We start from the raw sequence: 72,089 nt of genomic DNA on the forward strand, positions 1-72,089 counted from the left end.
AGTTCCTTCTTCCACTAAAGAGTTGAAGATTCTTTGCCAAGTGCACTTTCTACAAGAAGTTCATCCCATAATGGCGAAAACATATTACCATCATGATGCAAGCTCTATTTGGTGGACTATATCCTCTTCCTGCTGAAGCAACAAAGACATGCATCTTGGTGGCAAATTGTTTGGGAACAAACTGAAGAGCAGAAACTAAAAGAATGACCATCCATGGAAGATTTGGCATTCATTGAGAATTTTCCAGACATCATCAAGTGGGAGATCATGAAGAAGCTTTAGGAGTCGTGGTCAGTGGAGGTTCACTAAAACAAGAAGGAAAAGAGTTGGAATTTATTCGTGGTGGATGCTCAACAGCAAGATACATGGGATGCTTGGTGTTCTGACAACCTTCAGTTTGTCCAATTAGCAACCCATTGGAAGTTGGTAGACAAATTGTTTCTCACAACATATACTATTAAAACCATCAGAAGCTGGCATTATTATAATGATGGCACAACAACGATCCTAAGATGAATAAGTTTTGATACTTTCAAAACGAAATATCTCCCCCTCTTTGTAGTGGTTTGAAAGCCGAATTTAGAGATGTTGAAAAGAAGAAACTAGAAGAGATGTTGGCCAAAGAATCCTCTAGAGACTGAAGCCCCTCTGATTCTATTGTGTTGAGTACAAACTAACTGGTTGGAGCCAACCTCCTGATGAATGATGCAATCAAGAGGCAAACGCCAGAACGAGTCCAGAGGTACGTAAGATGAGGGAAGGCAAGAACCAAGGCTAAGAATGAGCTTGCAACAAAAGCTTCCTTTGATGCCCTAAAAGTACTCTTTACAAAAGTCCCCATGGCAACTCAAGGTCCCCTTCCTAGTCAGATTCGTCTTGGAAATATTGTGACAAGCCCGCAAATGTAGTCCCATTGCTAATTTTTAAGGGAGAGTACAATGAAGACCCCGGTCTTCATGTAGCAGAATTTATGGCAGCATCTGTGGCTAACAATGCTAGAGCCCCTGAGCATTGGTTGGCAATTTTTCCCGCCACTTTCAAGGGTGCGACGTTTCAATGGTATGAGTAACAAGCAGTAGAAACTTTTGGCACATGGGATGACCTGAAATTGGCCTTTCTCACTAAATTCAGGCGTGAAGGTTTTGAAGAGCGGATACGAGAGGAGTTCATGAACCTAAGTCAGTGCTCTGGAGAAAGAGTAGAAGCTTATGTCTTGCGAATAGAATCCATCCTAAAGAGATGGACTAACCATCATTTGGACGAAGGTATTCAGAAAGGAGTATTCCTAAGAGGTCTACAACCAAAATTGAGAAGACCAGTCAATCTGCAAGCTACAATGGAAGGTGCAAGATTGTATGATGAAGTTGAAGCAAGGTTGTCAATGACTCCAGGAAGAAGAGTCTTATCTCCTCCCATGCCAGGAATGGTATACCCACCAAATGCAGTCCCATGGACAGTTCCCTATCCCCAGATGCAAACAGTGCCGCAATACAGTACACCTAGTCCACAGTGGTCGCCGCAGATGACAGTGCCTCAAATGATGGTTCAATCACAACAACAGTGGCCTCAAACAGTTCCTCCAATGGTGACTCAACAACAGTGAAACCCTACCAACTAGAATCAACACCCCCAAGTCTCAACAGGAGCTCTGAATCAAAACCAAAACAGAGGACCCTCTGAATCAATCCAGCCTGTGTATGCAGTAATTACAAAAGCTTCCCAAAATCCTACTACAAGTACTTCAGAAGAGGTGAAAATCTGAAGGACTACTTATCCAACTCAGTCGCAAGTATAAAGAAAGAGCTTATGGATGTGATTACAAAGCAACTACAAACGTTGAAGGTGAATACTGCCAATATATCCACTCCCGCAGGAGCTAGGAGAGATGTGATGAGTTCTAATACATGGTGTGGAAAGTGCCATCAAGCGGAACATTTAGCGATTGAATGTACCCGAAAGTCAACCATTCCTGGAGACTTCTGTTCATACTATTTGAGAAAAAACCATACAGAGGATATTTTCTCTCTGAAAGAGATGTAGGAATGAAGACAGAAAGATGAAAATGCAAGATTCAACTTACTAGAATCTAAAATGGCAACACAGGACATTGGACCAAAGCCTAGGGAGTTTGGTCCTAATTTCATTCCAAGAAGGTTTTCCTCTCAAATTTACAAAGGACGATAGTCTGGAGGTGGTCAAAGATCCGAGCTGGAATGTTACAGATATGGAGAAAAGGGTCATATCTTTCCAAATTGTCCAAACCCTAGAAGATCTGTGGATTACAAGCCCTTATGCAGCAGATGCAAAGGAGAAGGCCACACTGCAAAGGAATATCCAAGTCCAGCCCCTGTAAAGGCCAATGCCATTGATAGCCAGCAAAAGGCACAAGAGCCTGCCTCCAATTTGCACGCGCGCCAAGAAGAAGGAACTAATTGTTCAGAAAGAGCAACTTCCTTGCCAAGACTGTGAAGTTCAATCTGCCAATAGAGGGACAGAGCAGTACAGGGCAGAACAGTGCAATACAGAGCACTGCAGTGCCACAAAGAGTCACAAAGACAATCCCAGAAACAGGACCACAGGTCCAGAAGATAGACAATACAAAAGCACCTCTAGAAACAGAGGAAGTGCCGATGCTACCATTTTTAGAAGAAAAAGGAAAGATGCAAATGGGTGTAACCCCATTCCCCAGCAGGCTGGAAAAGCCTATAGATCCAATCAAAGAGTATGACTTAGTCAAAGACCTAGACACCTTTAAACCAAACCTAACATTCCAATGGTTGTTGATACTATCTCCCAGTTGCTGAAAAAGATTCAAAAGCATCTTGACAAGAAGACCCAGACTAAGGATTGCTCCTTCAACAGTGACCAGGACCAATAAGGTCACAGAGCCTATAAAGGAAGTAGATGTGGCTAACGTCTTTCGAGATCCTGGAATTCCAAAGATTAGTGTATGGATAGAAGGATGCTTTATTTCAGATGCATTGATTGATGGAGGCTCATCGGTAAACATAATGATGGATATGACAATGAAGGACTTAGGTTTGCAAGGAATTCAACCTACACAGTGGCTTATCAGATTGGTAGACCAAAGCAGAATTAAACCGTTGGGCATCCTCCCATATGTAAAAACAATCCTTGCAGGAAGAGACTATTGGCTGACATATTTGGTGGTTAAACCAAATTCTTATGGGACCTCATACCCTCTGATGTTAGGAAGACCTTAGCTTTTTGAAGCAAGAGCCAAGACGGACTGGTTCAAAGGAACCCTAACCCTAGGCAGAGGACCCCATAAAGTGGCATTGAAATTGTATAGATTGCAAAAAGGCAATGAATTCACATCCATCGTAGTCATAACAGACTCCTCCAATGAGGTAACAGATGGTACATCAGGAGTCGAAGAGGCTGTTAAACAGATCTTTCCCAAGAAACAGTCCCTAACAGTGGGCACTGTAACCCAACTACCGAAGGAAGCAAAGTCTTTGTCCATGGGAGAATACCTCCTGCCTCAACTAGAATTGACTTCTGAAATCACCTCTGACAGCGAGATAGAAGCATGGATGTACCGTTCTCCCTGTTACATGGCAATTGCAAAGTCAGAAGCAGAGATAGAGCCAGAGACAGAGGCAGATATAGAGACGAAAGATCTGTTCTTCTCCTACAGAGCCTCTACAGAAGCAGAGACATAGCCTCAAGAGGAAGAGGATGGAAATGATGAGGAAGAAAATGAAGCAGGTTATTAAAGTGCAGATGAAGAAGTTTCTCTGATAGCGGACGATCTTGTTCATGTCCCTACAGAGGCCTCAAAGGCCGAAGATCTCGGGGTGTTGGATGGAATGACCATGGTTCAGTTTGGGTTGACCAATGGACCACAAAGTATGTAGAATCTCAGCATAAGAAATGGATCAAAGGTATAAAAAGTAAGTTCACCAGTGGCTCTTGTCACCCTCACCAGTCATGCTAGAGAAAAGATGATGATGATGCCCCTTGTCAATAGAAGCCAGAGCCATCAGAGCCACGGCTTATAGAAGGTCCATGATATGTGACATTCCTAGGCGCATTCTCTGAAGATGAATCCCTAAGTCCAGAAGAAATCACCACTCACACAAAAACAAGCAAAGCTCTGATACCCTTCTAACAATCTCAATAGACTAATGAGTTATCTGTTCAGAAGGAGGACATTGGTTCTAGTGGAACATCAGATGATACTACTCTCTTGAAAGAGTTAGACCTCTATCTAGACGCAATCCATGAGACATTTATCTGCGAAGTGAATGAGAAAGGCAAGTGATGTTCTTGGATACTAACGGTACTAAGCGTCACCTGAAAGTGGGTCTCAATCTTCCAGAAGAAGAACTAGTAGTCCTGCAAGAATTACTAAAGGATAACTTAGACGTATTTGCTTGGTCGTACAAAGACCTAAAGGGGATTGATCCTACAGTATGCCAACATCACTTTGACCTAGATCCTGATGCCAAACCAGTGAGACAAAGACAACGGGGCATGAATCCTAATTATTCTACTCTGGTGAAGGCTAAATTATTGAAGCTTCTTGAAGTCGAGTTCATTTATCCCGTGGTTAACAGTGAATGGGTTTCGCCCATTGTGGTTATACCCAAGAAGAATGGGAAACTTTGAATATGTGTGGACTTTCGTAAGCTGAACTCGAAGATAAAGAAGGATCATTTTCCTATCCCTTCACAGACCAGTTGTTAGACACAATGGCTGGCCATGAGCTCTATTCCCTCTTGGATGGATTCAACAGATATAACCAAGTCAAAATCGCAAAAGATGACTAATCCAAAACAACCTTCACCACAGAATGGGGGACCTATACCTATAGAGTGATGCCATTTGGGCTCTATAATGCTCCTGCCACCTTCCAGCAAGTAATGATGGTTACCTTCCAAAATCATCTGCATGATTTCATTGAGGTGTTTCTTGATGATTTCTGTATCTATAGCTTAATACATGAGCATTTGGGACACCTAGAGCAATGTTTTGACCGATGCCAAGAGTATGGAATCTCTCTCAACCCCGACAAATGTGTCTTTGGCATCTCATCAGGAGTTCTTTTGGGCCATATTGTGTCTCAACCCCGACAAATGTGTCTTTGGCGTCTCATCAAGAGTTCTTTTGGGCCATATTGTCTCTGTGCAAGGGATTGCAACAGACCAGACGAAGATTGAGAAGATTTTTGCCTTGACAGCACCAACAAACCTCAAGTAACTGAGAGGATTTCTTGGCCATGTGGGCTATACAAAAGATTTATTGCACATTTTGCAACTAAGGCAACCCCTCTGCACAAGCTCCTAAGGAAAGATGCGGATTTCCTTTGGACTGATAATTGCGAAGAAACTTTTAATATTCTAAAACAATGTCTTATCCAAGTACCTATCTTGCACCCTCTTGACTGGACGAAGGAGTTCCATGTGCACACAAATGCATCAGTTGAAGGGCTAAGTGATGTCCTATGTCAAAAGGGCCCCTCTAAATTAGATCAACCAATATATTATGCAAGCCAAAAGGTCACTGATAGAGAGTGAAACTACACAATGGCAGAGCTTGAGTGCTTAGCAATGGTGTTTGCACTAGAGAAGTTTCGACACTATCTATTGTCAACACATTTCAAGTTCTACGTGGACCATGAAGCCCTATCCATCTTGATAAACAAAGCAGATGTTAAAGGACGACTGATGAGATGGTTGCTCCTATTCCAGGAGTTTGATTTTAAAGTGGTCACTAAGCCTGGTCATTCCCATGTCCTAGCCGATCATCTGTCCCGGATCCCTCAAACTGCAAAAGAGGAACAGGATGATCTAAACCTTCCTGATGCTTCCTTGTTTCTAGTCAAAACAGTTACTCCCTAGTATGCAGACATAGCCAACCTCCTGGTCACTCAATAGTATCCACCTGGTATCCCAAGCTGTGAGAAGAAGAACCTTCTATTAGAATCAGCTCCCCTACAACTTGCTAGGCGATGAACTGTACAAGAGAGACAAAGATGAAGTATTGCGAAAATGTATTGCAGGAGACGAAATCGGCATAGTATTGAAAGCATGCCATGACGAACCATGTGGTGGACACTTCGCAAGAGAGGCAACAGCCAGAAAGGCTCTGTTAGTAGGATATTGGTGGCCGACCCTCCACAAGGATACATATGACTACTGTAAGAGATACAATGCTTGTCAACGAATGGAAAAACCCACCAAAACAAGTGCCATGCCATTGTAACCTATTCTTCCCCTAAAGCCATTCAAGAAGTTGGAGATTGATTTCCTGGGTCCCATTGATCCATCTACCAAACAGAAGCAAAATAGATACATCTTAGTATGTACGGATTATGTCACAAAGTGGTGTGAAGCTAAAGCTCTGAAGTGGGATGATGGTAGCAGCATAGCCCTATTTATGTATGAGAATATTATCACCCGTTTTGGCAGTCCCCTCGAGTTAGTAAGTGATAGAGGTACTCATTTCCTTAACAAGATCATGGAAGAGTTGACGGAACTGTATAAGATCCGCCATCGCAAGTCCACTCCTTACTACCCCAGAGCCAACGGCAAAGTTGAAGTCACCAACCGCATCCTTTGCTCGATCTTGACAAGAATGATTGCCGCACATCGTCGTGATTGGGACAATCGACTTACAGAGGCCCTCTGGGCATACAGAACCTCCCATAAGACTGTTACAGGACAAAATCCTTTCCAACTTGTATATGGTACAAAAGCTGTTTTCCCGGTTGAACTAGAATCGCCTTCTTTGCAAGTGGCAGTTAAAGAATGCTTGGGAGATTATGAGTTACTTCAACACCGCCTCCTATACTTGGAATGTTTAGACGAGATTCAATGGATGGCCCTACAGTGCATGGAAACCACTCAAGCTCGACGTAAGGCTTACCATGACAACTTCATCAAGCACAAGGAGTTCAAAGAAGGTGATCTTGTCCTGGTTTGTGATTCCTGATTTGGCAAGTTTCCAAGCAAGCTTTAACAACGCTGGATGGGTCCCTACAAGGTACTTACTGTCGACACTTCTGAGGATCCCTTTCTGATAAATGGCTATCGCCTGAAGAAGTAATTCCCTCCCTGGGGATCTTGACAATCATAGTCAACCCACCCTTTCCCTTTTGGGTGTCGCATTGTCCTTCTCTTCGTGCTCCTGATAGCCCTTATAAGCTTCCTCATGAGGCATTCTCGTTCTACTAGCCCCTCACATATACCTCTCAACCCTACCTTGTTCTCTTCTCGTCTGATTCAGCAGAGCGGTGGTGAGGTTGGTCTTAACACATGGTATTTCTACCATTCTCTTTATTAACGAAAAAAAAGGAAAAAAAACAAAGAAACAAATAAAAATTTAAAATTTTAAAAAAAACAAAACAAACAAACTATTATGGAAGAAAATGAAGAAATTCCCTGTCATAGCAGGCCTCGTTCCAAGAAAAGGTGGAAACACCCTTGGGCGGGAAGCTGACTGTGGAAAAGGTGGTAACACCCCGCAGTTCAGGATGGTTGATTCATCAGCAGAACCTTTTCGCAAGCAATTTGAAGCCACCTCCCTTGGTGCGCTATCTCTACAGCAATATTAGTCCGTCTGCCCTCTTTAACTTTAACAGACCACCTTTCATACAAATCATTGAAGTACCAGACTTGTTGGCTGCTTCCCTAGGTATGCCTCGTCTTCAACATCCTGATGACAACAATAGACAAAGCGATCTTCATCACCAACCCCCTGAGTGACACAAGCTTTCATCCTAACAAGATGGGGATGTGAGTATGGGTTGCCCTATGTATCTATTAACAGAGTGTGAGACAAAGGGTGGGGTGAGTGGCAAGTCTTTCCCTTCAAATCAAATGAGAGGCGAGATGTGTGAATGGAGTGTTGCACGCACGGGTTGTGCCTCTCAATGCACAATGCATGATCTGTCAAATGCACACAAGGCATATAACCTCTACACAAGTGAATGTGAGGATTACATCAATGGGTTTTAGGAATGGGCTGCCCTCTATATCTTTCAACAGAGTGTGAGACAGAGGGTGGGTTGAGTGTAACTGGTGTTTCTTCAATCAATTATTGAGAGGTGAGGATTGAGGGACATTACGACAATTGGAGTCAGGTACGTTCTCGTTTCCCTAAACACCCACGGGATGGGTCTTTGCCATCAGCACAGGACACGTCACTCTGTTCTATACACTGTATTGCAAGGCTCCCTGGCCTTCCTGCTTGCACCTATGCCAGATGATATTGGATGCACTGATGCACCATCAACTGTGCACCCTGGCATACTCCCTCTACACTGTTCCCTTGTCGATTCCTAAACCGAGTGTGAGATCTGGGTTTCCATCAATATTCACTCGCGTGATGTAAGTTATGGGGCGAGTGACTGTTCTCTCATCCCATCTGAGTACCCGTAAGTTAAGTGACTATCCTTCGTCCACGACACCTACCCCGACGGGCTTTATCAACCAGCTACCTCCCTGGGTGCTACTGCATGGTCCCTGCCATGCTGGCTGAATATTGAAGTGAGCCATGGTACCTCTTGCAGCTAACTCCAACCCTTCTATAGCAATGACAATTCCTTCGACTATACGTGAAACGGGCCAAGCTTTTCTAACCCTATCCTTATGATTGCAAGTGTATGTTATGTGTTAAGTGTGGGGACGCTAGAGTCCAGTCAGTTGATGAGTCCTAGGCTGTGTTACTGCATCTAACCTTGTCCGTTAAGGTTTAGAGTGTGGGGACGCGTCCCTGCGCGTCTATGATACATACCCCCCTGCATATGTCTCACTTTAATCCTGCATATATCCCATGACCTGATTTTACCCTGATGGGGTCCCTTCCCCATCCACCTATCCATGTTCACCCCACCCTTGGGGCCATTCCTTCTCTTCTTTCATTTATCCCTTGTTGTGATGTTTTTCCATGTGCACACATCCTACGTTCACGGAAACCACATCCAACATTACAACCTTGTTTGTCCCTTCAAACTAACCATTTTTGCTTTTTCCAGCCCCCTATTCCGATCACTGGTTCAACAATTATTAATTTTTTAAGAATTTCTCGTAACTTTAACGTGTTTTCATGTGAATGTGCCTTTATTGCTTCGAAACAACAATCTGACATGACAAACCTGTCCTTCATCTTTCCCCTGACATTTTTTCTTTTTGCTCCTTGTCTTTCCGATGCACGGTTCATCCAATATTACTTTTTGCGCGTTTTCGGACCATTTTCGTGCATATTTTTTACATTTTTTCATATGAATATACCCTCTTTTCACCTGAATTCCAGTTTCATTTGACTAATGTGTCTTGCCAGCCTTTTTCCATATTTTTTCTTTTTTCTCCATCCTATTTCAACCGCTAGATTTTTCGTTATTAATTTTTCAATATATTTTCGATTCTGTTTTTTGTGTTTTTCGCATGTGAACCCCTTATAACTCCACCGGAAATGAGTTTTGACGTGACAGTCCTGTGAATCCCCTTCCTTCGGATATTTTTTCTTTTTATTGCCCTTTGTTTCACTGTTTAGTTCTTTTTGTATTAATTTTTTAGCCCATTTTCGGGTCTGTTTTTTTTATTTTTTCCATGTGAACACGTCCTCTCTCGGTCAGAACCGTGTTTTGATGGGATAACTTTATCGAGCACATTATTTTGCACATTTTTTATTTTTTTTCACCTTGCGTTTCGGCGAGTGGATTTTCCAATATTCATTCTCGTATGTATTTTTGGAGTCATTTTTCGTGTTTTTTCCATGTGAACACCCTGATTTCGCCCTGGCACCTGTGTTGCATTTTTCCGTCATCTTCCCCTTGTCTCTCAGCACCTTTTTCCTTTTTACGGTCTTTCGATCCGGTGTACGGTTTGGGTTTTATTAATTTATCTTCCTCTCGACGTGTAGCCGCGTCTCTCTTATCACGTGTAAACACACATGTTTTCTGTTTTAAGCGCCTCAAGACGCTCCCGTGGCTTTTGTGCCTTGCGTGTTGCCGTCTCGGCCCTGTCTGATCCCGCCAACACTTTTTTTTTTTACTCACGCCCTGCGTATGTGCGTTGAACGGGGGTGCGCTCACCTTTTCATAGATTTATTTAAAAACCAAAAAAAAAAATCACCCCTGCACAAAAAAAACAAACAAACAAACATCCCAAAAAACAAACAAACAAACAAAACAAAATAAAACAAATATAACTTTTAAAAAAACAAACAAACAAACACAAAACCAAACCAACAAGAAATATAAATTTTAAAAAAAGTAAAAATAAAAACAAAATATTTAAAAAAACAAAATAATAATACAAACCAAAACAAAACTCACAAACACACAAAAAAAAAACCCACTTACCAACCGTCGTTGCGTCCGTCCTCCTTCTTCCCTGCAGCTTCTTCCTCGCCTGCGGCCCCTCCTTTGCTACGCCCCCTTCCTCCCCCTCCTTCGTTGCACCTCCCCCCCTTCCCTCTCCTGCACTTCCTCTCCTTTCCATGCCTTCTCCCTCCCTCTCCTTTGCTACACCTCGTTCCTCCCCCTCCTTCGCTGCACCTCCCTCCCTTCCCTCTCATGTGCTTCCACCCTCCCTCCCCTCCTTCCCGCCCGCTGAGACACCCCCCCCCCCCCCCCGCCTTGGACACCCCGCCCGCTTGGGCCCCCCACCCTGCCCGCCTGTCCTTGGGGACCCCCACCCCGCTCGCCTATTCCTACGACCCCCACCCCGCCCGCCTGTCCTTGGAGACCCCAACCTCGCCCGCCTGCTCTTTGGGCATCCCCTACCATTTTAGCCCCCACCCTCCAATTTACCCTACCCCCACATTTAGTCCCCCCCTTCCCTACATTTGCCCTAACCCACCCCCTACAACATGTTCCCGTGCCCGCGTGTTTGTGTGTGCGCATATTTGAGTGACATCGCGCGAGAGACCCTCTCGTGTTTGTGTGCCTAGTTCATGTGCGAGTCTGTGGGAATTTTCCAGCAGGCGTTCACGCGCGAGGACGCGCATCCAGCCTTGTTCGTGCCGTGGTGCATGCTTAGTCGTTACCACGCAGCTGTTCACATGCAGCCCGGGTATCTATTTTAAAATTCAAAACCCACTTAAAAACCGTTTCCACGTAGCTGTTCACATGCAGCCCGAGTATCTATTTTAAAATTCAAAACCCACTTAAAAACCCGAGAAAACACTTAAAATCTTAAAAATTCCTTTAAAAATCATTAAAAATCAATTTAAAAACAAAAAATAGGTGAAAAATTCTTTACCAAATTGCAAAATTTTCTAGTTTATTTTCTTGGTTGAAATGTAGAAAATAAATTGCAGATAAATTACAAATATTAAAAATCCTTCAAAATCCATTGAAGATTGCATAAAATTTATTTAAAAATCAATAAAAATAAAAAATAATTTCAAAAATTTTTAAAAATCCCACCAACTCATTTGAATATTTCTAGAATGTTTCATATGCTAAAACTGCTTTGTCAAATGGTCTAACTATTATTTTAAGGTAAAAATGCTAAATTTAATACCTAAATTCATGAAAAAAAACATTTTTAATTCCAAAAATAAGCTGAAAAATACTAGATAAATCCAAAAATATTGTTAAAATTTGATGGTCTAGTTTTTTTTCACGGTGAACTACTGAAATCTCACCATCAAAATTTATAATATATTCATGTGTCTCATTTATTTTATTTTAATCAATTTTTTAAAAAAATAAACAAACGAACAAATAAAAAATAATAATAACCTAGCAATACAATCAATAAAAACAAAATCAAAATAAATCGCACATACCAAACAAATATACTTCCACTAACCTTGCCTTGACGTGTCACATCATTTTCAATTCGTGGGTTTTTTTCCTTTTTGGACTGCTGACTTATATCTTGGGATTAAGACGTGTGCATTCCATTTCATTGCGTACACACATATCCACTTTCAGGTACTTTTTTTTATTTTCTATTTTTTATTTTTTTCTCTCAAAATTCACAATTAATTCTTAAAATGAATCCTAAATACCACCATGGCACACACGTTCGCACCAAACACACATTTTTCTTATAAATTAAAATCAACCCACCATTCACTTTATACATGCTACATGCACTTCAGAGGCACCTTATTTTTAAATAAAAATAAACCAACCATCATAAAATTGCAAGCGCTAAAAAAAAGAGTGTTTCAGACATACTAATTTTTTAATTAATGAATCTGCATTTAGAGACCTGAGTCTAGGTATCGAAGTCCGAGATTCGTTAAAAGAATTGTTTCACATTAATAAATTGTAACTAATAATTTAAAAATGAACTGTCGTTTTCTTATTAAAGTTTACAACCTAATAAAATCTCACCCATTGTTAATTATTTATTAAAACGAACCCTTTACTAAAATCATTTTCCTCACTGTATTTTTTTTTCTTTTTAATAAATACGTTTCGTGGGATGGACACGTGCAGTCTTTTCAGTTATCATTGCTTATAGAAGTTTTAGTTATGCCCTGAGAAGGTTATTGAGATATTATGGTTTGATTGTGTGATACGATTACGGGTGCGGTCTGTAGTTTTCTTTTCTGCTTGATACGGGGTCTCGGGTGCTTGTTTGTTGCATAGTATGAAGCTTTCGATCGCATACGTGTAGAGCTCATTTTGAATTTTTTCTAGGATATGGATTGTTTGGGGTGGTCAGTTGGCTAGCCACGTCTATGTGTGCTTATTCTGATTGATTTCTTTTTTATAGATATTCTATTATTTTGCAAGCATTCACTATGATTGTCTGTATGTGTGGTGTGTGTGTATATTCTATCTGCATAGCGCCTCAAGCTCCTCCTCCTGTTCAGTATGTCCCATTGATTAGTAAGGATTATTCTTTCCTACTGACTTTTGAGCCTATTGCAAAAGCTAGTCTTGCATCTTTTGTGGCTGCTTCACTCCCTCTAATTCCAGATGATCCAACCCTTTGTGATAAGTTTCTCGCATCATATAGTAAGAAATCAGGCTTGGTTCGTGGTACTTACATGGTCCTGAAACCTAAAGGGTTAGGAAAGGCTTTGTCTCTTCCCTACAAAGAAGAACCCTTTGTCACGGCCAGACAGTTATTCTCAAATGAAAAGGTCCTCAAGCTGTTACAGAAGCACACTAAAGAGGTCCTCGATGTCAAGAAGGTGACTAACACTTCAGGAGTGTCTTTCTCAATGATCACTGATCCTCTCTGGAAGCTAGTCTGTCAATTTCTCTAGGACAGGTTCATGTCTGCCAAGACACGATCTCACTATTTGTCCAAGGAGCTCTTCATAGCCTCCACAATGGTTTTAAAAGGGGTTGCCATTGACTGGAGTACTTACATTTTTACGAAGATGGACCAGCATTTTGTCAAGGTGACTAGAGGGAATGTTACCAATGTAACCTATGGTTCATATTTATATGCTTTATTAACATATTCAGCTGAGCCTTAAGAAGGGTGTTTTAGCTCCTCCTCCATCTGATCCAATTCCTCTCCCTCCACCTTCAGAAGATTCAGAACCCATTGACTTAGAGGATATTGACTCCCCTCCTCCATTGGTCATTCAGCGAAAGCGCTTGAAGCGCATAGCAGAGAAAATTCCACCAGTCATTCCTTCAATGTTAGTTTCTGCTACCTCTGGAAGTGACCTCCCTGCCTACCTCACATGCAACAACTTATTCAGGGCACATCGAGAGGGTTCTTTGGAAATATTAGTTCCTTCACTAAACAACTTAGTGTCAGGGAATGCCATTCATTTCCTTTGTAATGACATCCAGAGTTCTATTGAACTCTCAGTGACAACTTGTGTTCAATAGTTATATGCTTCTTTCTATGAAGAATTGATGCAATCCAAAGACCAGATGCATAAGGCAACCACAGAGTTAGCCTCTGCTAAAGACACTCTTTCCTATCTATTTAAGCAGATGGAGCAGCAAACACAAATGATTAAGACCCAGAGAGAAGAAATATCTTCTTTGAAAACTCAGCTAGCAGAAGCTCAGCCAGAGGTCACTAGAGTTTCAGAAGAGAAAGAGAAAATGTCCAAAGAAGCTCAAGAGTTTAAGACTCTTTTGGATACGAAACTGTCAGCTTTGCAGCCTGCTCACAATACAATGGAATCCCAAGCTTCCCAGATTAAATTGTTGAAGGACCAACTGGCACAGTCACAGTCCATCTCTCCCAATCCCAGTGTCTCCATGATTCCTTCTATATCTCAGCAGGACTTGGCAGTTCTCCAGAGACAAGCCACATTATGTCCGTTGTTTCAAGCTAAAGTGGAAAGATTGCAGTCCATGATGGATTTACTATGGTCTACATTTGAGCAATTTCACGAGTATATTCCTCTCAACCATTCCTTTTTTGTCCACTAGCACAAATTGGCCTTCTATATTAAGCTTTCAACGATGGATCTCCCTCTTTCTAGAGGATGGTTGGAGTGAAGCTTGGTCTTCTGATTTGTTGACAGAAGTTGTCCGTATGGTCTTTGAAGATTTTGTGACGACGAATATCATGTTGATGTTTTATATGTATCTACGAGGTAATCTGTTAATTTTAGATGATGTAGATCTGGCTTGGAATGTAGGGGATGTGGTCTTACAAGCTGCCTTGTATGTCAACCATTTGGAGTTGAGGATAGATGAAATGTTTCAGTGTTATTCTTCTAAAGTGGCTACTTGCCTTGACACTTTATGGCGTTCAATGATTGATTCTGTAGTCCTGAACCAACGATAGAATACAGCCTCTACTCGTGTGTAGAATACTAACCAACTGAGGGTAGATCTTTTAGCTTATCTTTTCAAGAACCATCCATTTGATTCATCTTTCTTTGATGCCTACCATCGACGATCTATTTTAGGTCCCTCTGTTTCCTAGCTTATTGTATTATCAACAAATGGCCTATCGCTATAATGCTTATTTTTCCCTTTATCAATCCAACTCAACAGCCATCTTACCTCTCCTTTTCCAACCTCAGGGTCTTCCTCAAATTCCAATATTTACCTATTGTTCTTTCATTGAAGATCGAGTCTTTTCCCCTTCTCCGCCTTGTCCTTCCCCATCTATCTATATACCTTCTACTTTTCCTACTTATCAATTAACACCTTTCCTAACTGATTCACTTAAATTTTCAACTAATCGTTCTTTAGCTTATTCCTCATTTTATGATTTTGCCTACCCATCTCTTCATCCTCTTTTACTCATTTCTCTTCCATCTCCTACCACTTCTATTTCTCAGCCCCCTCAGTTGGTTAGTGGGTATGAAGGATTTGATCAGCAGATTCCAAGAAGAAGAGGATGGAGCTCAACTGATTCTCTCACGAGACCACTGATTAATTGGCCATTAATTCCAAGGGACTGGACAGCTGCTAGTCAAGCGTATCAAAATTATCTTCATTTTTCCCGACAATATTCACAATCTCTCGATCCTCCAGTGAGATTGACAATCCATTTTGCTTGGTACCTAGCATATATGCATAGGCACTTTCATAACGATTAAAAGGCCATTCCCAAGCTTTGTATGAATGTCAATGTGAATATTGATTCTCAACAGTTGGATGTCCTATATTTTCATGCCCTTTGTTTACCTAGCAGATACCTTGTTTTGCTATAACAGATGTGCTGCCTTCAATTCTTTCAGAATCCTCCAAAATATTTAATAGATGAGTCTTTATCCATGGATCTCTTTCGTAATCATCAAGATCATCTTTAGTGCTACCTGTGAATGTATCTTCTATGCTTCTTAATGATATATTTTTTTGGAGGTGCCATTCAAATGGTTGTTTTGTGTTTATGATATATTAATTTTTATGTGATGAGTTCCTACTGGTTGAATAATTTGTTCGAGAGCTCTCTTTTCTACTATTGATACTGATGGTAATGGTGGATGGCAAGGCTACAATGCAAAGTTGAGGAACCTCTTATATCCTTTACGAATTTGTTATGACTTTCTATTATTTATAAGATTTGTTAATGAATAACGATGTTTTCCTTTAGTAGTATTCTTTCTTAGATACAGGTGATAAGTTGGAGTCGTGGTTGGGTGATTATTGAAGATATTAAAGAAGATTGAATTGAGCTCTTTACTGAACTTATATTCTTATTTTTCTTAGGTCGCGAGGACGCTTCCTTTCTAAGTATGGGGATATGTTGAGAGTGAAAAAAGACTGATTTTTGTTATTTTTGAGGTCTGAATGGTTTATTTTTTATGGATTTTGAGTGATGTTTAGTTATTTTTGAAAGTGTTTGGGAGTGTTTTTTATTATATTGATTATTTTTTAAAAGCTCATAATGATTCTTAGTGGAGATATGAAGCTCTGTAATGTTATGATAGGTTCTGTTGAAGTTTTGATTGGTTCTGATACATTCTGTTTAGCTTCTGTTTTGTTCTGATTTTCTTTTGTATGAAGCATGGATTGATGATTGATGAAGGTTGAGATCTTTTGAAAGCTTATTGAGTAGTTTTTAATAGTTTGGAATGGTTTTAGTATGAGTTATAAAGATCTATTGTTCTCTGATGACCTTCTATAACCCTCTATAGACCTTCTGTAGAGCCTCTGTCTTTGCTTTGTTCCTGTTATGTTCTGTTTTATAGATCTTCTGTAAGTGTTCTATAGAATGTATGTGTGACTTTGAAAAAGTTTTCTTTTGAAAATGATGAATCTAAGTTCAAAAGAGCTAAAACAAATGGAAGAAGCAACTGCTAAAGACTAAAGAGAAAACTAAAGTGAAGTGACATTAGTGAGCTATGAAGAGACACTGTAGTGGCTCTAGTGCTCTTTTATACCTCCCCTACCTCTTAGGATGTGCATCCACGATCTAAGAAGGATTATTAAGTTCCATTATTGAGTATTTTAGTGAGGAGATAATGTACTACTATTGAGAGAGAGAAAGTCCAAGATAGCCAATTCTATCAAAACAATGTATCTTTCTATGAAAGATTAAGAGAGGAAACTATGAAGACATTGAAGATGAAAACTATGTGATTGATTTCCATTCAAAAGTGGTGTATTACTTTGTGTTATTGTTTGTTATAATGGATTCTATAAAGATGTTGAAAATTATGGTTGATTCTATTAAATCCGTGGGAGATATCTATTATATTGATGTATGAAGATTTGCTGTTTTTCTTGTTTTGGTCATCAAAAGAATGAAATAAAAGCTTATTGATGTTACAAGATAGATTTTATTGCAGTAAAATCCCCTTTTCCTTGGTGTTCCTCTTGGGGCTCCATCCCGTGTATGGCTTACTCAAAGACTCTCGCAAGCATATCCCTTTGTATGTTCAAGTTGTTGGCCATGGCCTTATAGAGTTATACGTTGCCGATCTCGTTAATGAACACATTAGAGACCGCTCTCTCATTGGGTCACTCAATTGCAAATATCCTCTTAAAAAGACTTCTTACATGGGTGATGTAGTCCCGTATGTCCTCTTTGTCTTTCTTATTGATATTCATCAACTTAACAATGAGGTTATTGGAGTATCCTACCTCCCAGAATATCTTGATGAAGAAATCCTTTAGCTAGGTAAAGTCACTACATTCAGTATTGTCTAGACTGGTGAACCAAGTCCATCCCTTGTCTCCTATTAGGCACATACTAAATGCCTTTGCTCACGTTAAGCAAGATCCGTGAGATTATTAGCTTCACACACCTGCTCAAACTGCTTGACAAAGCTATAGGGATCATTCCCTGCCTGGTGTTTATCAAGTTGCTTTGCAATTATGGTATTTTCATTTGGCTCCTGGCATTTAGGGTAACTCCCAGCTCGGCTAGTAACGATGCCACCAAGGCTGTCCCACTATGCTCACCACTAGTAGTATCTAGCAGTCACTTGGTGAGTAGCTCACTTAGTGTAATATCGGCTTCTAGAGCTCTCTCCCTATCGGCAATTGCCTCCCTATTATATTTCTACCAGATATGGCTAGGCCTATGAACCTCGTTGAGCTCCCTCTCATGACACTGCCTCTGAGCCCTTTGCTCCTAACTATAACTTGACATGCATTGCAATGCCATCCTTACCAGTCTTCTCTCTTCCTCAAGGTCGGCTACAACGTCTACCACTGATCTTTCATGGTATGATATCCTCGTTTGCTGGTCGTATTGTGTGACAAGTCACCAGATGTCATCGAGGTGCTCAATCATGCCAAGGTCAAGGTCAAGGTCTAAATTGTTCTCATTCGAGGAGCTGGTGCCTGCCATAGTAATCGCCTTCTACTCCACTAGTGTGCCTATGAGGTCAACTAAGTCGGCTAGAGACATATCCCTAATCTTGGCGAGCCTTTCTTTCGCTTGGCAATGTGATGGCTCGATCCACTCTATGTCTTTGTTCTTGGTTTTCTAATTCTCTTGTCCGATTCCTGGGGTTGTACTCCTATTGGTGGGTTTGTTTTTAGGTTAACTCCCCTTAGTGTGTTCCTTGTTAATCCACCTGTTTACAATTGTGCAATACTTATACACTAACAATACATCTTGATGTGTGATGTGCAAAATCAGGCTTTCTAATTTCCATATATGCTTGCATGCCTACCCTATCGAGTGTGACCTTTGATAGAGTCAACTGCTTCAATTTGTTTCCTACTCTTGATGCAGTTAGAAGAAGGGGTTTTGATTACTACTAATCAGTTGAGCTTGAGCTCTCTACAGGTTGCGACAGGTGGTCTATTGGGCATCTAGCCCAATGAGCCAGCTTGGGTCTCTAATTAGTTAGCACTGGCTAAAGGTCGGGTCTTTTGATTACCCTCAAACTGCTAGGTGGAGGCTCCTTCTTTTTCTAGGTGCAACCAATTCTATGGGTTCATTTATAGCCTGGTCACTGGTCAATTAGGGGTAGGCCCTAGCTAGCCCTTGGAAGGTTGAAAACTCAATCAAACAGGGTTCTAGTTGCTTGGTTCAAGTCCCAGACTCGGACGTCCAAGCGGTCTGGCTCAAACTCGGATGAGGAATATCCATTCGAGTGTCCAAGGTTGGCCGTTTAAGGTCGAATGTCTAAGGCTGGCTGGCCAAGACCAGGACTCGACCATCCGAGGCTAAGTGATTCCCATCCAAGTGAGGCCGTCCAAAGTTGTCCAAGTGGACACTAAGTGGCTCGGACATTTGAGATCCTGGTCACAACTTACTTGTGCCAAGCATATGCTCATCATCCAAGCGGTGTGTGAAACCCAGCTCGAGCATACTTGGAAGGGCTAAATGCGTCAAGCCAAGGATTGTAGGCAATGTAGTCTGCACATCTACAACTCTCTCTCTCTCTCTCTCTCTCTCTCTCTCTCTCTCTAAATCTCCCTAAATGTAAATGAGCTCTGTCCCCCCCTTTTCCACCTTTTGTGTTCTCTCTTTCTCCCCTTACCTTTGTTTTTTCTTCCTGGATATGCAAAATCTAATTCCTTTCTTCCCATGTTTCCTTGTTTCCTGGTTATCCAGAGAGTTATCTTTTCCTTATTTCCCAAACCTTCATGTCTCAAATCTAAGACAAAACACACAACTCCTATTCTAACCAATGCACAGAAAGCTTCCTACACCTAAATTAATCCGCAAAATAGATCGAACAGCCTCCAACTCCCTTGCTTTCTACCTAAAACCAAGTGTTGTTTTGGAGTTGAACTCTTACTTCATTGCTCGATTTGAAGTACACGATCACTCAAAGCTTGAGTATGTCTATCTTGGCAACTAAACTAAAATGTGTGAGCTTCTCGCTCAACCACCAAAACCCACAGACCGCTTACTACTTCAAGAGTTTCAAGCCAAGTACAATGGCTACCTCTCACATAACCGTACGTGGTCTCATACCTAGGAGTGTAGTGAGCTTACCTCTATACTCAATCGAGTTGCCGCCTCCCTCAAGTACTCGGATAACTTCATAATCCAGGATGTAACCTCAAGCATGCTCAATTCTCAAGCTCCAAACTCCATGCTCCATTGATGTGTGCGAGACACGAGAAGAGAAGAAACAAGAAGAGAATAGGAGAGCTAGTTTTAGCCACACATAAGAATGATCTTCTCCATTCTCTTTTTGCCTTTTTATACATGCCCTCCTCCTCTTTGGGTGCCCATCCCTTTTTACATGACTGGCCATTTTTACCAAGGTCTTCTTTCTTTGTTTTTTTCCTCTTTTCATGGTTCCTTTGACCATGCTCATCTATATTTACAAATTGCACAAGAGGAAGCTTAGCGCTCTTTTACAAAATGAATTACAATGCGTCCAATGCTTTCTTTGCTAGAATATTCAATGCACTCATTATTGTGCACTTCCTTCTGCATTAAGGCTTTTTTTACAATTTTCCAAGCTCGACTTTCTTTTCCATTTTTCTCACCTTGAGCTACCACCTTCTTGGGTTGCCTTCCATTTTCGACTTTTTGGGGCCTTTCTGTCTTGGGCTTCCTTTCGGGCTTTAACAACTTTAAACAAGATAAGAAAGTTGATTTTGATGATATATTCTTCCCTATGGACAAGATGACTACCTTGCACTTGGTTTTGGCCTTGGTTGCATAGTTAAATATGGAGCTTTATCACATGGATGTGTAAATGTCTTTCTTACATGGGGACATACATGAGGACATTTAAACATAATAGCGTAAGGGCTTTGTGGAAAAGGGCAAGGAAAACCTAACGTACAAGTTGAGAAAGAGTCTCTAAAGACTTAAGTAAACACCTAGGGAATGGTACCACGAGTTTGATGTTTTTATGCATTCACAAGGTTATTCTTGCAATGCTATGGATTTACATCTTTACAAAAGGACTGTGATGATAGCTTTATCATTTTGGTGCTATATATTGATGCCATGCTAATTGTTGAAGGTGCTCATGCTGAGCTAGTTATTTTGAAGACTCAGCTCAAGAAGAGCTTTGATATAAAGGACATGGAACATACCTCTCACATACTTGGTATGCTAATTGTTGGGAGTGTTCATGTTGAGTTGGTCATTTCAAAGACAACTCAAGAAGAGCTTTGAGATGAAGGACATGTGATATATCTCTCACATACTTGGTATGTGCATTATGTGCCATCACGCTAAGGGGCTTCTCTACTTATCCCAAAAGAAATACATCCATAAAGTACTTAAGCGATTCCATATGCAGAGTGGTAAACCTATTGCCTACTTGTTACCTTCTCATGTAAAGGTTATTGAGATAAATTGTTTCCAATCAGATGATGGGGAGGCCAAGATGGTCATGATCTCATATGAATCCATGGTGAGCAACTTGATGTATGCCATGATAGCCACTAGACTTGACACAGCATTTGTGGTCGGAGTTGTGACTCATTATATGAAATACTTGGCTGATGACATTGGAATGCCATAAAGGATATCACGAGATACCTTAAGGGCATTACAGGTATGTGCAATTGTTATGCTGGTCAAGGTACTAAAGTTGTGGGCTACATAGACTCTGATTATGTAAGGCATGTAGATAGTAGGAAGCTCAGCTCTTGTTATATCTTCACCTTTGCTGGTATTACTATTTCTTGGATGTCTCAGGTACAAAGATACACTACCTTGTCTACTACCAAGGCTAAGTACATTGCCGCCACCATTGAGGCTTGCAAGAAAGCCATATGGTTGGGTCATCTGGTTGTAAACCTTGGTATAGCTATGACTTCTATATTACATTTGTACTCCACTAGTGCTATCTCGTTATTACATAATTCAATCTTTCATATCAAGACCAGGCACATTGAGTTCCATTATCACTTCATCGAGAGGTGATCGAGAACAAGCAGATAATGCTTGTCAATATTTTCATAGATGAGAATCCTACAGATCTGCTCACTAAAAGTCTCCCAATAGAATGTCATGACTTCCTTAGGGCATAAGATGAGATAACGTCTTAGTGATGGAAGGTTGTTGGGGGTTAAATGCCTTCTGTATCTAGCTGCCTACATTTACTTTATATACAATACCCACACATTTATACACTATAATTGGTGATTGTCCATCACTACCACTTTATTCTTTGTTCTTTCTATGACAATAGAATAAGGGAAGCTAGTCACACATTGTGATTGTTGGGAGTTCCGATATATTGGCTTGCTCTCTCCATTGCTTGAACCTCTGTAGCTCTTGTACCCTCTTGCTTTTGCTTGTACTCTCACCCTTGCTTCACCTTTCATCAAGGAAAAGAAAGAGGATTTAAATTGAAACTCAAAAGTGCTTGAAAGAGGAAAGACCATAGAAGCCAAGATGCAAGAAAGAAAAAGAGCCAATAAGCCAAAAGATCAAAAGCCGTCCATAACTAAAAAAATTGTCACTACTCTTAAAGAGCAAAACCAAATATGTAAGAAATTAAAGAGAAACCAAAGCCTCGTAATCCAATGCTTGTGCACATAGAGCATAAGCATCATGTCAAGCCAAACAAAATTGAAAGGCAAAAGTTGCAACATACTAATGTAGATTTGGTTTGCAAAGAACCACACTCACACATAGAACTACTCCTATTGGAGAAAAACTTCTAAGACAAACTCCCATCCCTCTTATTTATAACTTAATCAATAGACTCATTATTAAGAGTAGCAAGCCAAGATGGAGAATCAGAGTATCAACCACATCCCTAAACATTAGCAAGATCAATATAATGATGTAGACCTTGGAAAAAAACCTGTTAACAAAGTTCTTGATGAATCCTTAGCTATTACTAGGGTTGCCTAAATTTTAGTATATGGATTATTAAACTTCACAAAAAGACACCATGAGGCCAAACATAGTAAGATGAGGAAAGTAAAAAACCAAGGAAAATGATAGAGCTATCAAGAGTTCTAATAACCCCTGAGTGGCCATGGGACCCACACCATTGAATGGTCTAAATATAGTAGTGGCCCTAGGGAATAATAAAAAATTCCTATGATTGCAAAGCGACTAGACAAATATAAAGCAAGGGATGACCCCTACCAGTTTGTGCAAATATTCAAGTAAGTATGGGATGCTAACAATACTAATACAAAGGTGCAAGCCTTTGCAAATTTTGCAATTTTAGCCATTGTAGAAAAAGAAAATTTTAGCCCACTCAAAAACGTGTTCACAAAGCGGTCTCTTAAACTAGCTATGCAAATACACTATTAGTCAAACTTATAAATGTAAGGCAAAGGGGAAATGAGGCTATGAAAGGCTATGTGACTAACATTCAAAGCCTCTACATGAGAAACCCTTTTGCTAAGTGACCAAATTCCAAAACTATAGCTACAATTTTTATTAATGGGATTAAGGATAAGGACTACCATTCAAAGTCTCTACAAGAGAACCCCCTTTGCTAAATGATCAAATTCCAAAATTATAGATACAATTTTAATTAATGGGATTAAGGATAAGGAGATTTGTAAAGCTCTAACTAGGAACTTGAGCATAAATCACGACCACCTAAATGTAGTATTCAAAGAAGTTATCATGGCAAATGGCTTGTTGAAAGAGAGGAATAAGGGGGAAAGCACAAACAATAGGCATCACAATGTAAGGACAAGGTGGCCTACGAGACGCCATCGAGAGTATATCCATATGTAATGTCATCTCATCAATAAGGTGAAGATAACAATAAAGTAAGTGGCATATGAAATAATGATAAAACTAAGTGTATATTGAGACAATGCTAGAGTATGAGCATGCCTAGTGTCATCTCATTAGTAGAATGAAAACCTTAATCTAACACTACAATTTACAAAACTATGGTGCAAAGTATAGGCTATAACTAATCTCAAGATTTGTGCATGATGTCAACATGATGTGATCCCTACTTGCTCAATTGATGTGCTTGGTGGTGAATCTTTAATGTTTTGTAATGATGGCTTTGATCTAAGAGTGGTGTGGCCTCCTCAATCATGGTCTTGATAGATGGGGTCATCATGCTCAAAGTGAAATGCCTTTGTCCAATGTCACTCCACCACATGGAATGGAAGGTGTCTAGCAAGTTGTCTCTGTCTCTACTAGGCTACTAGTAGTTTCTGTAAGGTTTGATCTACGAAAAAAATCACTATGATGTGTGTGGGTCCCTTGAGGTGAGCTAGTCCCATCTCGTAATAGTGCCATTGAACATTTTCGGAGCACTAGGAGGAAGAGGCCTAGGCATCTCTGGTCCTCATACTCTATCTAATGCAATCATTAAAGATGCAAAGGTACTATTTCCATATGTCATTGTATACTACACATCCACATATATAATGCTCCTCCGTTTTAGACTCTTGGTCACAAAGCTAGCAAGTCTTATCCTCATCTGGGACATCTATCCCATCTACCTATATCCATCTATAGCCAATGAGAGGAGGTGCAAATCTATTTAATAGTAGCAAGTACGCTCTGGGAGGGGTGGTGTCCATGTACAGTGGTTGAATAGTGAATTCATCATCAAGAAGAGGTGCAAGAAGTGACTCCGGTATGGTAGAACTATATCCTTCATCCTAAAGGGAGTGGTGGATGGTAGCTGATTCAATCCTTAGAATATAAACTCTAATTGATTGAGAGAAAGTGTAGGGTAGTCGAGACTATAGCCTTCAAACAAGATCAATCTTTTCCTCTCGACAGTCATCTCAATCTTTTTCTCTCGAAGGTCTACTCCAAGAAGCTCGCAACTAGACAGATTGGCCAAGTTCATGAGGGTTGGCCAGCAACATGATGTGCTTAAAGGCAAAGGAGAGTATCCCCTATGGGACCTTCTGAGAGGGATCGCTCTAAAGGCAATCTGAACCAACAAAAATACTGTTGTGATAGCGTAGGAAAGCAACCTGCTTGCAAGTAGTGTCTTCAGTCGTGTAAGGATTCAGGCGTTTTCTTTTAGTGTGTGGGTGCGAGCTTCTCTGGCACTTTTATCTAATTGTACCTACATCTGCTTGCTCTTTAACTCATGAGAGAGAGAGAGGGGGGGGGGGGGGGGGGGGCGGAGATTGATTTTCCTCCACACAGACCAACTTCGTCCAGGAAGCATTCTGAGTTGGTAGAGGCTTTTTCCCGTTTCTTAAAAACATACGCCGCAGGCTACTGTGTTCATTTATTGAAAACAATGATTTCATCAATCGGTCTGCTATCGGCCTCAAACATGGATAACTCCTGAATCAAATTTTCTGGATCCTCCAAATCATTCACGTAAGAGCCTTCTGCAATCTTGATTGTTGATGTAGTGCACAGCAGAACATCTGGTATTGGCTCAGCAACATTGTTTGAGGAAGTAGTTCCATCATTTTCTGTCGTCTTCTGATCACGATCATGAGGGCTCAATGCTAACTGTAAAGAGTACTGTTTTCTGTCCAGCGGAGAGACTTGGAGGCTTTGTTTTTGTTGTTGCTGCTGCTGGTTTTGCTGTTGGTGATGATGATGAAGGTGGCAGTGTTGCTGCAATTGTTCTTGATGATGTGGTTGCTGCTGCTGCTGCTCATCTTTTAGGGCTTTGGATGGAATCTCTGCAGATGCAACCTTCTTACCACTTATTATCTGCAGAACACTCATGTCATAAAAGTGAGTTCAACAAACAAAATCAAAACATGCAATAGTTTTGTCAATGAGGGAGCCAACTTACATATTTTCCTGTGGCTGGGTTTTTGTACAAGACTACAATGTCTCCCTCCTGAAGGTGATGAGATCGCACAAAATGTCCTGTAGAATGATGCACAGTGTTTTGCTTAGATATCTAATATTCTACCTTGACTCAATTTCAAGCTCAACAAGAACATGTTATACTCTTGCGACAAGAAGCATAGGATTAGAACGATTAGATAACCATGATACAAAGCCTAGGATAACATGAAATTGCCCACAGTTTCTAATAGTGGTGATCGGAACACTTGCAAGGACATAAAATGCCACTGGGAGGCTGTCCAGCAGTAAGATAAACAAGGTGTTGATACACAGTGTTATATGTTACACGAACACACTTTTGGCTGGCATGGCAGAAGATGAACAAGGACTAGATACAGTGTGTTATGGTTGAACACCCTTCTGGCTGGTAAGGATTATCAGGAGAATCAGCTTTGGCTGGCTGACCGGTCATCGTCTGGAACACTTTCAGCCTATTTATAGGCAGGTTCCCTCCATTCAGTCATCCTTCAACACAACTGCATCCTAGCTCAGAGAGGGAGACCGTGCTTACTTCTGGTGATTCAGTGCCCAAGCCTTTGCACTGTTGTTGTGCCTTGGTATAAGGATTCCATTTCCCGAGCATATTCTCTTAGAGATCTTGTGTTTCTTTGCAATGCTATTGTCTGTTCTTGCAGTCTATTACTGCATTGTCTCCTTGTTTCCATTGCTGCCCAATATTTTGGCATGGTATTAGAGCCTACTCCACTAGGTTCTGGTGTTGCCTGCTGTGTTTTAACTCCTGTTTTCAGATCTGTTTGTGCATAGACTGCCACAAAAGTTTGCTTTTTCTGCTGCCCATTTCTGTGCAGCCTGTGCTACTGTGCAGACAGCCGGCCAGCAGTTTTTCAGCCCAGATGACCCCCAAACTGCCTGAATTTTGATGCTGCCTGCCTGTGTTTTCAGTTTACTGGCTGCGTCTTGCTCATTTGCCTGCATTTTGACATTTTCTGCTGCCATTTTTGATAGGACAGCTGATGTCTTGCATCTCCAGCCTGGCCTCTTGGTGTTTCAGCTGATGATTTTGCCAATATGCAGTCTTTTTTTCCCCCTGCCGATTTGCCTTCTTGCAGTTTGCGTCTTCAGCAACTTTGCATTTTCAGCCTGATTTGTGTTTTGAACTGTAATGCTTGCATTGAACTCATAGTTTTGGGTTGAGTCTTGGCACATACCTCCCTCTAACCCTTTTTTTGAATTTTCATCTTTGCATCTCCTCTCAGGCGGTGCCTCCATGTTGCTCTATTAATGATAAGCTCAAGGGACTTGACTATCTCACCTAAAATGTAGTGGTGATGAAGGCTTGGTTTGTGTAGAAACACGTGTGGTTTGCTGTTGTAGAAGCCATCTTGCATCCTTGGATGCCATCTCCTATTCCAGATGATTGGAGCCAACGATGAAGAGACAGTTCTTCCTTGGGATATAGATGATGCTTGTGCCTACTTTGCTCTTCTTGGATCTCTAAAGAAGTCTTTCCAATGGTACCTCCTACAGGATGGCTTCAAGAGTGTGGGAGAAGTTACAACTTATGTACGAGGCCTCACTGACCATGCGAGCTATGACCCTCTGAGGTCAATTGCAGACTATTTTGAGGCAATTGATATGATTTAGTCATTCGTTGTTTGGATGACATAAATACAGGATCAACTTTGACACATGCAGTTCGCCCTTCCAAAAGCATACCTTGTGGAGATTGTTCTCTATAAGCTTCCTCCAAAGTTTGATGGTGTGGCCAATGCCATGCAAGCCTAGACATCAATAACACTTCTCAGTTTGAGCATTATATCTTCGTGCTACTTGAGCATGAGGCTTTTTTCATTTAGAGGGAAAGCTACCATCCCACTATGGTGATCGAGAAGAAGCATTTGCAACTTTAGAGAGGGGTGACTCGTGAGAGGTAGAAGAAGAAGAAGAAGGCACAATGCTATCATTGTGGATCCAAAGAAAGCAAGGTCATAGTGGCATAGCTGAGGGAGAAGTGGAAAAAGAAGAAAGGTAAGGACTCTTATGAGTCATCATCCACAACATCTTCAGATTCAAATTTCAACTCAGACCCTTCGACCAAGCTAAAGGCCAAGGCTACAAAGGCTCATCTTTTGCAATGAAAGCAAAGGCCGTCAAGGCCTCCTCTTTCGCCTTCTAGCCCTAGTGGTTCTATCATTCCTCATGACTCCCTAGCACCAAAGAGGAAGTGTGAGAGGGTGCTAGTGGTGGGGCCTCCTAGCATCATTGATATGGAGGTGCAACGGACCTAGAGTACAGCATCCCACATGTATTTTTGAAGTCTAGCAAGTGTCGAAATCCTAGAGCTAGAATTAACATCTAGGTTCACGATGAGCTGTTTTGCTTGACCAAGAGTGGTCATTGCTCCTAGTCTAAGCTCACATAAGGGTGTTAGAGATTAGTCATCCCTTGGGCTAGCACTCTCATGATACAATTGGTGTAATTAGTTCTCTCGGAGAGGGACTTATACATTTCCTATCAGTTATTTGGGCATTTTCAACAATCACAGTGTATAGGCACTTGATTACAGGTAGTGATAGTGTCACATGGCAGGCTGATGTCAAATCGCAGTTTTTTTGGAGTTACATACAACAATCGGCTGCATTTATGAGGCTACTTGCTAGTTGGCCAGTTTTGCAAGCCAACCTACCTACTTTTTGACTTTATTTTGTGGTAAGTCATTATGATCCTCACATAGCCACTGACTTATCGCTTATTATATTTAGTTTGTTACACTTATCTACAGCTGGCATAGATATAGCACCAATCGATTAGTATAGTCAGTTATGCACTGTTTGACTTAGTAGGCCACATTCCTTTATGATATATCTTATCTACACTTTGTATACATTGTATAAAGTGTGGAAAAAGAAGAAAAAACCAGCAAGAAAACGTTTTGGTCTCCATCTCTCTTCTTGTGTTCTTGAGTGAGCTTCCTCTTGTGTGTACAATGTGTGTTTGGCGCTACAGCTCAAGCAAGTCTCTCCACCACCTAATTCTTAACATGGTATTAGAGCGGCACCACTGAGAGATTAGTTTTGAAGGCTGAAGTGAAAGAGAAGAAGCAAGGTTCGAGCAAGTAAGCAACAGGTAAGAAGCTCTCCCATTCTTCTACTCTTTCTCTTGGATAGTGCATGTGGAAGCACCTAAAGTAGGGCAGGTGAATCTCAAATTGTTGTGAGGTTTGGTATACGAGCAGAGCATTGTATATTGTGCAGATAAGCCATTATTTCAGGTAAAGAAAATGAGCCACAGCTGAGTGTCCCTCCGACTACAAATAAATTGAAGGCATGGAAAGAATATAATACAAAAGACAAAAAGGTGATGTATTGGCTATGTGCGGTCATTGATAATACTATGTTGGGGCATATCATGAATGCAAAAACTTAACCTGCAGCTTGGACAATTTTTAAGAACATGTTTTCAATAAATACAAAGGTACGAAAGATTCAACTCAAGCAAGAGTTGAATACCTTGAAGAAAGAAAAAATGTCTATCAATGAGTATGTTTTAAAGGTGAGAAACATTGTAGATGCTTTAGCAACGATTTACGCAATACCTAATGATGATGATGATTTAGTTTCTACTTTGGATGGTCTTAATAATGAGAAGACTTGAAAATCATTCGTCACTTTAGTATATGTACGAAAGCCATTTTCAGATTTTAATAAGCTAATCTCTCTCATAATTACCGAAGAGATTAATATGCAAGGTGACTCATCTGAAAGAAATGGTGAATAGAACCAAGCATTTTACTCAAGTTCGAAAAGGAGACGTGGTAGATCCTCTTTGAGAGGCCGTGGTATGGGATGTGCTGGTGATAACCAACAAAACAGATTAAATCAACAATTTGGTGAAATTTAGGTTTTAGAAGAGTATGGAAACTTTAGAGACAAGGAAAGCTCTAGAGAAAGAGATGGATGGCAAAACAAAGGTTTTAAAAATTCTACTATTGTTTGCCATTATTATGGCAAAATAGGTCATTACAACCCGTTGTTTTTCTAAGAATAATATCCATAGTGGTAAATTGTAGCAAGGAAACTATGCATTGTCATCACAACAAAATAAAAATAAAAATGAGTGTATGTTTATTATGCAGCATATGATGAATGCTGTTACAGGAAAGGGAACACATGATGATGTATGATATGTTGATTCAGATGCTTCTAATCATATGACTAGAGTCATGTTAAATGGTTTGGAGAGATGCAGGACTTACAAAATCCAAGTTATGTCCAAATGAGTGATGATTTATGCCACCCAATTTCACACATTGAAAAGGTTTCATTGTCCTTACATAACAACCGGACAAAGAGTTTGACAGATATATTATATGTGCCATCAATCACAAAGAATTTAGTGCCTATTGGTCAAAAGGGAAAGCAAGGGTTGCAGGTTTGATTTAATGCAAAAGGTTGTTTTGTAGAAGACTTTAATGACAAGTATAGGTTGGTCACAAAAGAAAGTAGAGTTGGTCGCATATTCACTTTAGATGTTGAAATTCCTGCAATGAATGCTGCTATGTATGCTAAAGAAAAAGGAGTGGTTGCAGACACTGAAATATAGCATAAACGTATTGAGCATGCAAATGTGTAAAGGCTGAAATTAATGCAATCCAAAGGATTGGTTACAAGATTGTCTTCTTTTAGAGTTGCAAAATTTCATAAAGTATGTGAAGCATGTCAATTTGGTAAGCAAACAAAACAACCCTTTTTACATGACAAAGAAGTGAGCAAAAATATACTTGATATTGTCCATACAAATGTTTGGGGACCTACATAGAATGTATCTCTTGGTGATAGCAAATACTTTGATTGTTCAAGGAAGCTATGGATATATTTTATAGTAACATGAAATGGGAAACAAGAACGAAGACGGAGTCGGGGATGGGGACGGAGAACGGCTAAAAGCAAGGAACGGAAACAGAGGTGGGACGCGAGAGGGAACAACATACATAAATAGCATTTTAAAATATATGCAAGTGATGTGGTGGATGGATGTGTGGGCATAGTAATAGAGGATGCCCATTTTGTAGCTTCTTGTCCCAGTCCCATCCCCATATTAGAGCCCCCTCTCATGGTGATAGAGGATGGCAATTCATTATTCATGTTCCCATCCCTATTCCCAAAACCGGTCCCATGTTGCTGTGTGTGTGGGTGAATGTATACTACTAAAAAACATACAAAAAACCCACAAAAAAACCATCCCCTAAAAGACATCCGCTCCATTTTTTTAAAAAAAGAAATCCCCTATCAAAAACGTCCCCGAGTAGGAAACGTGGTAGGGGACAGTCAGGATGAGGGGACAACTATTGGGGACAGAACAGGGAACGTCCTTGTTCCATTTTGGCGTCCCCATTCGGCCCATCTGTTCGGAATGATGTTCCCACGTTCCAGGCCTCGAGACGGCTGTTACCTGTTACTATGGTATATTTAATTAAGGAAAAGAATGATATATTTGAGCACTTCAAATCTTTCAAGACAACTGTCGAAACAGAAATATGCTTTAAAGTTAAGTACTTGAGATGAGATAGAGGAGAGTACCTCTCTTATGAGTTTAGTGGCTTCCTAAGGTCTCATGGAATAAAGAGGCAATTTACTTGCAAGTATACTCCACAACAAAATGGGGTTACAAAAAGAAAAAATAGACATATTGTAGAAGTTACACAAGCATTGATGGCTAAAAAGAATATGCCAAAACATTTTTTGTCTGAAGCTGTTCATACTGCTGTCTATATTATGAACAGAACTTCCATAGTTGCAATTCATGGGATGATCCCGGAAGAATGCTTTACAGGCAAGAAACCCTATGTATCACACTCGAAAGTATTTGGTTGTATTACATATATTTATGTCCCAGGATGAGTTGTGAAAGAAGCTTGATCCAAAGGCTGAAAAATATATTTTTATTGGATACTCTTTAGAGTAGAAAGGATATCATTGTTATAGCCGTATCTCAGGTGAGTTCAGAGTGAGCAGGGATGTTATTTTTTGTGAGATGAGTAGTTGATATGCACCTATTGGTAATGTATTAGATGATGATAATGATCATGATAGCTATGTGCAGAAAGGAAAACGAGAATCACAGAGCCTTAGTGGACTAGAAATATCATAAGGTACTATACCTATAGTTAGCCCTTGGTCTAGGAGACTTAACAAGTAGTTCCACATCTTGAGGTGGATCTACAAGTGTTGCAGGTAAAGACAAAGGAAAGAAGAAAGTATTGGATGGTAGTGATACATCTACTAGTCATTTGGGATTTGATGGAGATTCTAGTGGTTCGAAAAGTTTGGATGATAAGCTTGGTATTCCTTCAATCAAGACACCAGGTGTATAGAGAGCACATAGTAATGTAAAGGCTCCACAAAGTGATCCAATGGTACACAGGTCTAGCAGGATCAAATACCCTGTTAAAAGATTTGGTTTTGAAGGTTATGTGGCTCCCATTATGCTTATATAGTAAACGTAGTTGAGGATGTTGAGCCCACTTGTTTTGAGAATGTTGTTGATCATGCTCATTGGAATGTAGCAATGGATGATGAGATGGTTGCATTGGAAGGCAATAAGACTTGGAATTTGGTACCCTTGCCTAAGGGCAAGAAAGCTATTGGTTGTAAGTGAGTTTACAAAGTCAAGCATAATACAGATAGTCCAATTAGGAGGTATAAGGCTAGGCTAGTTACAAAAGACTATACTCAAACATATGTCATAGATTATAAAGAGACATTCGGTCCAGTTGCTAGGATGACAACTATTAGATGTGTAATTGCCTTCGCAACAACCAAAGGTTGGAGTTTGTAGCAAATGGATGTTAAGAATGCCTTCTTGTGTGGTCAATTGCAAGAAGAGGTGTATATGGAGCAATCAACAGATTATGAGGATTTAGAGCATCCCACATATGCGTGCAGGTTAAAGAAGACACTCTATAGGCTAAAACAAGTACCTAGAGCATGGTCTGATAAGATCGGAGAGTATCTTGTCAATATTGGCTTTTATATTTTCGATGTTGATCACTCGCTTTATGTGAGAAGGAAAAATGCAGGTTTAGTCGTTATAGTCATCTATGTGGATAACTTGATTATTACAAGTGACACTAACAATGGGATTGCTAAAGTTAAGAACTTTTTGAAAAAGAAGTTTGAGAAGAAGGATTTGGATTAGCTGAGATACTTTCTTGGTACTGAGGTGATTAGATATAAAGATGGTATATGGCTATCCCAAAGGCAGTATGACTTGGATATGTTATCGAAGTATGGTATGACAGTATGTAAGCCTCTTTCAATACCATTGGAGCAAAATGTAGAGTTAACTGCTGACATTGGGGATGAGATAGAAGACCCTATTATATTTAGGAGGATAGTAGAAAGTCTAATTTATATGACTATCACAAGGCTAGACTTGAGCTGAAGTCCACTTTACATTATGGACTTTTTTATGAGATAGGTAAGGATATACAAGTATTTGGATACACAGATACAGATTAAGTTGGTAGCATATCAAACAGAAGATCTACCAATGGATTCATGTTTTCCCTTGGTAGTGCAGCAGTTACATGGAGCAGCAAAAAGCAACCTACGATTGTTTTATTGAGTACAGAACCCTAGTATAGAGGTGCTGCTATGGCAGTATGTGAGGTGATATGGCTGTAAAAGTTATTAGGTGATTTGGATGTGAAGGAAGATGGTCTAATTGTCATTCACTGTGACAACATGAGTAGCATACAGCTAGCTAGGAACCCACTGTTCCATGTTGGGACAAAACACATTGAGGTACACTACCACTGTGTGAGAGAGAAGATACTTGCAAGAGAGATTGGCTTGGTATATATCAACACACAAGATCAGGTAGGTGACATTTTCATAAAGGCATTGGGTGCAAAGAAGCTTCGAAAGTTCCGAAGCTTACTTAAGAGTTGTAGAGATAGAATTAAGCTTGAGGGGAAGTATTGAGATGGCGAGCTCAACACGAACAGACATTGATGATGGACCGCCTGGCTAGATGGGTCCACACGTCTACATTTAGCACGTCGGTGGTAATTATAATCCTTACATAGCCTCTGACTTATCACTTATTGTATTTAATTTGTTACACCTACCTACAGCTGGCATAGATATAGTGCTAGTTGATTAATATAGTCGGTTATGTACTGTTTGACTTAGTAGGCCACTTTCATTTATGTTGTATCTTATCTACACTTTATGCACATTGTATAATGTGTGGAAGAAGAAGAAAAAACCAACCATAAAAAGTTTTGACCTCCATCTATCTTCTTGTGTTCTTGAGTGAGCTTCCTCTTGTGTGTAAAGTGTGTGTTTAGTGCTGAAGCTCAAGCAAGTCCCCCCACCACGCGATTCTTGACAGAGAAACTACTAGTCTAGGTCAGCGAATCATCCATTGAGGTAATTAGCTCAGCGCTAGCTAAAGAGAGGTAGTGAGTATATGTGGATGTGGCTGAGAATAAGGTTCATTGTGGAACTACATTAAATTATGAATTCGTGGTGTGAATAAGCAGCAAACAAGTTGCTATTTGCTGCGTTTCTGTATGCTGCCATCATTTTGCCCTCGAGTAAGACCTTAGTTGACTGCATCCTGCCACATTTTACAGACTTACCAATTTCCACATGCTGTGTTCCAACTACTACTGCGCTGCATGACATTCTAGTTGTCGTGTGGGGCTGAAGCCACTGCATTTACTGTTTACAGCAGCATTTTGATTGGTCATGTGCTTCTATTGTGTTCCAACCTATCATTCCAATCCGTTGGTTGTGCTCCATGTTGTTTTTAAAATCTATACTCCTCAGGCACTAGCCTACTCGAGTTTTGGCATCATCGAAGTTGTTATTGTGAAGTACAGACTTTGCAGTCCCAAACCCCAGCTTCATCTGAGAGTTTGCTGCTATTTCTATAGTTTGACATGCTGCTTTTTCCTCAGCAATCTAAATGCCAGCTTCATCTGAGAGTTTGCTGCTGTTTCTATAGTTTGAGCATGCAACTTTTTCCTCAGTAATCTAAACTTCTTTGGGGCTTGAAAATTTGGATGGGATTGGGACAGGCTTTGGTGGGTTTGTGATCCCAAGACTTTTCCATCTTTGCACTACACTTTCAGTGCCTTCATCTCAGTTTCAATTGTTCAAATGACAAGTCTTTATAGAAGACTATCTTTACAACTTACAAGTTCCACATAGGAAGCACACTGACATTCCGATATTTTCACGTACTTTAGAGTGGGATGCCATACAACCTTGATATTGCTTAAATGCACTGAGTTATTTGTAAAACCAGCCTTCCTCCTCGGAGAGAGTGGTGGCATTGCAACTTACAAGTTCCACATAGCAAGCATGGTGGCATTGTGATCTTTTCATGTACTTAAATGCACAATTTACCTTAACAATCTTGGACACTCCACACCTTGTTGGCCCCAAAATTGACGCCCCTTTTGGTATTTCTTTAACTTTGATAGCTAATGGACTGAAAAAAGAGTTGAGATTCCACAATCTCCTTTGCTATTCCAAAAGTCCATTGCTGTAATACTAATCAACAAGCATTTTGGACCAATCGCCCCTTGATTGTCACCTAGGACTCGTACAAATGGAACCACCAACTGGCTAAATGCTGCCCCCAATTTAGAATGAATGGGCTAGCATCTAAATTCCCTAATAATTACGCAAATTCTAGGCACTAAATTGAGTGTACAATGCCTTCTTCAAGTGGCATGGATCTTGAGGTGGCTGTCAAACCCTAATTTCTGCAAAAATTTAGAGTTTACGACATAAATCTTTTTACTGTCCACCAAATATGACAGTGATTTGCTTCAAATGGCCGAGAAATGTTGAGAATGACTGAATGACTGAGCAAAGACTAGAGAAGGTGAGAGAATGCCAGAGGGAGAGAAAATTCAAGAATTCTTCTTAGAGAAACCCTTTAGTTTGGCTGCTGCTTGTTAAAAACTGCCTTAGGAGTTGTCACCTATTGCTAGGGATGCTAGAAATTGCTGTCGTCAGGCATCAAGTGCTGTTATCAACTCCTATAGACCCCAAAATTGCTGTCACCTACATCAAATGGGTTGATTACTACTGTTTCAATCTCCAAAAGGTCACCCATTACAGAAAAATCAAACCAGCAGCATGTTCTCTCTCTCTCTCTCCCCCTCAACCTAAATGAACTGAATTCATCTCTCTAGCCTCCAAAAACCTTTTTTAGTCTTGCATGGGCATTTTTGCCCAGTAGCAGCCTTCTAAACCCATTTTCTAGCATTATCCAACCATTTAATTGATTTTCAAAATTAAATAATTTTGAAAATTAATTTCAATCCTTTTGGCTCTACTCAAAATTAAATGTACCTATCCATAATTAAATTGGCTAGGCCATTTGCAACCTGGAGTGGTCCCCAATCTCTGTTGACCCTTAGACTAGCATTGATTAATTAATTAATACTAGTCTCTATGTCACCACTGACACTAATTGGCCAAACAACTATCCTAAGGTCAAAACTAACACCAACTAATCCCCAAAGCCCAACAAGCATAACTTATCACAACTTTTGCCTTTGACACTCAGTGCATCCCAAGGGTCCTTGGCCTATTACCATAAAATAACTATCATGTGCATCCCTTGCACATTTTAATCAAATGTTATCGGCAAGATGAAAGCATCTCAAAATTTTACATCCTCGTGACAATTTGTCTCGGTTGCCCTCACACTCAAACATACACACAAGGGAGGAGAAGAAAAGGTGAGAAGTTAATAATTTTTTATGAGCTTTAAAAAAATAAACAATAAGATATATCAAAAAACGACTAAGAGACCAAAGAGACAGTAGGGTTTGCGGGGAGAGAGACAAAGTATGTTTAGCAAACACTAAGAGAGGAGAAACTTAGAAACACAAAAAGAATACTGTGATGATGCATTGAATCATGCTATGAGAAGAAATGCTAATACAATGGAGCCGAAGCTCAAAAGATGACTGCACTATCCTACTATCTCAATTAGGCGGAAGCACTTGTGGGAAATCTGCACAATGAAGGGAGCGAAACGCAATCCTACGGGCAATGGGCTATCCAAGTAATCACTGGAAGGTAAAGGACAACTATCGAGGAAGTAACAACAATTCTCAAATGCCATTGGAGATAAGGAAGATAATCACCAATTGTCGAGGGAGCGAAGCGCAATCCTCAAACACTAGGAAGATGGCCTAAGCAGCAAACGCAAATCCCAAAGTGTCGAAGTTGTCAAATGTAGAGAGAGCAGCCCAAATGCTGAGACTAGGTGCAAGATGATGATGTCAAATGCTGCAAAACACAAATACCTAGGGCTCAAGAAGTTGATGCTAGGGTTGAGAAAGTGGATACCAGGTGGAGACCAATGACACCAGCAAGGTGGAGCCTCCAAATATAGCCTAAAAGGTAATGGGAACAGGGTGCTTGAAGGAGAAGAGAAAGAGTGGCCACGAACTGCAATGTCCTCTAGTGGGGATATGGACAACAATGGATTGGAGAGGGAAGTGTGTTAAAGTGACAAAGAAAGAGGAGTAAAGAATGACTAAAGTGGGTAGTAATAGTGAAGAATGAATGAAGTGACGACCTATTTATAAGCATAATTTGTCTAGGGTGGTGCCCCACTCCCACTGACAAAATGACCAGAATGTGAACACCAACCCTTTTTGGAGCTCTCAATGCAAAACCCTAAATAAAGTATGTACACTGAAAAAGTGGTTTCTCAACAAGATAGTGCTTTATTTCTAATCGTAAATCACCTAAAATGCCTAAAAGTAGTCTAGCTTGTGATAGTGGTCAATCAATCCCAACTAATGACCATCTAATAAGGAGGTGGCTAGGTCCAAGTCGATATATCACTTCCTCTCATAGTGTGCTACTACTTTGATCCTTTGCCTAGAACATCCTGTGAACTATTTGGTCCAAGTCCTCTTGTTGGAGACGGTCGTCCTCCACCATAAAAGTGAATATCTTGTCTCTGCCACCAGTAGCAATGAGTGCAAGGAGGATGTCCCCTATGGAGAAGAGAATCCAAGTTTGAGAAGTGTCTGTAGCTATTCTCTATTCAAGAGATACTCCTGTCATGACCTCGATCATAGCTTTGGTGCCCTTGAGACTCTGTAGTCTCTACCTCTAGATCTACTACAATAACTCTCAAAATGTAAACCAATCTCCCATTGAGGCAATCACATGCATGGAGAACCTCTGTCACCAAGGTTGTGAATCTTTAACTTATATCATTTAGAACAAGTAACTTGTACACATCACGATGAGATTAAGTCAAGACATCACAATGTAATAATTTGGGTAGTGGGGGATATTGGCAAAAAGTTGTAAAGGATAGCCACTAGTGGCTACATAGAACACATCTAGGCCAAAGACATTGAATAATCCCTTGGGAATGACTTTCAATGTCATAGGAAAGAGTATTAAATCATTCAATGTCCTAGGATATAGCTTGTGAAAGATTTCAAGAACTTTCAAGTTTATAGAATTTAGGAATTTAAACTTGATGTTGGCCAATGGCCAAAACTTGGGTAGGGCCAAGTATTTTTCTATTTATTGAATTAAAAGTAACTGGAAATTCAGTTGTAAAGGCTGAGCTTGCCGAGGTAGATTTGTCATATCACAACGAACCATGATCAGGGCATGCAAGGTTGGAAAGGGGCTTGTAAGAGAAGTTGCAGGATGCGACCTGATTTGAGTGACCATTTTGGGCAATCGACAGCAACTTCAGGGCAATCTAGGGCTGGCGATTGCTGTAGGAGACCTGTGTAGGGCAGGCAACCTGATTTGGAGACCCTTTCTCAGTAGACAACAGCTTCTACATGCTCCTCAAAGGCAGCCGACTGCTGTTGTGGGGTAGAATAACAAACTCTCTCCTCTCTCTCCTACTGCTTCTCTCTCTTCCATGCTTGATGAATGACCAATTTGGTCATGAAAATTTCTGTTTGGAGTCTCATCTGTGGACTTGAAGTGTCTCTATTGAAATTTTGCTGATCTCAGGTCTGTAAACCAGCAAGAATTTGACATCCATGACTGCCTTGGGATGTGTGCATACATGTTTCAGCTATGCATGGAGGATTGCTGCTGTAATTCAGCCACTTTGACAGCAGTTCAGAAGGTATTTGGTGGTCTACAGAACATGCAATAGGAGAAGACTCAATTCGGCTTCTTGGACATTCAAAATTCAAATCAAGGGATTTAGGGTTGCCGGTTGCAAAGGGAACAAGTTGATTCAGATTTGTTAGGGATTGAGCCTTGATTTTCTAGAATTGGAGATTTTAGTTGACAGAATTTGGAGGGGTTTCAAATTCTCACTCCGATCTCCGACATTTCGAGGGCTGAAGCCTTTCTCTATTGTATTTGAGCAACTTCTAGAGTTAATAAAGAGAAACGCCACAATGGGCATCTGAATGATGCATTGCTTTTTAGCATCACATGATGCCTTAACCAACTTCTCAAACCTCAATTGTCCTTTCCTTTGAGTTCCCTTTAGCATTCTCGAAGCTAGTAGACTTTCCATGCAGCAAAAGCATCTGTTGTGTATGCTGTCTCTACGAGTTGATACATGCTGTTTATAGTTGTCTTTATGCAAAAATCTCTAATTTCCTTAGGCAAATTACAACAATACTTCTCAATGTGCTTAGAAAGGAGCATAGATCTATAAAAAGCGACTCACAACAATGCTTCATAAAACTCCTCCTTATACTCTTTCAAAGAAGCGCATTTTGAAGCATCCAATGTGTGCCAAGCAGTCATGATATCCACCTCAAAAGTGCTTGTCAACCAAGCTAAAGCAAACAATTGCTTTAACTAAAACCCAAGCAGATGGTGCTTTGCCATGCATAAAAAAAGTTTACCACTGCAAAGCATTACCCTTAAGAAAGTTGTGGTAGTTTGCGCTTTTGATGACTTAGTGAAGTACCCCTAAAATAGGCTACATCAAATTGTTGAATGAATGCCAATGCTCATAGCTTATCCTAAGTACAAGTAAAAGCATCAAACTTTACAGCTTTTCCCCCTTAATTCTATAGCTTTGTACTTTGGTGCCAAGTTATTGTAAACAAATGGCTGCCAAGATGGTGCATTGCTGTTGTACCACTCTAACCAGCATTAGACATGGCATTTTCTAGACCAGCCCCAATTCGATGGATACCAAGCAAATCATGAACTCTAGAAATATTGCCGAACATCCCAGTTTGCATGCTAGGTACCATACCAATGTGACTATACATGAGATCTTGCATACTAGCTGCCACACCAAGATACATCTATCCAAGTATTCGATGCATTCTTGTCGAGAACCATATATATTAGTGCCATGCGTTCCAAAAGAATTAGTATGATGACCAGCCATAGCATGAAACACAAAACCACTACCAAAATATCTTGGATGCCCACATGTTAAGACATAGCTTGCTGTCCCAAAGGCAAAGAGTATGCATTTTTGTTTGAAATTTTCATACATTTTGGGACCATGTCTGAAAGCAAACATTGCATCTACTCATTAGATGCATTTGTTGGATCCTAAGGCTGTACCACATTGCATTTTTCTACATTATATGCTGTTCCGAAGCATCAAGAGGTGTTTTTCCCTTTTCTATCTTTCTAATTGTCTTTGGTGACTGCATAAATTCAGTAAAACATGGGTCCTTGGTAAGTTGAGACAAGGTTCTCAATTCTACCATGAGTTGAGCTTTCAATTGGGCATTTGAGTCCTCTTTCTCTTTCTGATTTTCAGTATCTAGAGGCATTGAAGTACCAACTTCATGAAATAAACCCTGCAGTTTTAGTATTTTGCCCATACTGAATGCTCATTCCATGATCAAGCAATGCATTACTTCCATTGTCTTCTGATTCCTCAAATAGAGAGACATAACCACAATGAGATTCTTCATTGCTTGAAGACATGCTTGCTGAGTTTATGATAGGTGAGAATAATTCCAGCAATTTAATTGCAATCTAGCTTGTAATCAAGTGCCATTGGCCCACTTACTCAAGGGAGTTGATGTATGCCGGCAACAGAACCATGGATAATCAAATGAAATTTAACACTTTACCAACTTTGGGCTAAACTCCCTTCATGAAAAGAGACAAACTGACACCTATCCTAATAGGTAGGAATCTGAAAATTCTGAGGATATGGCTGATCCTAGGGGCAAAAGGCCTAGAACTTGGTATGGATTTTAGGAAAGGAAGGTTAGAGATCAGTTTCCAAACACTACTTGGTGAAATTTTAGAATTTTTTACCTATGAATGCGTGGATGTAGAAGATTGACATGGCAAATCATCCTTAGGTGTTGTAACTTTACCTTGATATATTTCAATTAGAGCCAACATTAGATTGTGCTCATTCAAGCTCAACAAAGCAAGGAGTCTAGATTATTGTCTAGTACTCTGGGGGGGGATAGCTATTAGAAGAAGTGCACACCATCTACGTTCATCTCTACTTGTGAGCTAGAGTCTAAGTCAAACAAGGATGATAGGAGCTCTAACAATTTATTTTCTGTCAATTTATTTGAATTTTGTCCCATACATTTGAGGTGTAATTTTTTTACTACATTTCACTCCATGCAACATGTTTTCCTCATTTCTATGCAAGCATTTATTACCTAGGGCAAGATGCATTTTATCAAGCATAGGTAGTGTTTTCATCACATCTGATACATTTTATGTGTTTTTACTAGTCTAAGGCCAGATTCAACATTTAATGCAATTTACAAGCTGTGTCCCCCTCCATTGTTAGCAGTTCACTTTTCATGCCAGCCCTTCTCATCCTCATTTCCATGTTTTATCTTCATCTTGTGCCCCTATTGACACTCTTTGCATGTTGGGAGTGATTGAGATCAGCCTTGTATCATTCAGATCTAGGTAGTTAGGTACGGTCAGGCTAGTAAATATTACTTGTTTTAACATGAGAGTGGCTACCTATGAGATAGAGTGTTACAAGGCATTATCCATTCAATACTCTTACAGTTTACAAACTCGAAATATCTTTGCTTCAATTTTCAACTATGAATCATGAATATGATGAGAGGTTGAGACAAAATGTAAATCCAAGACTCTAGTCACAAGGAATTTCCAAGATTCAATTTCGTTTATAAGATTGAAGACATGTATAATGGATCAAAAAAAGGAGCTAGCTATAATAATGGACCATTCATGGATCATGGTATAGCGAGTCACAGGTGCCAAGTGGCAAGTACAAAAAGTTGTAGATACGAAAAGAACCTAAAGGCTAAGACTCAAGGTGACTTGTACGTAATGCGAAGGCTTCATGAAGAGGCCTAGGCATTGCAATAGGGGTAAAAAATATAGAGATATAAGTAGAGGTAGGGGAAGGAAAAGAAGAGGAGGTACAGGAAGAGGAAATAGAAATAGAGCTACACATAGGGGATGAGACACAAGAGGAAGAGGAGGATGTACAAGTAGAGAGAGGTGGATGGAGGAGAGAGAAACATATGAGCTTGTAAGCGAGGTAGAAGAAGAGGTGGTAAGTGAGGTACAAGTAGAGGGCAATGAGGATAAAGAGGAAAAGGTTAAAGCAAAAAACTACTTTTCTTTTAACAACTCACAAAAAAAGGAAAAAGGGGGAAGACAAATCGTACATGCCCGATCAGATTGGACAGGTCATACTATATGGATCTGTCTGTGGACGGGCAAAATGCATCCATGATTCAAATTTTTGTCAATTTGTTCCGTCAATTCACCATGTTCTTTCTATCTCCTCCTCTCTCACTTGGTGTTCATTGCTTTTCTCTATTCCGCACTCACATGTTATCATTCACCTTAGAAGCCAGAGTTCCTTGAGGAGTCGTCTCTTCAAAGTGTGTTTTTGCTGGGCAGCTTCATTAGCCACCGAGGCAGCCATTCAATCAGCTGATCATCATTAGGGGAGTGCTACTTACCTGGATTTCAACCAGTATGACCTCTTTCTCAGCTGTTGCGAGCAGATTCAGCCTGTTACAGGCTGGGTTTTCTGTCCCTGCCATTAGCTCTACTTGCATTCTGCAGATTTGCACCCTAAGTAGCTGCATTTTGATTTTTCAGCCCTGCACACTCCTCGGACCCCAATTGATTTGCTGGACATCAGTTTTCTGCCATGCAGCAACCCAATGGGATATTCATAGGGGAGGTAGCTATTGGAAGTTGTGTGTCATGTATGGTCATCTCTTGCTTGTGAGCCACAGTCAGATCTAGACAAAGACATTGGGAGCTCTGATATTATATTTTTTGTCAGTTTATTTGTTGCATACATTTTAGGCGGAAATCTTTCCATATATTTCACTCCAGGCAGCCCATTTTCCTCATTTCCATGCAGGCATTATTGCCTGGGGCAGAGAGCACTTTGTCAAGCATAGGTAGCATTTTATGCATTGCATCTGGCATATTTTATGTGTTTTTACTGGTCCAAGGACAGATTCAGCGTCTTATGCTATTTACAGGCTGCCTGCCCCTCCATTGTTAGTAGATCATTTTCATGCCAGCCCTCCTTATCATCATCTCCATCTCCTACCTCCGTCTTGTGCCCACACTAACACTTAAGCCAGCTTTGTATCATTTGGATTTGTGTGTGTTTGCTCCCTCAATTCACTACATTCTTTCTCTCTCCTTCTCTCTCAGTACATACTATGACAGTATCATTTGCTATTGGTGGAAGCCGGAGTTCCTTGAGGACTCATCTTCAAGCTACATTTTTGTGGGGCAGAATCATCAGCCAGCTAGGCAACCATTCCAGTCAGCTGATCATCATCAAAGGAGTGCAACTTACCTGTTCAAAGGAGTGCTCTTTATTTGCATTTCAACCAGGGTGGCCTGTTTCTCAGCTGTCATGAGCAGATCAGCCTGTTACAAGCTAGGTTTTCTGTCCCAGCCATCAGTCCTACTTGCATTTTTGCAGATTTGCACCCTCAATAGCTGCATTGTAACATCTCAGCCCCAAATATTTCCCAATTGATCTGCTAGACATCATTTTTCTGCTGTACAGCAGCCAGGCAAGCCCCATACAGGCTGATACCATCATTTTCCGGGTCGTCTACATTAGCAGCAACAATTTTCTTTTCTTTTTTTTTCCAGGTTTTCTTTAAGGATATATATGGCAAACAAGCATGACTAGCATGATCATGTGGATTGGGACTGCGAGTACTGTCATAATGATAACCAAGACCAGGAAGATTGATCGACATGCAAACTGTTACCAAGTTACCTCTGGACACCTTCATATCATGCTATCCCCGTTTCCTCTTCCATGGGCCCCAATCCATAATTGGCTATTATTATGGCACCATCTGTTCAAGTGCCTATACTACCCTACTTCTGGAAAGCTGGATGTGACAAATCATTCTCTATGGTTGTGCAAAGTGGAGTGCATCCTCGACACCTTTGACCTAGGAGGTTGTCACAATCTCTCATCACCAACCCGCTGTGGATCCCTAGGCTGGAGCGATCTTGGGCTCAACAGCTTTATGGGATCAACTCAATGCCAAAGCCCACTCATTTCTCTTTTTGAGCTGTACAAATTCTATGTGCATGCATGTAAGTGTAAAGAAATACTCATCTACAAATAACATACACGATCGTACAACAGTATAGACTGATAAAAGAACTCAGTAGGGTTAGGGAAACTCAAAGACAATGAACACTAAAGATGAATGAATAATAATGAATAAATACAATGCTGATGCAGTAAACACACTGTGCCAGTGAATACAAAACCTCGAACTCCCATGTCTTAGGGACCAAGGCAGAGTGTGAGTTGGAGAGTGTGTCATCCTATGCATGAATCCCAAACACAGCACAGTCTCGTAAGTGATCAGTAGCAGAAAATGGAGATCAGGGTGGTGCACCTATCCAGATTAGGCTAATCACTGCCAGCAGCAACAGGGTGGCTTTGAACAGGGTAGAGTCGGGCAGAGCAGCTGCCTAAAATGCAGGAGAAAACTGAGGTGAGGTGCACAATTTTACCACCTCATAGATGACACATTCCATAATATAGGTTAGCTTTCAGAGTAGAGAGAGTGGGCCCAGCAAGGGTAAACCAAGAAAGATGAAGATACGCATCAAAGAGCATCATTACTGACTAACCTATCAAGATGACATAGCGTGAATTTTTCTTTCAAAACTTCTTTCCTTTTTTATAAATTAACCTCCACACTCCCTTTCAAAATTTCTAGAGTTTTCACATATAAACACATAGATGAGCTGGTTAGCTTTTCAAACTTGCAACTCATTCTGAACTACTATGCCTTGACACCTGTCCAACACAACCTTGTACAAACAAGCATTCACTTTAGTCTTTGGCATTGACAAGTTTAGTTAAGGGAAGCTCTGACCTGTACTTTCTAGCAAATACATCCGTGTTTTGTTGTTGGGCCAAAATCTGCATAGACCAAAGAAAACATATGGAAGAAATAGAAACCATTTTTATGAGGTCTCAAACATTCAAATCTCGACTCTCAGCTGGTGCAATCATCATACAGAAGTTAAAACCTGAATCGCAAGTTCCAGATTTGCGAGGTCTGCAAATCCTCAAAGGGAAGAGTCAGTCCTTCCTTTGTATCAAGTTGGGGAAGGTTTTTCTCAGCCTGCCTCTGTACATGCAAATAGAAGTTTGGTTCAAGAAGATTAAAACTGAATGAAATTTTTGAACAGTATACACATTTTCAACGTTGCTGGTTATCCTCTGAAATTTCCACAGTTATACATATACAAAATAAACAGGTGAAAATTCATCAGGGCATGTCTACAAGCTATAGATAAAAACAGAGAAAATTCTTCATTATGTTTTTTGATTTGCTCTCACAAAAAAAGTCTAAAACGAAAGGGAATACTAAGGCATAATTAGGGCAAAATCTTGATACAACTACTTCTTCTCTCCTACTTATTGTTGTCAGATCAAGCCATTTTGCAGGTTTAGATTCATCCATGTACACCAAGATAAAGAGGTTGAAGCCATCTGGGCAGATAGATATGTTCAGAGACTTGTAAGGCAAAATAAGCAACAGTAAATACAAGTCAAAATAAGCAACAGTATATTTCACGTGACTTAACAAAATTTATCACAAGAAATGTCACTTGTATCGAGAGACCATTTTGAAACATATCTTTGCAGCATTGAAGGAGTAGGAATAGAGTTCTGTAACCTTACCTTCTTTCTCATGCAGTTCCGTTACTTATCAAGTAACTTGGGTACAAGTCCAGGTTCCCAGATGGAATAATCTAGAACTTGGAAGCCCTAGAAAGGATATTGTATATGCAATATATAGTGTGTGTTAGAATGGTATTGAAAGAAGCTTTCTACTTCAAAAGGAAAGCCCAAGAAGCAATCAGACTATGAGGCTCAAGGCTGGCAATGAGACTCAGCATAGATGGCTCAATAGTACTAAACAAATTTTGCCTTGGACACTTGGCTTCTCAATGTCCTAGGGGAGACTACAGGCATGTTTTTGACTCCTTGAGATACCAAAAGCAAAGCTGCTCTTGAAAGAGTAAAAGCAAAGATGCTCTTGAAAGAGTGAAATAAAAGCTGCTTTTTCTCAATGTCCTAGCAGAGACCACAGGGCTGCTTTTGAAATACCAAAACACTTTGTGCATCTTAGAAGACTCATGAGGTGGTTCATTTCCTCCTATGTTCCTCCCTAAGGAAAGAAGTGTCCCTAGCATTGCCAAATACCAAGAAAGCCTTTTTCTAAACATCCATCAATGCTCTTCACCACTTCCCAAATGTCCTAGTGCCCATTGCCTCTTGTCTGTATGGGAGAACCTACTCAGTGAACCATTGAACTCTGACTTCAGACTGACCTCAGAACTCAGAGTACCTGTCTTGTCAACTTTATAGAGTATGTCGCCATGCTGGCAGATAGCAAGTAAACTGGTTGTAACTAGGCATGTCATGATGGGATACCCTAGCACAAAACCACTAACCTGACTGCCTCTGAGATTCTTGGGGACAGCAGGATGGTTTCTAAGCCAGTTAGTACATGATCAACATCATGTACTAACTGGCTTCTAGCCAGTTGGTGCTAGATCAACATCATGGGACCATGGAGACCAGTTAGGATACAATACCCATAGCTTCTTCGGCATGTATAGGTTCTTGGAGTAAGATTGGTCTCACTTTAAAGCTTATTTTAAGATTCTCCCCAACTGCAATATATGTGGAATTACAAATCATGGGGACAGAACTCTTGGCAATAGTTATGCTTGATCAGAGTTAGGAGTTAAATGCACTAATGCAGATATTAGACGGAGACTCAAGTGAGGTACACCACAGATGCACTAGTGCATAGAGCTGTGTCTACTGCAAGAAAGATGAGGCTAACTGCTGGATAGACACGCACAAAACGTTTGACAAATTTACAGGACAGATTTGAGTTCTAAATGAAACTAGATTCTCAAGGTTGCATAACTTTTTGAAAAGAAACAAAGAATTAGGTTCCAAAAGTTGTTTTCCCAATACATAGAGAAGCTACAGGTCACTTGCCTTCGGCAGTACAATTCGTCCAAGATTTCCAACGTCACTAGGTTTTAGTTCCTTCTGTAAAAGAAACTGTAAATCCATCTCCAAATGTTTATTCTGGCATAAACGGACACATTGTTCTTCAGTATGATGTTATCACAAACCATGTGCAAAAGACAATAACTGCCAAGCTAGTTATGATTCTTTTCATGCCATGAAACAAGACTTGGAGCTTTTCAATGGATCAACTAGAAGAACTGTATGTTAGGGTGCTGTGAGGATCTCTGTGCAAAGTAGACTAGTAGACCTTATTAGAAACGCTACAGTTTTGTCTAGTGACTTCTGTGTCACATAAAGTTGGAGCCCATTTCGCTGCAGTGGAAAGCTTGGGTATGAGGTGATGGCAACTCATTGGGCTGCGCCGTTGTCGTTGTGTGTGCCGTTTCCCTGATGATCGCACACCTGTGGGATAACCATGTAGAACTGGGTATGAGGTCATGCTATTCACCCGTCCAATCATATATGGATCAGTATCTTTCTTCGATGCCTGTTCGCAAGCACTGGGGTGACTATTGCATCTGTCTTGCATCATAAAATCTTGGAACTTGGATTGTGGGGGTGATGAATTCAGGTTCATGGGGGCAGCTTCAAAGTTGGCAAATCCCAGAGAGTGATAGGATTGGCATTGAAAACCAGGCAAAGTTCCAAATTCTAGGTGGTTTGTTGGATGCTCAGCTTTGATGTCAAGTTGAAAATGTTGGTCCTTCTCTGAGACGTTGAAAGGAATTGCACCCATCCCTAGATAACTAGGGCTTTCATACGGAACCAAACCTGTAAGAGCATAGGACTGATTTTGTTGGGCCGAAGTTAATGAGACTGGGTTTGGTGTAGGCACCTGAATCTTCTCAGGCAAAAGATTATGTTGATTGTCGGGGTGATCTTCTAGTCCAGGTATGTGACTTTCTGCTGAATGCAACTTCTTGAGAAGGCTGTTAATGTCAGGAGGACAACAGATTTTGATGAAATCAGAGAATTCAAAACTACACCTTTTTGCCATTGTTTGAATGGAGACCCAGAAGCCCACCTCAGAGGTCCTTGACTGAAAAAATTCTTGTGAAAGCCTGTGCTCAAGGTCTGGAATCACTGCCTTCAGTAGGTCAACCAGCCCCCTACTTCTCTCTGTGATATTTTCTGTGTTTCCATGCACAGATGACAATGTATGTTCCATCTTTTGCATTTCAGAAAGCATCGCTTTGTAGATTCTACTTTTTTCCCACAAGTCAAATGAGCCATTGATTGCTTCCTCTTTGCTGGTGCATTTCTGTTTTTTTGGAAGAGGCAAGGCATCAGTTGAAGTTTCATGGGGCTGCCAATCCAAGAGTGTGCTTTCACTCAAGTTCCTTTCCTGTGAATCTTGTCCAACTGGCACCTCCTTGATATTGATTTTGCCGGTGAGCATCTCTGATGCAATCTGGTCTGAGATTTTTGTCGATCCACTCTTCGGGAGCGAAAGGCCGCGCTGCAGGAGAGGTCCATACACCATCTCCATGTCTTTGGTGAGAACTTCTTCTAAGCTAGCGGACTCCCAATCCATGGAGCTACTTCCGCAATCCACCATGGCCAACCTCAGTCTGGTTACTACGTGCCTGGGGCAGCATTTGAAGTCCCGGCTGTGGATGAGGGCGGAGAGAGGGTGAGTGGTGGGGCCGGGGCCGGGGGGAAGAGACCGAGGCTGTACTTGTGTGCGTCTTTTCTCTTTCTTTAGGATTGGTGCTCTGTGCGTTCTCCTTCTCTTTCTTTGGGTTTGCTTCTGTTTTCTCTGCCGTGTCTCCTTGTGAATTAAGCGTGAGTGTCTGTGTGTGGGGACTGTGACTCTGCGAGAGAGAGAGAGAGAGAGAGAGAGAGAGAGAGAGAAGAGTTTTTTCGCCTGTGCGTGCGCGCGGGTGGTATTGTAGGGGGAGGGACTTATGAGAGGTGGTGGGTGCAGCAGGAAATGAGAAATTATAACGAAAAAAAAGAGGCCAAAATGAATAGAAAATATTGAAAAATAAATAACAGGAAATGACAACGACAAATAAAATAATAATAATAATCGGAAAAGCGATCCTAATTCAGGGAGGTGGCCACGCTTTTCTCTACGAGTTCTCTCTTTGTTTCTGCTTACAGGAAGGGACAGAGGAAGACACACGCACGCACGCAGACACAGAGAGAGAGAGAGAGAGAGAGAGAGAGAGAGAGAGGGGGAGGGGCGGGCGCAGCCAGAATATGTTATGTGTAACACCCACGTACTCCCCCACCAACAACTACTTCTCCGCCTTTCGATCTCTTAACATCCAGTTCCCCCGCCCTTTTTCCCAAAAGCCTTTCGCTTTGCAACCACCTGCCACCCCCCCTTCCTTTCTAGGAAACCTTAACACATGTCTATTGCTATAGGTCCAAATTCCAATATCCCACAAATATGAATTTTAATTTATGAGATAGGTTTTTCACCTAGGTCATTCGATCCCTTGCTTAGAATGATTTCACATGCCTCTAGATGACCTTTTGTGATCGCTCGCATGCAATCGATAAGACCAGAAATATAAAAGTGTCCAAGGGATGAGTAAATTTGGGTGGAGCAAATGGCAAAGCCTACCACAAAACCTAGACTACACACATTTGAATACTTGAATGTGCATGCACTCCTTGGACTAGAGACCAACACTTTCATCTAAGAAGCCCAGTAATAATTTATACGCTCCTTTCAACCTAAAATATGCGCAAATGTTGTCTACCAACTCTGTCCAAAAAGCAACATATCGCAAAATGTGTCAAAGTGACTATGAGCCATCTTTGTGAATTGTTCACCTTATCAAAAACAAAATATGGGTGAGGAAGAAGCAATGGAAAAGTCATGATGTTGCATATGAAAATCAATGGTGTTAAAAAATCGTGCATATTTGTGATGTGAGATGTAGTTATTCACAAATAAATAGGTTGGTAGCCCTCAATTCGATCCCTTTTCCACATGGTGAGCTCTTATTTTCTCCATCATGTTCCAAAATCACTGTTACAATGTCATAATGGGTGTCACTAATGGGGAGACATTCTTTAATCAATCACCTTAACCTAAGCATGCTTGAGACCCCTCTAAACAAGGCAATCTAGAGATCTTCATGGTATGTTTATCAAGGTTTTGTGACTACTAACCTTACATGATTGTAATGGCTAGCTAAGAAATTGAAATGATAATGAGCTTCATGCATATTTGTCCTTACTAAAAGTATTTTCCCTTTTAAAACATGAGATAACTACTGCTTTTCAACTAATAACACAACCTTAAGTGACATTGCATGTGTATCAACTATTGAATTGATGTATAATACAACATCTCAATTACAATGTCTCTATTATCCAAAGAGAGTTCATGAATATTGATTTTGATTTATTTGGCCCAAGACTTACAAATCAAAGCCAAGTAGAGTGCGACTATGTGGAGCTTGCCCCTATGAACTAATAATGTATCAACATAAGGTGCCACTTTAAGTAACTTGATCTTTTAACAATTTGTGAAACCATAAACTAGGAACAAATTAATGTCACCTATCCATATAGAGATTTTGAAGCTCTAAAGAATCCTCCTCCATCTTAGATTGATTTTCTTAAAACTTGCAAGGAAATAATCAAATATGTGCATTCAAGGCTTGATTAAAAATTTTCCTTCACTAATAGACATTTGATAAATATATAAATTCAAATCTTCATCTTTGCTAATATTAAGCAAGGAAAGGGGCGGGGGGACATGTATCGACCTCAGACACCCTCCCACATGCATCCTTCCCATATGCCACGTGTCGATTTTTCAAGCAGCCACTTGCGTCCTGTTGCTCGTCCTCCCTCAAATTACTCTTTGGATATGAGTTTTCCGATATCCCATATGCATACTTCACCCAAATTGAAGGGGAAGGCACCTATAAGTACAAGCGTCAAGGTAGCTAGGTCACTGAGCTCTTCTCTCAACCTTTTAGCCTCTATGAAGGTCAAAGTGTTTGAATAATCGAAAACTTGACATATTCGATCAAGCACATATCTGAAAATTTCAATCAATAGTACATATTCATATAATGTACTGGATGTGTGATATATGTAATATGTCGAATCTCAATAGAAAGTGTTGTACATTCTAATTTTAATTATGCATATCAATTCGATATAAATTCGAATATGTTCAATTAATGCAAAAAATTCTATAATATCGCACATATAAATGGAAAACATGTATATAATGTAAATATAAATTTAGATATATTCGATTAACATTATACAATATATGAAGTATATATGAATATGTATTTTGATATGCATTTTTTAACTTGTACATATATAAGGAAACTATAATTTTATATATATTATATTATTCAATATAAATTCAGATATGCTTGATATACATATATATATGCATATGATATATGTAATATATATGAATATGTATATAATATGTGTACGTATATAACATACATTACAAATATCTAACTTCCTTTTATACATAATATATATAATATTAAATTATATGTAAAATAAATATATAAATATTAACATATTGATAGTACACACGTGTGTGTGTGTGCGCGTGCGTGCATCAATGTATTTATACATGTCACATTAGGTTGCCAAAACCATGATCCTTTCCCCTTAAACGCATAGCCCAATAACCCAAACCTTGATTTCTACTATCTCTCTTTTAAAAAATTTGTCCCCCAGACCTAATTCCACATTCTATTGTCCTAATTCTATCCCTTGAACATCCAACTACCTCATCCTCTAAGCATAATGCCATGCCCAAAACCGTGATTGATGTGTCACACCAAACATACCCTATTGATACTCCCATTACATGATCTATTCCATTGTTGTCAATGAAAACTAATAATACTATACAATTGATACGTGTGGTGCAATAATGTATTTTGGAATCTTGACATTATGCATGAAGTGCTTTGGTCATAGTTAATTGTTTGTAGGATCCTTTTAGACCTTATCCCTTAAGACACACACCACACCAAACTCACATGTAGGCATTGCCCATAGAATACACGACTCCTCACAAAAAGGTTCCTCCTTTGGTTGATTTACTCACACATGAAAATTCCATGTTTAACTTGGAGATTTTCAACCACATAATTTGCATTCTTAACCCAACTTATGATTGTGGATCAGAAGGTAGAGTTATCACATCACCAAATACAATTCAAGATGAATGGAAATTGTGCGATATAATTGTATAGGATATCAATGTGGATAAAAGAGAGGCTTGAGAGTGACCCTTCCCAATTTCCTTTTTTTAATGGGTAGAAGGATGCCTTGAATATTTACATTGTTGAGATGGCAAGCTCAACACGTGCGGACATTGATGATGGACCGCCTGGCTAGATGAGTCCGCACGTCTACACTTAGCACGTTGGTGGTCATTATGATACTCACATGGCAACTGACTTATCACTTATTATATTTAGTTTTTTACACCTACCTACAGCTGGCAAAGATATAACGCCAGTCGATTAGTATAGTTGGTTATGCATTGTTTGACTTAGAAGTCCACTTTCCTTTATGTTGTATCTTATCTATACTTTGTGTACATTGTATAGTGTGTGGAAGAAGAAGAAAAATCAGCAAGAAAACGTTTTGGCCTCCATTTCTCTTATTGTGTTATTGAGTGAGCTTCCTCTTATGTATACAATGTTTGTTTAGCGCAGCAGCTCAAGCAAATCCCCCCATTACTCGATTCTTGACATGGTATCAGAGCCGTGCCACTAAGAGAGGCTGATTTTAAAGGCTGAAGTGAAGGAGAAAAAGCAAGGTTCGAGCAAGCAAGCAACAGGTAAGAAGCTCTCCCATTCTTCCACACTCTCTCTTGGATGGTGCCTGTGGAGGCACCAGAAGCAGGGTCGAGCAAAAATCTCAGATTGCTGTGAGATTTGGTATGCGAGCAGATCATTGTATCATCTGTAGATAAGCCCTTTTGGGCTTGCCCGCAGTTATTTTGGGCATCTGACGCCGTTTTAGGTCCCGTTTTAGAGCCGCAAGGTTGCGAACAGCAGTTTCAGAGTACACTGTGATTTTGGCTATATTGTCCGAAAGTGGGTGCGCAGGTTACAGATTGCGAATCTGTAATTTTTGAGGTATTTGCAGGAAGCAGACATAAGATTTATCCACAAAAAGGTTGTAGATTACATATACTATTGAGCAATCAGTGAAAAAGGTTGCTTGGTGTACTGTTGTGCACGTATTGTGAAAGATTGCAGAAGACTAGCTTGCTGTGTTGTATCCTTGTTTGTGATAATGGCAGAGAACAGTGGAAATCCCATTATTGAGAAGCTCGACAAGAACAACTACCCTTCATGGAAGTTTCGTGTGATGAACTTTCTTATTGAAAAGGGCCTTTATGAGTTTGTTTCAGGTGAAGAAAAGGAGCCAAAGCTGGGGGGTATCCTTCTGACTGCAGATGAGTTAAAAGCATGGAAATAGTGGAATGGGAAAGACAAAAAGGTGATGTATTGGCTATCTACAGTCATTGATAATACTATGCTGGGACATATCAGAAATGCAGAAACTTCACATGCAGCTTGGATAATTTTTGAGAGCATGTTTTCAGTAAATACAAAGGCACGAAAGATTCAACTCAAGCAAGAGTTGAATGCCTTGAAGAAAGGGAAAATGACTGTCAATGAGTATGTGTTGAAGGTGAGGAGCATTACAGATGCTTTAGCAATGATTGATGCAATGCCTAATGATGATGATTTGGTTTCATCCACTTTGAGTGGCCTTAACAATGAGAAGGCATGGAAATCATTTGTTACTTCAATATATGTACGGAAGCCATTTCCAGATTTTGATGAACATGATTACCGTAGAGATCAATAGGCAGGGTGACTCATTTTAAAAAAATGGTGAACACGTTCAAGCATTTTACTCAAGTTTAGAAAGGGGACGTAGTAGATCCTCTTCGAGAGGTCGTGGTATGGGATGTGCTGGCGATAACTAGCAAAACAGGTTCAATCAACAGTTTGGCAAAATGAAGGTTTCTAAAGGCAGAGGAAACTTTAGAGGCAGGGGGAGCTCTAAAGGAAGAGGTGGATGGCAGAACAGAGGCTCTGAAAATTCTACTATTGTTTGCCATTATTGTGGCAAAACAGGACATATTGCAGCCAATTGTTATGCTAAGAAGGATGATATTCGCAGTGGTAAATTGCAGCAAGGAAACTATGCATCGTCTTTACGAAAGAATAAAGACAAAAATGAGCTTCTATTTGTTATGCAGCATATGATGAATGCAATTATAGGAAAGGGGACACATGATGATGTATGATATGTCGATCCAGGTGCATCTAATCATATGACCAGTCATGTTGAATGGTTTGGAGAGATGTAGGACTTACAAAACCCAGGTTATGTGCAGACAGGTGGTGATTCATGCCACCCAATTTCACACATTTGAAAGGTTCCCTTATCCTTGTATGATGGCCAGACAAAGAGTTTGATAGATGTATTACATGTGCCATCAATTACAAAGAATCTAGTGTCTATTGGCCAAATAATAGAGCAGGGGTTGCAGGTCTGATTTAATACAAAAGGTTGTTTTGTAGAAGAATTTAATGATAAGTGCATGTTGGCCGCAAAAGTAAGTAGAGTTGGCCGAATATTCACTTTAGATGCTGAAATTCTTGCAATGGATGCTGCTATGTATGCTAAAGGAAAAGGAGTAGTTACAGATATTGAAATATGGCATAAACGTATTGGACATGAAAATGTGCAAAGGCTGAAATTAATGCAGTCCAGAGGATTGGTTACAGGGTTGCCTTTATTTAGAGTTGTAGAATTGCATAAAGTCTATGAAGCATGCTAGTTTGGTAAGCAGGCAAGACAACCCTTCTCGCATGACAGAGAAGTGAGTAGAAAAATACTTGATGTAGTGCATACAGATGTTTGGGAGCCTACACAAAATGTATCTCTTGGTGGTAGCAAATACTTTGTCACATTTATTGATGACTATTCAAGGAAGCTATGGGTGTACTTCATGAAGAAAAAGAGTGATGTGTTTGAGCACTTCAAATCTTTTACGACAGCTGTTGAAACAGAAACAAGCTTAAAAGTGAAGTGCTTGAGATCAAATGGAGGGGGAGAGTACCTCTCTAATGAGTTTAGTGGCTTCTTGAGGACTCATGGGATAAAGAGGCAATTTACTTGCAGGTATATCCCACAGCAAAATGGTATTGCAGAAAGAAAAAGCAGGCATATTGCAGAAGTTGCATGGGCATTAATGGTTGAAAAGAATATGCCTAAACAGTTTTGGTTTGAGGCTGCCCATACTACTGTCTACATTATGAACAAAACTCCCATAGCTGCAGTTCATGGGATGACTCCTGAAGAGTGTTTTACTAGCAAGAAGCCTGATGTATCGCACTTGAAGGTATTTGGCTGTGTTGCATACGTTCATGTGCCAAATGAGCTACAGAAGAAGCTTGATCCAAAGGCAAAAAAATGTGTTTTTATTAGATACTCTTTAGAGCAAAAAGGGTATCGTTGTTATAACCCTGTTAGATGAGTTCAGAGTGAGCGGGGATGTTATCTTTGATGAGATGGGAAGTTGGTGTACACTTGCTGGTGATGTTTTGGATGATGATAATGATCAAGACAGTTATGTGCAGAAAGATAAACAAGAATCACGGAGTCTTAGTGGACTAGAAACATCATCTGGTACTACACCTACATTGAGCCCTTGATCTGGGAGGCTAAGAAGTAGCCCCACATCTTCAGGTGGATCTATAAGTGTTGCACAAGGGAAGGACAAAGGAAAGAAGAAAGTGCTGGATGGTAATGATGCATCTACCAGTCATTTGGGATTTGATGGAGATTCTAGTGGTTCGGAGAGTTTGGATGATGAGCTTGGCATTCCTTCAGTCAGGAAACCAGGTGTACAGAGAGCTCATAGTAATGTAAAGGCTCCATTGAGTGATTCGGTGATATGCAGATCTAGCAGGGTCAGATACCATGTTAAAAGATTTGGTTTTGAAGGTTATGCAGCTCACCATTATGCTTATATGGTGAAACTAGTTGAGGATGTTGAGCCTACTTGTTTTGAGGATGCTGTTGGTCATGCTCATTGGGATGTAGCAATGGATGAGGAGATGGTTACATTAGAAGCCAATAAGAGTTGGGATTTGGTACCCTTACCTAAGGGTAAGAAAGCTATTGGTTGTAAGTGGTTTTACAAAGTCAAGCATAATGCAGATGGTTCAGTTAGCAGGTATAAGGCTAGGCTAGTTGCAAAAGGCTATGCTCAAACATATGGCATAGATTATGAAGAGACATTTTGTCCAATTGCTAGGATGGCAACTGTTAGTTGTGTGATTGCCTTGGCAGCAGCCAAAGGTTGGAGTTTGCAGCAAATGGATGTTAAGAATGCCTTCTTGCATGGTGAATTGCAAAAAGAAGTGTATACAGAACAGTCAGCAGGTTATGAGGATTTAGAGCATCCCACATATGTGTGCAGGTTAAAGAAGGCGCTCTATGGGCTGAAGCAAGCACCTAGAGCATGGTCTGACAAGATCAGAGAGTATCTTGTCAATATTGGATTTTGTATTTCTGATGCTGATCACTCACTTTATGTGAGAAAGGGAGATGCAGGTTTGGTCATCATAGTCATCTATGTGGATGACTTGATTATTGCAGGTCACAGTGACAATGGGATTACTGAAGTTAAGGACTTCTTGAAGAAGAAGTTTGAAATGAAAGATTTGGGTGAGCTGAGATACTTTCTTGGTATTGAGGTGATCAGATGTGATGATGGTATATGCCTATCCCAAAGGCAGTATGGCTTGGATATGTTATCCAAGTATGGTATGACAGCATGTAAGCCTCTTTTAGTACCATTGGAGCAAAATGTGAAGTTGAGTGTTGACGTTAGGGATGAGATAGAATACCCTACTATGTTCAAGAGGATAGTAGGGAGTTTGATTTACATGACTATCACAAGGCCAAACTTGAGCTATGCTCTTGGCCTTATTAGTTAGTTTATGCAGATGCCTAAAAAGCCTCATTCGGATGCAATTAGATGTATATTGAGGTATGTGAAGTCCACATTACATTATGGACTTTTTTATGAGGCAAGTAAGGATGTACAGGTCTTTGGATACACAGATGCAGATTGGACTCGCAGCATGTCAGACAGAAGATCTACAAGTGGATTCATGTTTTCCCTTGGTAGTGTAGTAGTTACATGGAGCAGCAAAAAGCAACCTACAGTTGCTTTATCGAGTACAGAGGCTGAGTATAGAGGTGCTGCTATGGCATTATGTGAGGTGGTATGGATACAAAAGTTATTAGGTGATTTGGACGTATAGGGAGATGGTCCAGTTGTCATTCATTGTGACAACATGAGCAGCATACAGCTAGCTAGGAATCCAGTGTTCCATGCTAGGACAAAACACATTGAGGTGCACTACCACTTTGTGAGAGAGAAGATGCTTGCAGGAGAGATTGACTTGGTATATATCAGCACACAGGTTCAGATAGCTGACATTTTTACAAAGGCATTGGGTGGAGAGAAGCTTGGAAAGTTCCGAAGCTTACTTGGAGTTGCAAAGATAGAGTTGAGCTTGAGGGGGAGTGTTGAGATGGCAAGCTCAACACGTGCAGACATTGATAATGGACCGCCTGGCTAGATGAGTCCACACATCTACACTTAGCATGTTGATGGTCATTATGATACTCATATGGCCATTGACTTATCACTTATCATATTTAGTTTGTTACACCTACCTACAACTGGCAAAGATATAAGGCCAGTTGATAAGTGTAGTCGGTTATGCACTGTTTGACTTAGAAGGCCACTTTCCTTTATGTTGTATATTATCTATACTTTGTGTACATTGTATAGTGTGTGGAAGAAGAAGAAAAATCAGAAAGAAAACGTTTTGGCCTCCATCTCTCTTCTTGTGTTCTTGAGTGAGCTTCCTCTTGTGTATACAGTGTTCATTTGGCGCAACAGCTCAAGAAAATCCCCCCATTACACGATTCTTGACATACATTAGTAGCAAAGTACATGGCTAGTGCAATTTCTAGGCACCATGACTAGATTAGTGCTATCCCTCATGCCATCTAACAACATGGGTGCATATATTTGTGAGGGTTTTACACTGTGGCTATCCAATAGCCTTTGTGATCCCCCTCCACCTTAAGGGGTTATAGCCTTTATGTCTCCTCAACACCTTCACCTCCCATCATCTTTCCCCATTCCAAGCCACATCATGTATGGTGCTATATAAAAAGATTAAAAATGACAAAAAGAACGTGCTTTTGAATCTTGGCGAAAGATCTGTGCATGAAGCATCCAGAGAATTTAGGCATGGAGTGTCTATTCCCTATTAATAATACAAGTGCTTCACAATGGTTTTGGGTCTCATGGACATGCCACAATCAAGTGTACGGATTAATTCTTACTCACACCATATGAATCCACACCCCATGTGAATGCACCCTTGACAAGACATCCTTGAGAGCTAACCATGCCAAGACACCCTTGCCATGTCATCATAGAACCTTCTAGAAGATATGCCATATCATCATATGCATCATCGATGATGTCATCATGGAACATTCTAGAAGATCTTTAGCCACCCTCCAACACCTATAAAAGGAGGGGCTCACCATAGAGCTCTTCAGTCTTGCCAATGCTAGTCTTGGGAGCTCAAGGAGTTGAGACCTCCAAGTAACTTTGAGTTCCACTTCTAATTCTTGTCTAGTCATGGTATCTAGTCTTGTCTTGTCTTCCATTATACTCCTATTGTCTTGTCACCTTGTAATCTCCTAGTATGAAATCTTGTCTAGTATTGTCTTGTATCTTGTTCATCCTTGTCAAGGGAGATCTTGTAATTATGATATCTTATAACCATACCTACGATCTCGGGTTGTGGGATTCTTCATATCCTATCGAGTCCTATTTTCTATACCTATGGTCCCAAGTTGTGGGGTTTTTCGTATCTTGTTAAGTTATCATTGTATCATGTGTCCCTACATGGGATTATCTTGTAATTAGAATTCATGTAACAAATCTTGCATCTACTCTAGTCTCTCAAGCATACTCTAGTGCTCCCATAACAATTTGGCAAGACTACTTTGTAGCCCTATTGAGCACCATGGAGGTGACCCTTGAAAGAATTGTGGCCTCTATCCAGAACCTCCAACAATAAATTCAAGACTTGGATGAACAACAAGCGCAACTTCAAATAGAACAACCTATGTATCAAGGCCCTGCGCTTTAAGAGATGTAAGACCAAATTCAAGACTTGCAAAACAATAGAGGAAGTGATAGGATGATTCCACGTGTTTATCAACTCCCAACAAGAGAACCCAAGATCAACATGCTAGAGAAGTTCAATGGTGACTGTTCAAAGTTTAGGGGATTCTTGCAACAAGTAAAGCTTTATATCCTCATGCAACCATATAAGTATCTAGATGATTCTTCCAAGGTGGGATTCATTGGGAATTTGCTTTGTGGTCAAGCTTTATCACGGTTCGGCCCAATCTTGGAAAAGAATATGCTGATACTTCATAACCATGAGGCATTTCTTTGCAAGCTCGCTTTCACATTTGGAGATGTAGATGCTGGTCGAGTAGCAAAAACAAAACTTCGGAAGCTATGACAAGGTAACCACCCTGCCTTGCTTATGCATATGAATTTAGGCAACTAATTTGTGACCTCACTTGGAATGAGGATTATTTTATTAGCCAATTGAGATGGGGTCTTCAAGATGACATCAAGGACCTCATGCTCACTATGCCTGAGGAAAAACGCTCAATGATTATATCATGTAGGCCATCTAGTGTGATAATTGATTGTTTGAGAGGAAGCAAGATAAGCAAGAAGAATTAAGGTATCGCCAATGGAACCTAGCCCCAATTAGAGATCCAATCGAAGAAGAAACCAAACCCGAATCGATGCAAATATATAATATCAAATTCCAGGCCCCCTTGATCCCACAAGAAAAGTAAAGATGAAGAGAGAATCATCTATGCCCATATTGTGGAAACCCTGGACACATCACCCTAAATTGCCCAAAGGTCTCTTGATCCTAGCCACACCCATGGAAACTTTCCTTCTCATAGTCCAGATGATCTTGTTGAGAAAAACCCTTTCCTCAAAGCCTTGTTTGACTCTGGGGCTTTCACATGTTTCATGGATGATGGCTTTGTGAATAGATACTAGATTCTAGTACTCCAAAAGACCAAAATCCTACAGCAGCTAAAGTCATGGAGGGAAGACCTCTAGCATCTAGATATATTAGCAAGGAAACATGACCACTCATGGTAACTCTTGGCAATGCAAAAGATTACACATCATAAAAATCAAGGAAAGTTGGTATATCTAGGAGCCAAAGCCTTTATGCACATAGCAAGGCAGGAACCAACCTACATGATATATCATATACCAGCTCAAGTATCTAGTAAGGATGAGTCAGTCAAGCTACCAAGCCAGTATCAAGAATTCCAAGATGTCTTTGAAAAAAAGAATACAGATCTCTTACCCAAACACAAACCATATGTTCAACCATCTTTTGGACCCATCTACAGGCTATCCTGTGATGAACTAGCTAAACTATGTAAGAACATTGATACAAACTTAGCCAAGGGGTTCATTAGGCACTCGAAGTCTCCTGTTGGATCCCTAATTCTATTCGTCATCACGTAAAGAAGAAAGACGAGTCACTTCAAATGTGTGTGGATTATCAAGGACTCAATAAGATAACTGTCAAGAATTGATACCCTTTGCTGTTGATACCAGAGCTCTTAGAACGCCTTGGAAAAGCCAAAATCTTCACAAAGATTGATCTACGAGGGACTTATAATCTTGTACGGATTAGAGAAGGAGACAAATGGAAAACATATTTTCACACAAGTTATGGTCACTGCGAGTATGTTATTAAGCCATTTAGTCTCACCAATGCTCCTACAATGTTTCAACATATGATGAATGATATCTTCCAAGAGCATCTAGATGATTTTGTAGCTATATACTTGGATGATAGCTTGATATTCTTAAAAGATCCAAAGGAGCACAAGCACCATGTAAACTTAGTTTTGGAAAAGCTCAAAGAAAAATGACTATAAGAAAAACTTGAGAATTATTTTTTTCATCAGACAAAAGTGAAATTCTTAGGGTACAATGTCTCTCAGATAGGAATGTTCATGGGTCCCAAGAAGATCGAGACTATTCTTGACTAGCAGACATCCACATGTGTCTGCAATGTCCAATGTTTCCTTAGCTTTGCCAACTTCTGCACTATATTATCAAGGATTACTTAAAGATAGTCACACCACTCACCAGACTCATAGGAAACTCAAAGTTCTCATGGATCCCATAAGCCGAGAAGGCCTTCCAAACCCTAAAGACTGCTTTCACCACTGCCCCAATCCTAGTTCACCCATATCATACTAAGCCATTTTCCTTGGAGATCGATGCATCAAACTATGCCTTAGGAGCCATCTTGTCCTAGCATGGAGACAATGCTTATATGCATCTAGTGGCATTCCACTCAAGGAAGTTCTTCCCTCCAGAGATAAACTATGAAATCCATAACAAAGAACTCATTACCATTGTAGATGCCTTTGATACTTGGCGTCATCATCTAGAGGGTGTAGCCCATGTGATACCTGCAATAGGGCCAAGGTACCTCATCACAAACCACATGGGCTCTTGCAACCCTTGCCCGTTCCAATGCGACCCTAGTCTTCTTTGTGCATGGATTTCATAACAGATCTTTCCGAATCAAACAAATATGACTCAACTCTTGTCGTGGTAGATAGATTCATAAAAATGGCATAGTTTATCCCTACCACCAAGACAATCACAAGCGCAGCTACTGCTAGACTCTTTCTTAGATACATTTTTAGATTACACGGATTCCCAGATGACATCATCAGCATCGGGGTCCCCAATTCATATCTAGTTTTTGAAAGAGCCTTTGCAACCTCCTTGGAGTCCAAGTTAAGTTATCCATAACCAATCATCCAAAAACTAATGGTCAAACAAAACGAGTAAATCAAGTCTTGGAATAATATTTCTGCTGCACCATCAACTACCGTCTGAATGATTGATTTGAGATCTTGACTTTTGTAGAGTTTGCTTATAATAATAGTATCCATACATCTACCAAGCAAAATCCTTTCTTTGCAAACTATGGCCAGTATCCATAGATGGATGTACATCTCTCCAATCAAGTAAAGAACCTTGATACTTGAGATAAAGCACAACACCTAGCAGATATACACCAAGAACTCAAGCAACAAATTCAAAAGGCTCAAAATCAGTACAAGTACTATGCAGACTAGCATCATCTCCAACCCCCCCACATGTCCAGATTGAAGATCATGAAGAATTTGAGGTTGAGCATATCTTAGACTTGGTGCGCAAATCGGATGCTATATGCGCGCGTAGTGAACGCCGGAAGGTCCCCAAGAATAGAGAACTCTACTAAAACCCATAAAATAAGAAAAAGATTTTACACGACATGAAGTAAAAAGACAAATTGGGTACAATCTCCCCCATGCCTTGTGTGAGCGCTCCACAAGGCATGTATTTATAAATTTATTCATCTCCAAGCTAAAAAATAGCCCAATTTACAATTAGCATGCTTTGGCTTTTGTGTTTGCTTTTGCCCAAATAAAGAATAAAGCGGTTAGGCATCCCAAAAGTTGGGTTGTGCCCAAATAAAATGTCAAATAATGAAATATTTAAACCGAACACCTATGTGCATATAAAATAATAAATGTTTATCTAGTGCTTCAATAAATAAGCGCGCCTAAATAAATATTAGCGCCACGTCTTTAATGATAAGGCGCATGCCCATCAAAAATAATAATTTTTTCTAGGTAATCTGAATACATGCCATCGCCCTGGGTGCTTCTCGGTGCCACCGCTGCCTGCTCTACATAGTAACTGAAGCATTCACAATTGTTAAGAAATAATAAAATTTAACCGACAAAAGTGAATACCTAGTAGTCTTCAACTACAAAATAAATAAATAGGTTGGAATTCTGTCCTAACCTTAATTAAATACGAGTGCACTCTAAACTCATAGATGTCCATTAATTTAAATATGTATTTTATGGAATCACCCACGTGCACATTAAATTAACATGATGCTCGAAAAGGACAGGCGTCCCTGTCAACTTCTCGCACAAGGAATCTACCTTGTGTATGAGCCCCGACAAATAAATATAGTTTTACGGAATCCACCGCAAAACCTCATGGAATCCACCGTGGAATAAAAACCTCATGGAATCCACCGTGGTCTCACAAAATCCATCATGGAATATGCCTCCTAGCATCATACCCCCAGGGTGGGATAAAACTTGTCCTCAATTGCTATTAGCTCAATGTGGAGCAAGCAGTGAGGGGTAAGCACTTAGGTTGCGGGCGTGCATTCAATTGGGCCTCTTCAATAGGATGATTTTTAAATTTAACCAAATATCTAGAATATCTACGGCCAATTCTAGTGGTCATAAAGTCAGTGTCTAAAATAGTTTCAGGTTCAAGGATTTCAGTTTCTTCTTCTAGCAAAGGAGGGTTTTTATAGACAGGGTGGACATGTAATTGGCCTCTAAAAGGTCGTACCAAACTGTTATGAAAAGTATCGTGGATTTTCCAATGTTGGGGTAGTCCCAATTTAAATGTATTGATATTGATTTTGTGGATGATTTTGAAAAGTCCATATAGACAAGGTGGACATGTAATTGGCCTCTAAAAGGTCGTAACAAACTGTTATGAAAAGTATTGTGGATTTCTTAATGTTGGGGTAGTCCTAATTTAAATATATTGACATTGATTTTGTGGATGATTTTGAAAAGTCCATAAAATCTAGGTGCTAATTTAATAATAGTGTGTTTCTCAACACTTTATATAATCTTTTCTTTTCAATACGTAGCCAAACATAATCATTAACATTGAAACTCATAGCTTTTCTTTTCTTATTAGCTTATTTAGTGTATGATTGATAGGCTTTCACAATCATGTCTTTGACTTCAGCAAAAATAGTAGCATGTGTATTGGCAATATCATTAGCAACTTTAACTTTGTTTGACAATGATGTGACAGGTGTATGCAATCTATGTCCATAAATGATTTCAAAAGGTTATTTTCGTGTAGTTGTGTGTGCTGTATTATTGTATGCAAATTGAAGTAGATACAAATGTGTATCCCATGTTTGTGGTTTTGAAATTGTGTATGCACGCAAAAGATCTAAATTTCTACTGTTAGTAGCTTCTGTATGCCCATTGGTTTCAGGATGAAATGTAGATGAAAAATCAATCTTAGTATCTAAATTAGCAAACAAAGTAGTCCAAAAATTATTGCAAAATCTTGAATCATGATCTGAAATAATAACTTTTGGCAAACCATGGTTAATGAAAATAGTATTCAAAAACAATTATGCAGCTTGAGATGCAGTTAAATTTTTCTTGCATGGAAGGAAATATGCGTGTTTGCTAAATCGATCTACTGTAGTCCAAATCATATCATGATTAGCTTGTGTGTTAGGCAAACCAGTTATAAAATCCATTGAAATATGTTCCCATGGTTGTTCAGGAATTGGTAAAGGCATTAACAAACCATATTGCTTATCATGGTGTCACTTGACTCATTGATAAATTAAACATTTGAAAACAAAGTTAGAAATATCAGATTCCATTTGTGGCCAATAAAAATCTTCAACTAATGTTCTTAAAGTAGAAATAATATCTCTATGGCCTTGATATGGAGGACAAAGAATTTTGTGCAACACAAATGATCTAAATGGAATAGTGACACACAATCTTTTCTCATAAAATATAACTTCATCGGAATAAGACAAAGAATCAATTGGAATCTAGTCAGCTATTTATTCCAATCAGCTTGAAAACTGGGGTCCTGGTTATAGGTATCCTTCATAGGGATAAGGGAATCAAAAGATATAACGGAAATATTATGGATACTTAGTCTTCTACTCAATGCATCGGCAACAACATTCTCTTTTCCGGGTTGATATTGGATAAGTGGATGGAAACTTTGAATGAAAGCAGTCCATTTGATATGACGACCATAAATTTGTGTCTGACTAAGGAGATATTTGATACTTTGTTGGTCAATTTTGATAATGAATTTAGATCCCAGTAAATAGTGTTTCCATTGATGTAAGGCCTAAACCACAACTAACAATTCTTTATTATATGTGGAATACTTTAGCTCAGAGGGTTTAAGTTTGCAACTAAAATCAAGTAATTGCAAAACATGTGCATGTGTTAAAGTATGTTTCAATAAATCAAAAGACTTTTGCTGATTATCAAACCAATGATATACAACACATTTCTTTAATAATTTTGTTAAAGGCAATGCAAGCAATGAAAAATTTCTCACAAATTTTATGTAAAAGCTAGTAAGACATAAGAAAGAATATAACTCATACACATTTTTAGGGATTGGCCAATTTAAAATTACTTCTATCTTTTTAGGATAAACTTGAATACCATCAGAAGAAACAATGTGACCTAAGTATTCAGTGTGGGTTTGGAAAAATTCACTCTTGTCAAGGTTAGCATATAATTGATTTTCTTTCAACAATTTGAAAATCAAAGATGTTCATAATGCTCATCTCATTCTTACTGAAACCAATATATCATCAAAGAAAACAATTACACAATGCTGATACTTCAAAAATATACGATTCACAATTCGACTGAATGTACTTGGTGCATTAGTCAAATAAAAAGGCATAACAAGGAATTCATAATGACCAAACTGAGTTCTAAATGCAATCTTGAATATGTTAGGTGTATCCAATCGTACTTGATGATATCCAGATTTGAGATCTATCTTGCTAAACATGGTGGCTCCCTATAGTTTATCCATGAGGTCGTCTACCCTAGGGATCGAATATCTATTATTAACAGTGATCTTATTTAGGGCACGATAGTCAATGCACATCCTATAGGTATTATTTTTCTTCTTAATTAATAGGGCAGATGCACCAAAAGGAGAACTACTGGGCCTAATAAGTCATTGGGTTAATAGTTCTTCAACTTGGGCTTGGATTTCTTTCTGTTCAATTTGATTGTGTCTATAAGGTGCTTTACATGGTGGCTGAGAACCTCAAATTAAATCTATTTTATGATCTTCAGGACGTGTATGCGGTAAACCGGGGGGTAAATCAACATCAAAATGATTTTTAAATTGTGAAAGAAATTGTGAGTGCCTAGGATGCATCTGATTTTCCTTGGCTTCAATTTCATTCACCAATACTAAGTATGATTTGCTACCTTTTCTCAATACACGTTTAGCCTGTGTGTGACTCAATGGAAAATTATCAAATGTGTATATTCCATGTAATGTAATTTGTTTTCTGTTAGAATAAATTTTCATGGAATGTGTGGAATAATCTATATCGAGATTATATTTGTGACGCCAAGGCATTCCTAAAATAATGTCACTAGCTTGCAAAGGCATAACTAAGAAATTTATGCGCTCAACATAATCACCAATTTTAATTTTAAATCATGAACTTCTTGTGTACCATTGTATCTAGTGCCTAAGAATGCAGCTTTTATGCGATAATGAGTTGGAATAGTATGTAAATTCAATTCTTTTACCAACTTTACAAAAATAAAATCATGTGTGCTCCCATCATTATGCAAAACAATTCTTTCGTTAATGAATGAGGATTTGACATACCTGGTAAAATATCTGAAGCATCACCGACATCATCATCATCTTCCGTAAAATCTGGCATATCTTCATGGTCTTCGTCTTCAATTGCTCCCAAGTAATTGATGTAAACAGCTGGCTTCTTGGATTGACAATTCACTGCTAAGTGTTTAGGTTAGTGGCACTTGTAGCAAACTATAGACTTTGCTTTGGAAACATTATTGGTAATGGCTGAAAATTTAGGTATGTTGGGATTTGGATGGAGAGAAGGCTTAGGATTTGGATTTGTGTTTGATGGTAAAGAAGGAGGTCCAATCCAGGATTTATTGAAAGAAAAAGGAACAAAGAGATTTTGATTGAATCTTCAAAAGTTAGAATTGAATTGCTTTGTACTGAAGTTACTGTTAGTTGGAAAATTGTTGCGATCACTTTTCTCATCTACGAATTTTGTCTTCAGCATCATGGACCAAATAAATTACATCCTCAAAAGTCTTTGGCTTGAACATGTTCACTTCTGCATAGAAGTGACCAAGCAAACTAAACATATGCTTGCACTTGTGGATCGCCTCAGGAACATCTTCAAGCATTCGAAGTTGCAGTAAGGCACTCCAGAAACGGTCAATGTATTGCAGTATAGATTCACGATCTCTTTGTTGCAAAAGATCCCACTGTTTGATTGCTTTTTCATGGAATTGAGGTGGAAGAAAATTCTGCAAAAATTTCTTTTGAAAGGCCTCCCAAGTAGTAGGACAATCAATACTCTTACAGACAACAGTCCACCATAACGATGCTATGTCTACTAGATGGTTAGTAACACATTTGAGTTTATCTTTTTCAGCATACTGCTCTTCATGAAAATAATCATCAAATTGATTTATAAAAGCAAAAATAAAATTTTCGTCATGTTGCCCATTAAAAGTACGAAATTTGAAATTTCTTTTACTTATCTTGGCTTCTTTCCTAAGAGATTGTGCTTCAAGTGTTGCGTCAATCGTACGCCGCATAACATCTTCGGGTTGCATTCCACCTTGATCGTCAGTGGATTGTTGAAGAATAGCCAGTTGAGCTTGCAAAATTTGACATGCTTTTTGTTCCTCTTGAAGTTGCATCATAATTAGGTCCAATTTTTACTCCATGGTTAGTTCTGGTAAATCACCTTCGGCCATAAAATCTTCCATGTTTTGATCAGACATCTTGCAAAATCTCAAACAACCTCACACACTCGAAATCTTGTTAGAGGGATGAGTAGCTCAAGTTTGGGTTTACAGCTTGTTTTTAAAAAAAAAGGCTTTTTGCGATTTTGCTTCTTTTGCGGGTACGATAATTGATGCCGGTCTTCTTCCAAGCGTATACGTCTTCCATATAGTCTGCGTATGACAATTTGCTTTCTGAAAATTGTCTCTGTCAAGATGTAGGTGTGAACAGAGGCTTGCTGAAGGCTAGAAACGAGTTCAGGATTAGCTCAGTGTAAACAACTGCTATGGAGAAGATTGAAAATTGGAATCTTAAAGCTTTAATAAGCTTTAGCTTTAAGCTTTATACATAAAAGCTTAACTTAATCGTGAATTCAACGTGGAGGACGTCGGCAGCTTTTTCACGGCGACGACGACGATCAGTATATGTTGCCACTGCCGATTGTCAAACTTTGGAGGGCTTAAACTTTTTAAGCTTTTCTTTAAGTTTATAAACTCAACTTTAATGAAATTTCTTGTTTGTTTTCTGAGAAGAAGAAGACTTAACAAAGGAACTTGAGAAGTGGTCCTTCGCCTCTTGAGAGTGGTCCTTTGTGATCTGATAGCACAATAGGGGGTTCTTCACCACTAGGAACACACTGGTATTGACGGTTCATCGCAAGACTGCTTGTAGAGCCCGTTCGTTCCAAGAGCTTTGCCTTCGCGCGAGATGATAAGCGATTGAAAGCCCTTGATCTTAGCTTCACTCTGATACCACTGGTACGCAAATCGGATGCTGTATGCACATATAGTGAACGTCGGAAGGTTCCCAAGAACAAAGAACTCTACTAAAACTCATAAAGTAAGAAGAAGGTTTTGCATGACATGAAGCAAAAAGACAAATTGGGTACAATATTCCCCATGCCTTGTGTGAGCTCTTCACAAGGCATGTATTTATAAATTTATTCATCTCCAAGCTAAAAAATAGCCCAATTTACAATTAGCATGCTTTGGCTTTTGTGTTTGCTTTTGCCCAAATAAAGAATAAAGCGGTTGGGCATTCCAAAAGTCGAGCTATGTCCAAATACAATGTCCAATAATGAAATATTTAAATCGAGCGTCTATGTGTATACAAAATAATAAATGTTTGTCAAGTGCTTCAATAAATAAGCACGACTAAATAAATATTAGCGCCACGCCTTTAATGATAAGACGCACACCCATAAAAAATGATAATTTCTTCTGGGTAATCTGAATACACGCCATCGCTCGGTGCTTTCCAACGCCATCGCTGCCTGCTCTACACATTAACTGAAGCATTCACAATTGTTAGAAAATAATAAAATTAAACCAACAAAAGTTAATACCTAGCAATCTTGAGCTACAAAATAAATAAATATGTTGGAACTTTGTCCTAATCTTAATTAAATATGAGTGCACTCTAAAATCATAAACGTCCATTAATTTAAATATATATTATGCAGAATCACCCACCATGGAATCACCCACGTGTGCATTAAATTAACATGATGCCCAAAAAAGACAGGCATCCCTGTCAACTTCTCACACAAGGAATCCACCTTGTATACAAGCCCCGACAAATAAATATAGTTTTATGGAATCCACCGCAAAACCTCATGGAATCCACAATGGAATAAAAACCTCATAGAATCCACTATGGTCTCATGGAATCCACTGTGCAATATGCCTCCTGGCATCAAGACTTGAGGATCTCTTGAGATCGATTGGAATACCTTGTTCACTAGAAAGAATACGACATCAATGATCGCACTTGGAAACCTGTAGAATATCTCCAAAGAGCACCTCTCAAAGTTGAATAATTTCACAATAGGAATGGATCAAACCATCGAGCTGCTCCTCGTGGAACTCGTCGCTAGAGGGGGTGGTATTACAGACATGCTACGATCAAGTGTACGGATTAATTCTTACTCATGCCATATAAATCCACAACCCATGTGAACACACCCTTAATAGAACATCCTCGATCCAACCATGCGAACCCATCCTTGCCATGTGTCATCATAGAACTCTCCAAAAGATATGCCATATCATTGCCTGCATATCGATGATGCCATCATGGAACATTCTAGAAGATCTTTAGCAGCCCTCCAATATCTATAAAAGGAGGGGCTCGCCATCATAGAGCTCCTTAGTCTTGCCAATGCTAGTCTTGGAGCTCAAGGAGTTGAGACCTTCAAGTATAAGTAACTCGGAGTTCCAGTTCTACTTCTTATGTATCTAGTCTAGTCTTGTCTTCCATTATACTCCTATTGTCTTGTTACCTTGTAATCTCGTAGTACGAGATCTTGTCTAGTATTGCCGTGTATCTTGTTCATCCTCGTCAAGGGAGATCTTGTAATTCTAATGCCTTGTAACCATACCTACAGTCTCCTAGGTTGTGGGATCTTTCATATTCCATCGAGTCCTATTGTCTATACCTACAATCTCGGGCTATGGGATCTTTCATATTCTATTGAGTCCTATAGTCTATACCTATGGTCCTAGGTTGTGGGATTTTCCGTATCTTGTTAAGTTATCATTGTACCTTGTGCAACTATGTGGGATTATCTTGTAATCAGAATTCTTATAACAAATCTTGCATCCAGTCTAGTCTCTCAAGCACAGTCTAGTGCTCCCATAACATTAAGGTCTCACATGGTTTGTTTTTTGGAAACACAAATGGCCATTAATCATATTGCCATATAAGATATGTATCAAGTCATGTAATGTGTTAACCAATAGTAGTAGTGGCGCTTCAAAGTTTGATGTGAAGCACCGAGAGGAAACTAGGCGCAAAGCACCTAGTTTTTCATTATTATCACCTATTCCTTCCAAGCTTTTTGATATGTACAACCTTTGCACTTTGGAAACCTTGAACCAATTTTGACAATTAATCTTAAAGCCTAGCTTGAATTAAGTCAATGAATATATATAGCATATGTGATCTAGAAACGTTGGACTAATTTTGAAAGATAATTTCAAAGCCTAATTTGAATTGGGACAATGATAATGCACTTAAATTTATTGCCAAATAATAGCTTAACTTTGACACATGGAACACTTAATAGTCTTACCGTAAGACAAGGAAAACACAAGGAGAGAGGATCTATTTCTACCACTATCTAATTGGCTGCCATGATAAAAATGTTTACTTGTTCCACCATTCACAAGCAGAGAGGATCTATTTCTACCACTATCCAAATGGTTGCCACGATAAAATGTTTACTTGTTCCATGATTGTTGATAGGCATCCATATTGGTGCATTAGAAGCCTTAATAGTTTAGCTTGTCATGTTGTGGGGCAAATACTTTTGTCTATGCTTTCTCTCAAATCTATTCCCTCCAGGTTGGGATTCCCAACCAGGTTGGAAACTCCTTATGGAATCCACTGGTTTGTATGTGCTGGAGTGTGCAATCTAGTTCACAAGTAGGGACCTTTCTTAGCCATACATGAGATGCTTGCCCAAAGAGGTTCTCTTCTAGGTCATCACATGTGAGATTTGCTGTTGGTCAGCATAACTTTTTAGGCTATGAAAATAACATTTTAATTTTCCCAATTTCCTTTTGGCATACCCTACACATCTCAGCCATTTTGCTGGTGGAGAAGGGTCCCTCCTATATCAACACTTTTGATTATGCTCTAATTATGCTCTCCTCGATTAAAACCAGTTACCCCATGGTCGTGATATTTGGAAGTTAGCAACGAATATAAGGACCATAGGGTAACTGGTTTTGCGGACCTTGTGACAAGTCAGCAACATATAACGAGAGAGAAACCTTCATTATAAGGAGGTGGTATTATTGGGGTGTGGAAATTGTTTTTGGTATTGTCACATCAAATCGAAGTAGTTAATGGGGGGTAAACAAATGATCGATTGTCACTCGTGCCGCTCGTACGATGGAAGTCGTCCACCACCCTTCCCCTTTTAGGGACGGAGCCCTTAAGGCGCCCCACTTTCGAGATATCCCCACACCTCATATGGTAGTTGTCATAGGTTCTACTACCTCGTACCTATCATATGGCTCCCTCTCCTTCGCTCGTGTTTCACGGATCTCTAGACTCTCAGCTTTATATTGTCATTCCATATGCATATATTTCCGAAAAACAAGTGCGTACTTGTACTAGCAACGAAATTGTACAGGTATTTACAACATGTCACATCACTATCTTTGAGCTTCGCAAACACTCTCGCATGCTAAGCGAACGCTCTGCCATCC

The 72,089-nt window shown here is 39.8% G+C and overlaps 1 protein-coding gene and 1 long non-coding RNA gene across 2 annotated transcripts; one reads left to right on the plus strand and one right to left on the minus strand.

Moving 5' to 3' along the window:
• Positions 1-24,892: 24,892 nt before the first annotated feature.
• On the plus strand, positions 24,893-45,752 carry LOC148036269 (uncharacterized). Its single transcript, XR_015690924.1, has 3 exons — positions 24,893-25,028; positions 25,194-25,397; positions 45,420-45,752. It is a non-coding gene; the product is annotated as an uncharacterized LOC148036269 (long non-coding RNA).
• LOC148036270 (uncharacterized) lies at positions 24,930-49,466 on the minus strand. The gene is made up of 6 exons (XM_087678293.1): positions 47,275-49,466; positions 46,992-47,084; positions 44,999-45,099; positions 44,842-44,888; positions 25,459-25,535; positions 24,930-25,373 (listed from the first exon to the last, which is right to left on the minus strand). Exons 1-6 carry the CDS (start codon positions 48,583-48,585, stop codon positions 24,930-24,932), a joined length of 2,073 nt encoding a protein of 690 aa, XP_087534419.1. The 5' UTR covers positions 48,586-49,466.
• Between the last annotated feature and the right edge of the window lie 22,623 nt (positions 49,467-72,089).

The sequence above is a fragment of the Lygodium microphyllum genome, chromosome 5 (assembly GCF_053477565.2).
Source record: "Lygodium microphyllum isolate KBCC chromosome 5, Lygodium_microphyllum_v1.1.10, whole genome shotgun sequence".
In the NCBI taxonomy this organism is placed as follows: Eukaryota; Viridiplantae; Streptophyta; class Polypodiopsida; order Schizaeales; family Lygodiaceae; genus Lygodium; species Lygodium microphyllum.

What these genes read in the sequence shown, in the direction of transcription:
- LOC148036270 (XM_087678293.1), bottom strand. Translation starts at nt 48,585, where the DNA reads ATGGTGGATTGCGGAAGTAGCTCCATGGATTGGGAGTCCGCTAGCTTA. An exon ending in ACTGTAGCGTTTCTAATAAG is followed by an intron (nt 47,085 to 47,274) that starts GTCTACTAGTCT and finishes CGTTTATGCCAG; the next exon opens with AATAAACATTTGGAGATGGA. An exon ending in ACCCAGCCACAGGAAAATAT is followed by an intron (nt 25,374 to 25,458) that starts GTAAGTTGGCTC and finishes AGTGTTCTGCAG; the next exon opens with ATAATAAGTGGTAAGAAGGT.